General features: G+C 48.5%; 1 long non-coding RNA gene across 1 annotated transcript; it reads left to right on the top strand.

Moving 5' to 3' along the window:
- Positions 1–29,580: 29,580 nt before the first annotated feature.
- Positions 29,581–63,651, top strand: LOC105811318. Its single transcript, XR_001137543.1, has 3 exons — positions 29,581–29,704; positions 51,127–51,372; positions 63,476–63,651. It is a non-coding gene; the product is annotated as an uncharacterized LOC105811318 (long non-coding RNA).
- The last annotated feature ends 7,902 nt before the right edge of the window (positions 63,652–71,553 follow it).

Here is a 71,553-nt window from a genome sequence, read left to right as displayed (position 1 = left end):
TGTGTTTTCCAAATCGTTCTCTCTAGTAGGCAGAAGATTCTCTGCGCTTCCTCAATGGGAGGAGGAAAAGGGCCTGCCCAGAAATTGGCCCTGAACTGATGGCTGTGGCGTGTTACTCACTTTTGCTGTAAAGGCCAGGCTGGACCATCTCCGTCCTTTTGAGATGTTCTGGTGAATCTTGGCCCTGATCTGCTGGGAAGTAACCTCCCTGTGCAGGAATGCCTTTACTGGACTCTGCATGAAGTGGATGAACAGATGGATTGGAGACACCAGGCTGTAGTTTGCTCCAAGAACCTGACCCAACCCAAACTCTGCTGTTTCTATCTGCAAAAATCTTTAGAATACCTTTATCGGAGGTGGCTGTGGAAACAGAAAAATAGATAATAATAGCTAACATTCATTGAGTATTTAGTATGCGCTAACTGCTTTTCCAGAAACCATCCTGGCATTTGGTTTGGCAGCAACAGCACTGCCCATACCATTCCCAAATGTACCATAAGTTGAGCAGGTAATTTGCACCCATTTTACAGATAAGGAAGCTGAGGCTGAAGCTCAAAGTCGCAGAATTGGAGCTGAAACCCAGATCTCCCGAGTTCAGAGGATGAAACATTCCCTTCCTCCCACTCCAAAATAATCTGTTGTGAGCCCATTTCTATGTGGATTTCCTAGATGACTGGCTCTTTTTTTTTTCTTTTTTTTGCTATGGCCCAGATAGATAGGCCAAAGGTTGCCTAGTACATTGTGAATTCTTCCCACTGGAATTCCAGCTGCAGAAGGTGCACGCATAAAGGCAAAGCATGACCAAGGCAGGCTGGCTGCAGGACTTTGGAGAAAATACCATAAAACTTCAAATAGTGTAATCCTGAATAACTCTTACTACTAGCGTGTACACTATAAACATATGCAAAAAGAAAACAAGAAAAAACCATTTGCTTTTGTCATTCCTTGGCAAGAACCCAAGAAAAAAACTTGCCTTTGGGGTCAAACTGACCCTCCTGCTCTTAGCTTCCTTGTTAGCCTCAGAATGTTCTTTGAGAATCACTCTTGGAAATCAGAGAGGCCTGACGATACCTTAACTAGAGCAGACAATTTTGAATGAAATCATGCCTAGCTGTGGTTGTGACCTGCTGTGACTTAACACTCAGCAAGTACCCCCTTGTATGTGTGTATGTGTCTGTCCTTCAGCTCTCAGTGCCCTACCGAGATGGGAATCTCCCACTTTGCACAGATAAAGAAACTGAGGCTCAGGGAGCTGAAGTGACTTCCCCAAAGCCAAATAGTTTTAGAGTAAAGACTCATCTGGATGAGGTGGCTCATACTTGTAATCCTAGCACTTTGGGAGGCCAAGGTGGGAGGATTGGTCAAGGCCAGGAGTATAAGACCAGCCTGGGCAACATAGCAAGACCCCATCTCTACAAAAAATAAAAATAGAATAAGGGTTCAAGCCTCTGTCTGAGCCTATCGATTCCTCCATTTAGCAGTGACTGAGCTGCTGCTTGGCGTAGTCCTGGGATGCTGAGTGTCGCATCTGTGCCCTGTGCCAGCACTTTCTGTGTGCTGACACGTTCATTCCTTGGCAGCACCCATGAGACCAGTCCTCTGGGTCCTCCATCCCCCATTCAGAACATTTGGTATGAACTGTGTCTGGAAATACATGCTATTTTTGAGGCTTTAAAAAGGCAACGCAGTGCATGTACCATACTATGTGTTGTGTGTTGTCTTGTGTAACCCCCAAATTCCTATGTTGAAGCCCCACCCAGTACTTCAGAATGTGACTGGATTTGAAGGTAAGGCCTTTAAAGAGGTGACTAAGTTAAAATGAGGCTGTTAGGGTGGGCCTTAAGCCAGTCTGGCTGGAGTCCTTGTGAGAAGAGGAAATTTGGACGCACACAGAGACACCAGAGATGCTCACACACAGAGGGAACACTGTGTGTCGACACAGCCAGACAGTGGCCACCGGCAAGCTGAGGAGAGCGGTCTCAGGAGAACCAAACCTGCCGACTCCTCGATCTTGAAATTTTAGCCTCCAGAATTACGAGAAAATAAATTTCTGTTGTTAAAGGCACCCAATCTGTAGTACTTTGTTATGGCAGCCAGAGCAGACTAATACACCATGTGTCTGGGGCAGTTCCTGTAGCCATGCCCAGGATTTTTACAGGGAAATATATTAATTTTCATAATAAGTGGGATAAATAAAATCCATAAGCAGCCTTATGCTAGCTCAAGTCAAGGGTCAAAGTTCCCAAAAAGCATTGGCTTTGAGAGTTGTGCATTATCATTTCTACTTTGCAGATGAAAAACGGAGCTCAAGTAGTTTTTGCAAGGCCTAGATTGGAACCTGGGTGTTTGGGCTCCAGGGCTGTGAATTTCCTCACTGCTCTGTACCATCTCTTCACAGAAATAGCCTAGGTTAGTGTCCTCATGGAGCTGAGGGACATAGACTGGCAAATCCACAACTACAGTATGTCACGATGGAATGTGAGAAGAGTATCTGGGACCCATGCTTAAGTAGGGGACAGCCCTGGCTTTGGCCCCAGTGCTCAGCTGCTCCAGGTTGAGCTCTTGTGCTTGTGCCCAGGGAAGGGTGATGCTGAGCTGGGCTGGCAGGGCTGGGACTGGGCTGTGGACCAGAGGGACCTGCCCCTCCTCCATCCAGCGCCATCAAAGGCCCTCCCTTGGCTGGCAAGGTGGGAGCAGCAGGCCGCTGTGTTTGCTCTGGGCAGAGCCTGCGTCTGTCTTTCCTCACTGTGTAGGGATGGTCGGGAAGCCGTGGCAGGGGAAAGGACTGCCACTTCTGTTCCATGTTCCCTGGCGAAGAGAAGACAGCCCTTCTATTTAATGTTTTTATTAAGTCATATGTTTCTCTGCAAAAGTTGAAAGCAGGGTCTGCTTCCAACCTGAGCTTTTAGTAGAAGCTTGTTCTTGTTTATTCAGTTGGCTTTTTAAAAAATGGCCATTTTCACAGTTTTCACTGCCATAGTAGGCACTTTTATTCTTATTATAATCATCACCATTTTTATCACTTCCTATTCTTGCTAGAAATTAACCAGTATCACTGGCCTAATGTGCCAGGCACCACATAGTGGGGAGCCAGGATTTGACCCAAGGATTTAGGATTCTAAGTTCAAAGTTCAAAGTGTGTCTTGACCTCTGCAATCTAGGACCATGGACACAAGCCTTCCATTACTCAGTGATTCCAGAACTACTACTACATCCTGCTGCACTGAATAACAGTAGTTGCACCAATAATCACATAGCTGACAGTCTCGGGAACCACAGTGCCAGGCCCTATTTAAGTGCATTATGTATTTTAACTCACAGGGTCCTCCTGACTCATCCTGAGGTGGCTACTATCGAAATGGGGACTTTGAGAGGGTCAGTCATTGTCCACGGTCACAGCACAGAGATAGAAACCTTGCAGGGGTCTGGTCCTCATGGTTGGCTGCTGTCCTGCACAGCCTCTCACGGCTGAGGACACAGTGGGTCAGGTGGGTGGGTGGGCGCAAGCTCAGGGAGCATCTCTGAGGGAGGAAGAGCAGGAGGAGATTTGGGATCTCCTGAGTGCTCAGCCCTGTGAGTGCATTTTACTAAGTTAATTGATGACTCTGTCTGTCATTCCCTTGAGTACTTCCTGTCTTATGTCTTCATCTCATTCATTCATGCAGTGAGCACTTACGAAGCAACTCCTGTATTCCAAATATCACTAGACCCTGGGGATACAACAGTTAAAAGACCCAGTGCCTACCCTCAAAGGAGCTCTTCTCCTTGCAAACTCCTTAAGGAAAGGAGGCAGGGAGTAGACATCTGTTCTGGGCAAGGCGCTGCCTTAGGCTGTTCTAGACATTGCTAAACTGCTTAGCCTCTGAGGTTCGGGAAGACTGAGAACAAGCTAGTCAGGAACTGGCAGAAGAGGGTTAGGACCTAGGTCACCAGCCCCTCAGGAACCCGTGGTGCTCAAGCTTCTCTGCTAGGCAGGCCAAGCCCAACATACAGAAGAGACCCCTGCAGAATTCTCACTGGGCTGAACTCATTCCTGGAAGCAGGGACTTAGCATTCACTTAACTGTAGCCAATGTTCACTTTCCCGTGTGTGTCTGCACTTGCTCCTGGCCCTCCCCAGACGCGTAACTGATTCTTGGAAGGGCTCTCCTGCTCATGGTAGCTTTGTTATCTGCAGCAAACCCAGGATAATGTGATTCCTGGAAATATCTCCAATTTCTTTCTGCTTCACAGTTCTCCTCTTTTGCTAGCAGGGACCAGCATAGGCAGACATGGAGGCATTCATTTGTCATGTCCAGCCCAGCCCTTATTCCTGCAGTTTCCAAGCTGGGGGGTCTTGAGCCCACCCACTTCTTGGAACAGAGTGGGATATGGGAGACACTGAGTACCTGAAAGATGGGTTGATTTGTCCAGGTCACACAGCTCGAGGGTGGCAGGCCTGCGGCAGGCCTTGAAGGCACTCTCTGGAGGACTCCACTTGCCTCCTGGAGGTTTGCAGATAGGAGATACCCTTCCTGGAAAGACCTGACTTGGGGACATTGCAGATAAGGCCGGTTGGTGTGCCTGGCCGCCCAGAATCAAAGGATTACCAAGAGAAGTTAGGAATTGACCTTCCTTGAGGTGGGTCCTGCAGATAAAGATGCTTTTGAAGTTCAGTTGGTGGGAGATAGGATCTTTGTGGCAGAGCTTGTCACCAAAGGGCCTTCTGGATGGATGCACCCTGATAGAGAAATCAGCAAGCTGAAGATAGGGAAAGAGAGCACTTATCACTGAAGACCTCTGCAGGGTTTGCTTTGAGGTACTTCCTTCCTGTCAACCCTGTTCTGGAGTCTCCATTTCGCAGATGCAAAAACTGAGGCATAGATAATCATTTTCTATTTTGTAAAAAAAATTCTGATGGGGATATCATTGTTTGAGTTTCCTGGGATATTTCGAAATGCCCAGTGTTCCTTGTTATGCAATAGTTTAATTAAGCGTATACTATAGGCCAGGCACCATGCTGCCTTTTGGGAGTATAGAAATGAGTAGGAAGTCTGTTTTTATGTAGAGAGTTTTTGGTCTCCTGTGGGGAACAGAGCGGGGATTTAGATGAGTGCTGTGCGGCCCCCAAGTGCTGTGCTGGGGACACATGATACTGTGAACACACAGAGGGCACACAGTGTGGATGCGCGGTGGTCAGGGAAGGAAGGAGTTAGCCCAGAGAAGAGGCAGGAGGGAGACAGGAAAGGCAAGCGGAGACCAGATCCCGGAAACTCCATTTTGACTTTGTGCTCAGGACAGTGCTCTCACAATGCAAATTTTAAGCGAGGGTGGGAGAGGATGAGGTTGACATTTTAGAAAGTTTGGCCTCCCTGCGTCGTAGAGACGAGATCAGAGGGGATCCAAACTGGTGGCCAGCAGTAATGGGGTCTGACCTGGGGGAGATGGAGTGGATTGAAGAGACCCAGTAAAGAGAACCCCCTGAATGTGGTGTGCGATGTGCCTAGGAGTTACGGGAAGGAAGGAATTAAATGTTCTTGCAATGTTCTGCTTAGGTGTCTGCGTGGATTTGGTGCCGTGTGCCATGCTAGGAAATGCAGAGGGGACAGGGGTGGCCTGGGCTGGAGCCCGGAGGGGCTGTGTCCCACCTGCAGTTGGGTGAGCAGCTGGGGTTGGTGGAGAGCTGTGCCCAGAGCCACATGGTGTGGGCAAGTCTAGGTTCTCCTGGAAGCTGCCTTGAAGACTTCCGAGACGGGAGCCAGGTACAGCCTTGTCTATGCCACTGAACACCTACTACCCATCACACGTTGCCGTTCTCAAAACCATTTAACAACATGGGGGACTGTTTTGCAAGACTAAAATGAAGAATGCACTGATTTCCTTCCTCCCATGGTGTTTCTCTTTATGCCTCACTTTCTCGCCCTTGTAGGGGGAGTGGGGATGGCCCGTGGGGGCTCTGGAATCCCCTGCCTGGGTCTGACACCTGATGCCCGGCTTCAACAGTGACTAACAATGTAAGTTCACATTTTGGTCTGTGAAATGGGTATAATCGTGGCACCTCTGTATTTTCCAGATTCGTTTTAGGGACTGAGAAGACAAAGAGTGTAGAACTCTGAGCCAAGCTCCTTGGGGGTTGGGAGCGGGCTGGACGTTTTGAGGACTGTCACTGTATACTTTATCATAAATGGCACGGCTTTTCAGCTTGACGGTTTTTGATGTATGTGCTCCTTCTTAATCCTTAAGTCAGGACTTTGAGACGGGTGTAATTAACTTATTGAATTTTTTAACTTCGGCTGTGATGTTAGAGTTCTTCTAGTTCCGCTATGACCTTATTTTGTAGATAACAGGGCTGAGGATTACTGCCTCTCTTAGGAGCTAAGCCTGGGTCTCCTCATTCCCATGCTTGGACTTTTTTTCACTCTGTCTTATGGGGGTTCGTCTGCATTTTGGTGTCCCTGTTTTACAGAGAAGCAGACCAAGGCTTACAGGTGGGTAGTTAGTGTCCAATACCTTTGGGCAGTCAGGAAAGAGGACGTGCTTGGGAGAGGCCCTCTGGGCTGCTGGCCTATGGGATTGAGGTCGGGCTGGCCTGCTCTCCTCTCTTTCTTACAGAACAGGGTCTCACCTGCCTGGCTGCCCTCTCTTCCTCCTAGGGGTACCTACGGTAGCATCTCTCAAGTTCTAGAGTCTTCCACCACTCCTAGGGCAGCCTTCCTGGCCCTGCCCAGGCTGACTCCACACCCTCCTCTGTCTTCCCAGTCCCGGGCTCCCATGCGTCACTCACCCACTATGTTGCTGACTGCCCGCCCTCCCCCTTGGACTGTGCCATCTCTGGGTCCCTAGCGCCTTTCCCAGTGCGTGGCAGGTATCAAGGCTTGGTGACTGGCGTGCGAGCGCGTGCTGCTGTTTGCATTAGGGCTGTTATCGGGGAGCATTCAGTTCCTGCTGTCCTCACGCTTCCTGCCTTCTCTGAGGAAAAGCGTGGCAGAGAAGTTCCCAGAACTACAAACACAGTGGGGATTAGCACCCTTAGCTAATGTTTATTGTTCCACTCAGAAGCCAGCCCCCTTTTTAAAGCAGCAGCATTTGCAAATATTAAAACCAACTTTGCACACTCCCCCTCTGAGTTCTGGACTGACTTAACAAAAATTCATTCACTCAACAAATATATATCAAGCACCTACTATGTGCCAGATGCTAAAAATGGGCACTTGGGATGCATCAGAGGGTGAGGTGTTTGGGGAGAAAGCTGGTCTGGAGAGAAGTCCAGGGAGGGCCAGGAGCAGAGGAAGGGAGCCCTGCCCCGAATCCGGGCCTGGCGGTTCCTGCCACCTCCCTGACCCTCGGCCTGCACATCCGTCACCTGAACCATCAGATTAGAGAGATCTTCAGATTCTGTTTCCAGTTCCAGGATTATCTATTCATCTGATAACGCTGGTGGAGGGCTGGATGACTTGGGGGGAATGAATGCGTCCCCACCCTCAGGGGACTGCCAGCCGGGGAGGGAGCCCTGCAGAGCCTTCGAAGGTGGACTGCAGGTGTGAGGGGTGCTGCGCTGGGGCTGGGCTCTGGGCCCGGTGACGGACAGGGTCTCGGGAGGCCAGGGAAGGAAGGGGGTCTCAGCCAGGTCCCGAGGGGGGCAGCCGTTGCTGGAGCCCTTTTTTCCCAGTTGTTCTTCCCAGACGTAGGGAGGTTTGTCCCCCACAGTAGGACTGCACCTTGATGTCAGCGCAAGAGGCCATTGGCTCATTCGTTCACACATATTTACTGGTTGTGCCTCTTGTGCTCCACGGGGACGGTTCAGCAGCAGACAGTCCAAGCCACCAAAGGGACCAACGCTGGGTGGTGGAGGTCCTCGGAAGGGTGCCCAGCCCCACCGGGCCTCAGACCTCCGTCCTGATTCGGCACCTGGCTTCTGTCCCGTGCTGGTGGGAACACTGCTGTATAACTTTTCCATGGCTGCCACTGCAAATGACTATAAGCGGGGTGGCTTAAAACAACAGAAATTTATTATCTAACGGTTCTGGAGGCCAGAAGTCTGAAATAAGGCAAGGTGGTGCACCCTCTGAAGGCTCTAGGGGAAGAGCTTTCCTTGCCTCTTTCAGCTTCCGGTGGCTCCAAGCATCGTTTGGAGAGTGGCTGAATCATTCTGATCTCTGCTCCTGTCTGCACGCGGCTGTCTCTGTGTGTCTCTCTCCTCTTCTCTTCTTTTACAAAGACACCTGCCATTGGATTTAGGGCCTCCGGGATGATCTCATCTTGAGATTCCTCACTTAATTACATCTGCAAAAACCCTTTTCCCAAATAAAGTCACATGTACAGGTTCTGGGGAATAAAATCTCTTTTTGGGGGGATTTGTGGGGAGGACAACATTCAACCCACTATAGGCCCAAACACTTCTGGGGAAAGTCGAGGCTCAGAACTCATATCCGGACGCTATTCTCTGTGGTTTTGCCACCTTTTTTCTTGTCTTACGTGGGCATAACATTTTTTTTATCGTAATTAAAATTTTTTTTAATATAATTTCACTTTCACACTGAGTAAAAGTTGCAAGAATAGTATAAAGAACTTCCACATACACTTTACCCAAATTGACCAATTTTAACGTTTTGCCCCCTATGGGGGTATAATGTGCAAATTTTCTTCAGATCGGCTGGCAGATTCACCAGAGCCCTCTTCCCTCCCCGTCTCAGCATCAGATGGAAGGTTTACCCTGGGCATGGTCAGTTGTGTTCAGTCTCTCAAGGTAGCTGGTTACTCCAGGTTTTGTTGTTGGCTCTGGGTGGTAATAAGCACATTTATCGCCAGGAAGGTGGCATTACCCTGGCGGAGTCACAGAGAGGCTGGAGATGCAGTTCTGTCAACCCCCGCAGCAAGCCAGGTGGCTGTCCCTGGGGGCCAGGAGGCCCTTCCTTGTGTTTTCCTCCCTGCCCTTGGATGCATCAGTTGCAGGCCCTTGTAATGCAATTAGGATTATTTAGGGAAGGAAGTTCCCTCCGCTGCCTTTTGGCTCATTTCAAGCTGAGTGTCCAAGTCTCTGGCCCACATTCAGGAGCTAACAGGATTGCTTTTGTATTGTGTCTGTTTCTGCTACATGCATTTTATTGGAGAGGCCCACGTAGAGGGCCTCCCCAGCACCAGGCTACGAGCGAGGCATGGGGCCTTGCGGAGCCATCCGGAACTTGTGCAGAGAGATCACTGAGGAGGGTGGGATGAGGCTCCCATGGGTACGAATCAGAGGCGTGTCCCAAAGGATGTAATGCCTGCTCTGGGGGTTGAAGCCTGCATTAGAGGGCATCACTCAGGCAGATAAGGCAGGGAGGATCAGTCGGTCCAGGGGGCAGTGCTTGGGCCTGTGAAGGGTCGGCTGGGTCCGGTGTCGGGTATAGAGCGGGGATTGGCAGGAGATGTGCAGACTGTGCGGGGTCACCCAGGATCTCAGTGCTTGAAGCTCTGGAGAGCTTCCATCCTACCTTCCTGATGACGCAGAGCTTAGGTGAAGAGGAGGGGGCGGGATGGTACTGAATTTGCTTTTTGAAAAGATCACCCTGATACTAATGCAGTCAGGGCTGGAAAACCAGTGAGAAGAATGTCACAAAAATTTCACTAATTGCAAGTCCAGTTTTAGGGTTTTTGCAGGGGGCCTACAGAGAAAGTAGCTTGCTTGGTTTGTAGTAAACGAAATTTCAATACTTACAGTGTCAGTAAATGCAGGTGGATCAATATAGCTGGTGTTTTCATAACAAGACAAGAATGATAATAATAGCATCTAGGAGAATGCAAACTTTAATAGTACGATGTTATTTTTGACACTGCCACTGTATGGTGTTGGGTTTACCTAGGTTATGGACCCACTTAAGACCCCAGTTAGTCCTAAAAGCTGTGGAAAGCGGCAGGAAGAGTATTTTTGCCTCTATTATATGGGTAAGGAAGCTGAAGCACTCAGAGGTGACCTGAATTGCTAAGGGTCACACACCTAGTAAGTGGCAGAGCTGCACTTGGGTGCCGAGTCTCAGTAAAGACTCCAAGCCAGTGTTCTTTTCTTCATTTGTGAGCAGAGGCCGTTTCTCTCCTTGTGGAGGTGTTTTCTACTACACCTCTGGGAAGCTGGGCATACACTGGGGCATAGGACATGGGTTGGGGCTTGTCCCCTTCTCAGCAGCTGGAGAAGGCCTCAGGAGCAGTGCAGAGCTTCCTGCACTATCTGACATCGTCACCCTTTGCCACATGGGGCTGTTGAATGCTTGACATGGAGCTGTGGTGACCAAGGGACTGCAATTTTAATATGAATTAATTTTAATGGATTTAAATTTAAATAGCCCTGTGTGGCTAGTGGCAACCCCACTGGACAGCATAGGTCTGGAGTGGTGGGGGCTGCCAGACTTTGTTGGCCTCTTAGTTTATGCCACTGAAGAGGCATCTGGTTCTGAGCTCCTGTGTTCCCAGTTAAGGACTGGCTTGGGCTTCTGACCACTGTCAGGTGGAGCTCCAGGCAGCACCTGCTCGCCGCCCCTTCCTGGGCTGTGGGCCCTGGGCAGGATGTAAGAGTCCAGTTCAAGCCACAGCGGGACGCAGGAAGGACTTCTGAGGAAACCACTGTCTGCTGGGTTGCCCTTGCATCTTACAGGTGCACAGCACGGAACTCCTGTGGGACATCGGAATGTCTTTCTCCTTTTCTTCCCTGGGATGTGCCCAGACTCCATTCCCTCTGTCATGGGGCTCCCTGAGCCATGGATGGTGTGCTTGCTGGCTCAGGCAGGCCCTGAGCCCAAGGTCCCTTTGTCCTCGAAGGGAAACCCCCCAGTAGGCAGCTGATGCCGGCTCTGGAAGACCGTAATTAGAGGGTGGGAAACCTGGCACCTCCTTGGGTAATGAGTGTTTGTTTCTGGAGGTTTCTGGAACATCCGACCCAGGCTGATTGCAGGCTGAATACTTCTTATGGGAAGGGATGTCCCCACTGATGACAAAGGGACAGGTCAGAGGGAGGCCAGGGCCTTTCTGTGAATGGAAAGCCTCATCTGGGGCCTCTCGTGGAGATCAGGAACCAACTGGGTAATGAAGTGGGGAGAAGGGAGGCCAACTCCTGGAGGGCTTAGAGAAGAGGGTGGGGGGAGGAGAGGACCCTGGGGTCAGTCCCAGGAAGGCTGGGTTCTGGTCTGCTGAGTCTCGCCTCACCCCCACCCCCATCCCAGTACGGGACACAGTGCAATACTGGCTGAAAGGAAGAAAAGTGACAGAGGCTAGCACTGGTGCAGCCCTGAACAGGTGTCGTGTTCTTCGCGACTGTAGATGCCCCTGCCCAGCACTGACCAGGAGGCTCGGCCCAGAGTGTGTTCTGTGGCCCTGCCGAGAACCAAGCCTCTGCAGGAAGGGCTCACCCCGTATTCTCCCAGCCTGCTTTGAGCTATCTCCTAAGTAAGGGGCAGCTTAGCTGGGCAGTACTTCTCCCGCCATAAAGATGGGGAGGAAAAGTATGGCAAATACTTTAAGAATCTCAGCTTTATACACCCAGACAAGGCGATGAGCTCACGGTGGTTCTGTGACTTGCCTGAGGTCTCATAGCAAGTCCACCGAAAAGGATCTGCGCTCACACAGCCTTCACTTACAAACTGGAAAGGCTGTCTGGTCAGTTAACCTCCACTGACATTTTCTCAGTGCCCGTAATGTGCTTGGGTGCTGCCTTGCCAGGGCACGCTGGGGTTTGAAGGCTCTCGAATCGTACGGCCATGGAGCACCGTTCCTATCGAGTGCCACCCTTCTTGGTTCACGTTTGTGCCCAGCCACCAGTCCTGTGTGGGAGAGCGGAGCTTGAGGAATGTTTGCGGAAGGGCTGCCTGGCGGATTCAGCAAACAGATTGCACAGGGTTTTCTGAGTGGCGGCTGGGGAGAGGTTCTGGGTCTGTCAGGGCTGCATGGGAGATCCTGCAAACACCCAGCGGGACACAAGTCCCTCTTCCAGGGACATCCTCCTGCCTGGCCTTTTAGGAACAGGATCTGTCCTTAACAGTTCCTCAGTGGGGCTCACCAACAGTTGTGGGCCAGGGGGTCTCTGTGGTCAAGACATCCGGGGTATAGGGGGCTCCTGAGTGCAGACCACTGGCCTAGCTGTGGGGTGGGGTGGGGACAGCTTGAAGTGCCTTTCAAAAATACTATTAGGAAGAAGCCAAGGCAGTGCTGTTGTGAATGCAGCAGCTGAGAGTTCTTGGTGATGAGGTCCAGGTTGGCATGGGCAGCTTCTCTAGTTTTACAAATGCCATGTGCCCAGGCTCTGTCAGGGACCTTGTCCTGCCCCTGTTAACTGAACACACACTGGGAGGCCACAGCTGACCTGGACACTGGCTTAGGAGAAAGCTGGCCAATGGGGTGTAACTGGGAGGTCCTGATGATGGGGGTGTAATGGGTAAATTGTGTCTCCCAAAAAGATATGTTCAGGTCCTAACCCCTGGCACCTGAGAATGTGACCTTACTCAGAAGGATCTCTGGGGATGTGATAAAGTGAAGATGAAGTCACCCTGGACTATGGTGCGCCCTTAATCTAATGAACTGTGTTTTTATAAGAGAAAGGAGACACAGAGATACAGACGCTCCATCTTGGTCCTTGGGACTAAGGATGTGAAGATGGAGGCAGAGATAAGACAGATGCTTCTGCAAGTCCAGGAATGCCAAGGATTGCTGGCAGCCACAGAGCCGGGAGACAGGCAAGGAAGGATTCTTCCCTAGAGCCTTTGAGGAGAACTTGGTCTTCCTGACACCTTGAGTTTTGACTTGCAACCTCCAGAACTGTGCGAGAATAAATTTTGGTGGATTTAAGCTATCATGTTTGTGGCCATTTGTAGGGTAGCCAAGGAAACTAATATAGGAAGGAGTTTCATCCTGTCATGAGGTGATGGCTTTTCTGGACTCCATTTAGGGCCTGACATTGCATATTTATAAATGAACGTTGGTATTTGCCTCTCTGATATGATTGGGCTTTCTCTCTTTCATTCATTCATTGTTATTAGGCACTTATTATGTCATAGGACTTGTCATTAACTCTGCTGACATCTAGTAATCCAAGTCTCCAACCCATAGTTTGCATCGACCGGGTGGTAACCCCACCCTCTACCTATTCCTACCCCCTGATCTTGATTTATGCCTTTGCCCCTGGCCTGAGGCTTTCTCTGACCTACCTAAAACCTACCTGTCCATCTCAGACTCTGGCCTTTTCTGGATGCTTCTGGGACCCCTCCTGGCCTCCCCACTCCCTGCTTTGAAGTCCTACAGCCATCTGTGAGCTTGGACACCGACCATCAATAGCTCCTGTCATCCTTGGGTTGATATTTGGTCATTCAAACATTGCTGTTTGTTTCCTGTGAGCTAGCATGGCGCTGGACTTCAGAGGAGTCCACATTCCTCCCCAGCTGCCTCTTCATGTGCGTTCACTGTGTTCCAGGCTTCCTCAACCCTTCCTGGGGGGACAGCACACTGGGAATTAGAGTTGTATCCATGCCAATGAATGATTGCTGAGTGGATGAATGCAGCTATTTTCACCCCCAGTGTAAAGATGGGAAAGTGAGACTCAGATATGAGAAAGTTGCCTAATAGGTCACACGGTTCACCGGCTCGAGGGCTGGGATTGCAACCCTGGCCTTGCTGGTGTAGGGGCTACTGTTTGCCCAGGATGAAAGCCCTTCCAGGGAGGACGGGGCAGGAGCAGCATTGTGCATCCAGGGAGGAGGGTCTTCCTTGCAGTGGGGCCAGGGCATGTTGGGAACCTGCTGCGTGGACAGATTGGAAGGGGCTTCCCAGAGAAGGAAACACGAGGGCAGTGCTCTGAGGCCCGTGGCCTCCAGGAGCAGCTCTTTCTGCCTGGAGTCACCGAGTTCAAGCTCCCCGTGGCCCTTGAAACAACAGGGAAAGTCCTGACCTGTCAGCAGGAATCGTGCACCCAGGTGTCTGGCGTACTCACCTTTCCTGCTGTGTCTGACATCCTCTTCTCCTCTCTCTGCCTTCGCAGTCCATGAGAGGACTCGGGTTTCGAGCACAAGCCCTGGCATCTTGTCTGTGCTCACATGCCTCCGGACCTGCCGTGGCCTGCCCGTTTCTAGCCATCAGCCCCGACCCTCTGTCACAGCCTAGCAGGGACCCAGGAGGACTTAGGATTGGGGTTTAGACCCTGATTAGGGGCACCGTGGAGTTAAATAAAGCTAGGATGCTTCCTCAAACAAAAACAAACACCAAAAAAAAAGGTGAATAGGAACCTGAAAAAATTGGGAGTTACCAGAACCTTAAAGCCCAGGTGCTCCAGAGGGGGCAAAAGAAAAGAAAAAGGAGCATGTTGTCACCCGACTAACTTGTGTCATGGCTCTTATGTGCTCCCTCTCATGTCATCATCATCACAGTCATCTTAATCAGGGGCCAGCAAACTGACAGGCCGCTGTTTTTGTAAATAAAGTTTTATTGAACACAGCCGTGCCCACTCACCTCTGCTGTCAGTGCTGCTTTGGCGCTGTAACGGCAGGGTCTGGTCGTGATAGAGCCCCTACGGCCTGCAAAGCCTCAAACATGTCCTGTCTGGCTCTTAAAGAAAAAGTTTTCTGGCCCCACTCCAAACTGCTCTTCCGACTTCTAACTAGTTGGACGTACTTTTTGTGGAGGGCTAAATACTTTGCAGACAGTTTCTCGTTTGCCCTGCAGAGCAGGCCTTCCAGCGGTGGGCCTAAGAGGCAGCCAGCCCGTGAGCAGCTGGCACTCACCTCCACATCTGCCCAGCCCCACAGGCTGCACCCTGAACCCCCTGCTTTGTTGCTCCCTCCCCTGCCCAGCCTCTGCAGGAGGCGGTCCAGGTCCACACTGCTTAGGTTTTCACCAGTACATGATCCCATTGGGGTTGTTTGTGAGGGAGTTAGGTTTTAGGTGAGCTCTTGAGAGGACAGATTGTGTCTCTTCCCACAGAATATCTCCAGCCCCCTGCCCTGGACTGGCATAGAGCAGGAACCCAGAAGCATTTTCTGACCAGTGAAGGGAGCAGCCCTCGAGCCAGGGGCACTGTGGTATAGCAGAGAGAGCCCAGCCTCTGGAACCTGAGCCAGGCCATGAATTCCAGTCTGCCGTGACCTTGGACAAGGTAGCTGACCTCTTTGTGCCTCACTTTTCTCCTCTGTTGGATGGGCATGAGCATAGCGTCAACCCCAAATGACTACTGTGAGGGTTACAGGAGTTACTGTGGGTCGCGTGCATGGAACATTCTTGGCACGTCCGTGGCCTGTGTGACAGAAACAGGATGTTATTATTGAGGCCTGGAAGTTTGCTAAGGATTCTTTAGCAGTGGAGAGAGGAAGACAATGTGCTGGCCTTTGAACAACTTTGCAAACTGAGACTTCCAGGCAGTTGAGAGTGTTGATGATGGCCCAGCAAGCGCCTCCTCTACTCAGGCCCCACCCTTGGAAAAGCCATTCTGAGACTTGTCCTGTTCCCTTCACTGGGGCCGGGGAGACTCAGTGCATCCAGCCTTGACCTCCCTGGGCACCTGCTCCTGGGGAGCCCTAAAGGCTTCTCAGTGGCTGCACCCTGGGGGAAGTTCTGCCCCAGAGGCTGGTGTTCATGCCTGGGCCATCAGTGCCGCCCATACTGGTCAGGTGCTTCCCCGTGGCCTCCGCAGGGCAGGTCACTCCAGCTAGCCTGCTTCACTGCTTTGCAGGAAGTCACTGAGCTGAGGAGTGGCGCAGAGTCGGGGAACCCCTTGCCATCTGCCAGTCACTCAGAGAGCGCTCGATTGTTCCCAAAGGAGCTGTTGAACTGCAGCCTAAATAAAGGAAGAAAGATTCCTGCCTCCTGCTCTCTGGAGCCTGGTTTGGAGAAATAACTGGCTTGCCCAGCCCAGTGGCACAGTGGAAACAGCGTTTAAAAATAGCTGTGCCAGGGTCCCAGAGAACCTGATGTAATTGTGCTGGGAAGGACTAGGGCACCTGTACTTCTCGAAGCTCCTGGGTGACCCTAATGTCCACCAGGGTTGAGCTGCATTTAGTTGCCTGTGTGTCTTCCCTTGTGACATATGTGCACACAGTACATGAAGACCTGGGAGACAGAGCATTCAGACAGGGGCACCTAGGAAATGAGAGTAATGGAGAAGGCCACCAGTGAGTGAGTGCCCACGCCCCTGGGAGGAAGGTTCTGAAATGTCCCCATTTTATGGATGTGAATACTGAGGTCATGGGAGTAAAACAACATGCCTGAAGGCACAGGGCTGGTCATTTTGAAGCTGGGACTAGACTTAGGTCCCCTGTAACTCCCAAGTGCTGGCCACCTCTCTTGGCCACCCCTGCCTGGGATTGCAGTTGACACTGGAAATCCCCCCTGAGTCCTGCCCCATAGAAAACTGAAGTTCCTCATTAGCTCCAGTATCGCATGTAGAAGCTCATTCCAGCTGCAAAAAGGACATGGTTTAGGAAATTCAGTATTTAAGTTATTTCTAGGCTTCTTAGCGGGGTTTTATGTTTTAGGAGGGTGGGCATTTAAATATACCCAGGTCCAGGTTTTTCTCTTCCTCTTTGAGCACTGGGCATAGTGAAGAGCAGGAAGAGGACTGAATCTCACCAAGCCGAGGTGATCAGATACTGCCGGATGCGCTGTGGGGCCTGGAAGACTGACGTCGCTAATACACGACCCCATTGACACCGACATTTTCCATTCTCTGATTAGAGATCACGTTCCTATGCCTTGACCTCTGAGTTTGATCATTTCTCATATCCCGAGTTCTGTCTCCAGTGCCCCAGAGTTCTATCCTATTTCTTTTCCGTACATTATTGACGTTTTACCAATAAAATATCTCCATCATCATTATTGCTCTCCTTTATTGTACAAACAGCATTGTAACGCCAAAGAATGGAAATGGATGAGAAAATGAAATCAATAACCACCTCCCCGACTAATTAGATTGTTTTCAGATATCTGATATTGTTCTATCTATACATAATCAGGGATTTTATGTGAGCATAGGTGTAGGGAATAGTTTGTAGCCTTTTTTACCTGACATTGCATCATAAACATTTTTCCACTTTAGTAAAGCACCTTACAAATTATCATTTTTAAAGAGTATGTAATGGCTCATCGAGTTGATAAATCATATTCTAAACCAGTTCCCTGTTTTGAAAATTAAAGTAGTTTGCTGTTATGTGTAAGGATGCTATGAGCATCTTTGTGCGTATAACTTTTCTTGGAAAATTCTTTGGACACATTCTCAGCAGAAGGATTGTTGAGTCAAAGGGTTCTGTTTTATGACTCCTGACCTATGTTGCCTAGTTACTTTCAAATAGGGTTGTTTATTCCACCTCTGTCAGCATGTGGACATGCTAGTTTCACCGCAACATCATCAACACCGGGTATTATTGGCTTAAAAAAATTATAATTCAATAGGTGCAAAGTGTTCTGTTGTTAGATTTATATATATATACATTTATATATGTGTGTGTGTGTATATATATGTATATGTGTGTGTATATATATATACAGACACATGCACATATATTTTATCCTTAGTGAGGCCAATTTTTTCTTTCATCTGTTTGTTTACCAACTCTCTTTGGGAATGCTGACTTTGGCTGCTCCTATAGCCAAGTTCACTGCTTTCCATATGACGCCTTCCAGTTGAGCCAGTTGCAGCGCAGCCTTGACCTAAAATGAGCGAGCTTCAGAATGGAGCCTTTGTGTGAGATGCTGCGTAGCACACTGACTCCGGAGTGCCAAGGCTGGGATTGCAACACCCTGTCCTCACATCGTGGAGTTCTGCATGAAATTGCTGAACTGGCCCTGTGGTCTGTATGACTTCAAACTTAACCCTTGTCCCCCTAGATTTGCCTTATGAGCCAGGCAGGATTTTTCTTCATAAAGCCTTGAGACACTGCTCCTTCAACTATTTTGGGGCTTCCTAGCTCGATAAACAAAGAAAAGAAAAGTCCCTGTGTGTTCCTGTTGTCTCTTTATTTGCGGTGCTGTTGTATTTCTAGATAGCTTTCTCTGATTTTCTCTTGCTGCTTCACTCACCACATCCTGTGGGGTTGGGAGGCTTCTCTGGCCCTGTTTGTTTCTGCCTGTCTGTCGTCGAGTGCTGAGAGTCCTCCCTGGCTGTCCATCTGGAACCTTTCTCCCCAGGAAGGCTAAGGCCAGGTGGGGGAAGGCAGCATGGATCTTAAAGAGCCTTGTTGTCACTAAGGAAGAGTGTAGCTTTCATGTTTGGATTTGTAGAAATGCCTATGTTCAACTCAGGGGGAATAATAGGATGGGAATTGGAATTTCAGTTCAGAGTTGCAGAATCTCAGCGTTAAAAGAAACCTCGAAGGTCATCTCTTCCACTCCTTCTCTGGAGCAGGACTCACTCTAAAGTGTTTCTGATGGGGCATCACTGTTGCTTATACCTCTCCCATGCTGGGGAATTTGTGTCCCTCTTGTTGAAAAAAATCATCCACCTACAGACTTCACTCCCTTACAAGAGAGAGTTCTAATTGAAAAGATGTGGAGAAAAGCAAGAGGGACTTGGAACGGCCTTTATTACATAGATCTTGCTATGAACACATGACACTCCATAAGGTGTGCATTCGAATCTGGCTCTGCCTTGGGTACGTTCTCTGAGCCTCATTTTACCCATCTGTTGCTTGAGGACAATATAGTGGCCTTTCAGAATTAGTGACCACATGACAAACCCCAGTCCCCAGCACTGAGGAGGCTGGAAATAAGTGGCTGTGATGATCTTTTCTTTGACGCTAGGGTTTCCTTTCTTTGCCTGTGCTGATTCTTTGGTTGACAGTTGACCTGTGGTCACTTGAGAGCATTTACACTTGTGAGAAGTCTCTTTTTCTGCTTTTTCTTCTTCTTGCTTGGGAGAAGTCACATAACTGCTTGGATAGGCCTACCTTTTGGGCAGACCCATTTGTTGTGACTTTGAACAGACCCATCTGTCTTCTGGGAGCTGTGATTTCTTGACAAGGAGAGGACTAGTTCTCTTCCCCAGTTCCTTACCTCTCTCAATCCTAGTGCTTGTTAAAGAGAGTTCCCCTTCATGCCTCTAGAGGCCCTGGAGTGGCAGCTCTCCGGGGACCCTGGGCCTAGGCCCCTTGTCCAGATTAGCCCCGCTCTGCTCTGGGATATGGGTCTGGAGGGGACTGTCTCTTCTTAGAGAAGGGGGGGGTCACTCTTCCTCTGCCTGGGATTGGACTCTCCACTTGACATCCCTTCAGTTCTTGTCACCAGGCTGTAGGGGAGGACTTGTGGACTTCTATCTGGGATGCCAAGCCCCCAGGCCCGGAGCATGAAGTTGCATACTCCGGAGTGTCAGACTTTGGAGTGCATATCCAATGAGGCTTCAGACCACCTGTGCCTGAGATTCAGGGCCTCAGCCGTAGCTCCCCTTCTCCTGCCCTTGACCTGCTGTGTGAGTTTTGATGACCCTCTTGCTTCTTGAGGCTTCGTGTTTTTTTTGTTTCTTTAGTAAAGTAAGAGGATAAACGTTTAAAGCATTCTTGTTTTCTTAAAGCGGTCAAATCCCTTTGGCTACTGAAATCTTATGTGCAGGTCTTATACATATGACTGGTTAAGGGAGAGCTGTTTTGGTTAAAATGGGGTTACAGTTTTCCTGTGGACCCCCATCTCTATTAAGCCCCCAGAAGTAGCCTTCAGGAGACACTCTTCAACCCCTGGGGATATATGGAGGACAGTTGGCAAGGGTGGCACTGGAGGGTTCTTACACAGGCCTGTGACCTGCGGTTGCAGTAATACCAGCATCCACTTCTTGAGTACTAACCGTGTGTCAGGCACTTTGCGTAGGTCATGTACAGCGCCTACAGGCACCCTGGGAGGTCTGTGTCCTTATCCCCATATCGCAGATAAGGCCCCAGACTCAGGGAGGGGTGCTCTGCTCTCTATACCTGAGGTCACACAGGAAGGAAGTGGTGGAGCCTCCGTTTCAGCTCAGGTAGCTTGACAGCAAGGCCTGCCTGCTTCAACCCTGAGCTTTACTGCCTCCCTGCGACGTGTGACCTTCCCCCTGACACGCAACATCCCTGCCTGCCCTAGAGTTCGGTTCTTTGAGTTGTCACCCCTGCCTGCCACCTCTGATGGCTCCAGCATTTAGCCTTTTAGGTGCTTCCAGCTCAGGGACGTGCAATAACAGGCCAAAGGTATCAGTGTTTTCTAGAATATACCGTGCTACTTAGCAAATAGCCTCTGTGATGCCACATGTTTCATAATTTGCCCAAATAAACTTTATTATCCCTTTCCCATTGCCGTCATCATTTACTCTTGTTTGCACAAACCCCGGGCTCTTATTTATTCCCCTTTCCCACAGTACTCTCATCTGTTTTCCTCTGCATCACCCTCAGAAATGAGGATGCTTAGTGGGTCCAGCTGGTGCCTGAATGAGGATGGCCCTCAGAGGGAAACAGTCTGGGGTCTGGGTTTCTCCAGATTGGTTCTTCCCCTGAAGCTGCCTTCTCAGAATGAAAGTTCCAGGCACCTAAACCCTCATCTGCTTTAGGAGCATGGCAGACTAGGTGTACGAAGCAATGTGGACAGCCCAGAGGATGGATTATTTAAGAAATCTTGCATCAATTCTGAAGCTTGGGTTACCAGCTGTCATCCAGTATCTTGGTTCCACTAGATTGATGGCTTCTTACCACTGTAGCATTAAGTCTCCAAACAGCAGTGGTATGTTCTGTGCCTGCCATCAACTTCTCTTCTCCGCTGGTTGCAGACACAGCCTAGCCCACATTGGTAGTGATAGGTGTTATGGTTGTATTCCCCCATGCATTGTTGGGCTGCCCCAGTGATGGGGTGTCCCATTCACCTAGCATCTGATGAACAGAGTCAGGACTCAGTTTGCTAATGCTGATGTCTCATTTCTCTTGTCTTGTATGCCTTCTTCCATTCTCTGACTTCTTTCAAGCTACTGATCACAAGTTACCGCTTATAGGAAGTTCTCCACGAGTAGCTTAGTTGTCATCTTCATTGTTAACGTCACTTGAGTTTTGCGATAAACACTTTACATGCATTACATAATCTAACCTATACCAAATCATTATTGCCTTTCATTTATTGTCTGGCAGCTTTGTGCAGAATTTCCTTGCTGAACCAAGTATGTGGGTCCATCCATTCATTTGTCCATCCAGTCATCATGTAATAGCCCAACACAAGTGCTGGGGGAAAAAGGATGAAGAAAATTAACTCAATGATCTGGGACTCTTCCACACATTAAAACAACCATGAGTGTGTGCACACTGTTCACAGCTCTTACTCATTGATTGTAGCTTTGAGCCGAGGCTTCAATATCCTTATCAGGAAAGTGCTCCAAAGGAGCAGTTCCCATCTGGCATGGCCTGTTTGCCAACCTGGTCTTAGACTCTTCATCCTGGTGGCACAAGGCCTGAGCATCAATCATAAGAACCTTCTGGGTGCAGGTCGGATTCCCTACGAAGCAGCTGCTGAGATGTGGATCAGTGAGAAGGATGTCTGTTATGGGGTTCCTTTGGGATTGACAGCTGTGAAATCGAAGGGGAAGAAATTAGGGTTGGACAGAGGGAGAAGTCAAACTGTGACAATGTCCCAACAAAGACCAACCCTAGGTTGCTCTTTCAACCTTGGGTTGAAAGCCCGGGAGCTAGAGAATGACCCTTCAGAACTGTCCTGAATTGGGGTGAGGGTTGATCAGTCATTGTACGTAGGACCCCCTGGAAGGATGCCCTACCTTGAACAAGGTAATTGTATGCAGCCAAGGTAGTCCCCCAAGGCGGCTGAGAGCTGAGGGTCATCTTCCAGCACTTTCAGCAACTGCTTTGGATGATGGTTGGATGGATAAATACCTGCTGTGCTCAGCATTTCCTCCCCAGGACCTAGTACGTAACAGGCATCCAGTATTTGGGGGAATGAATTACGTAAGCTCTATGGAAGCAACGTGAGTAATTAATTCACTCAGCAAGTATTTACTATTTTAGAAATGATTTATTAAGCTCTTTTACATGCTACTCTTACGGAGTTTACAATCTAGGGGTTTTGGGGTGGGCGGTGGTTCAACACTGGCTTCCTGGAAGAGGCAACCTTCATACTGGGGGTGTGACTTCCTGGATGGTGGGCCCTGGGTCCTGCTGGGCCCCGTGTTTCCTCGGCTCCCTAGAAGCTGGCCTACTGAGATGGAGAGTTGAATGGGTATGGGATGTTTTTTCAGGGAGGGGACTCTCCGTTGCAGCCCACCTCTTGGTGCACCTGTCCACCGTGGGAAATTCCCCGTTAACATTCACTGACGTTTGAGCTCCCTGTAGCCTGGAACTTCCCCAAGGGTCCCATTGGCCCAGTGACTTTACATCATTTGAGTAGTTGAAGAATGGAGGGACCACTCTTTTAAGCTAAGCGGAAAAATATACATTTCTCCTCCGTGAGTCACCAAAAACTACAGCCCAGCTTATACGCAATTACTTAGTTTCTTTTTTTCTGTATGTAAATGAACTATCATTCTAGTTCAGGAAGTAGAGACTCTGCACAGGGAGGATGAGATGAAATCAGTGAATTTTACATCTGAAAGGGACCTAGAGTTTGCTCCTTCCAACCCCCTTCCTTTGCAAGAGGTCCCTGGTGGGGAAGGGCCTGGCCAAGGCCACCCCAGGGGCTTGGGGAGAGGTTCAGGGCATGTGGTCAGGTACAGAGCATTTGCCGGCTGGCACAGTTCGCCATTCCTTCCCGGCCTGTTCACCTCCCCATGGGGCACCAGGAAGGTGCTGCACAGCCCGGCATGTGGTGGGTGGTTCTTATCTTCACGAGTCACCCAAGTGATCAGAAAGGCTTTTACCGAAAGCAATGGCTTTGATGTTCTGGGTGACAAGACCCAAGCGTGCTGGCAGGAAGGAAGGTTTTTGGGGTTGGAGAAATGAAGACTATTTACCTTTGGGGTTGACTTAATAACTTAACACCCTTGCGGTGGGAGGGTGTTTGTGAGGGAAAATTGAATGTAAGTGTAGTGCAAAAAGGAAAGTTTGAGGTAGAAGGCAGGAGAGGAAATGCTTCTAATGGCTCAGGGAAAACCTCCTGGTAAGGTTGACCTTCCAGAGCCTTCTTCCTCCCCACGCCCCCACCACATCTCCTGTTTCGATGATGAGGTTTCATGACACATTTACAGTCTACAAGGCATTTTCCCACGTATCACCTCCTCCAGTCTGCGCATGAGCGGTGCCACCAAAGGCTGTCTGACCTACACGTGCAGGTTTTGGAGGGAGTTGACTTGGAACCCAGGGTCTCTGACTCTAAGTCCTTTCTTCCTGGAAAATGGTGGCTCTCACTTTCCCTCTAAGGGGAAAGTATAGGCTTTAGGAGTCCAGTTTCTGGAGCTAGACTTCCTCCGTTTCCCTGTCTGTCTCCCTCCTCTGTCAGGACCTTGGGCACAGTTCCTGATCATTTTGTGCCTTGGTTTCTTGAGGTGTAAAATGGGATAATAAGAGTCCCTACTCCCCTCATGGGGTTGCTGTAGGGGTGAGAGCACGCTCACCTAGCACATGTTCCTAGCACATGTTGGAGATGAATGACTGTGTGTTAGGATTACCCAAGGCTGGCTTTCCTGCTTGCTTTCACAGCAGTCCTGGGGGCTCAGGGACATACCGACCGTCTCTTGGTGATGAGATATAAACACTCCCGAGAATAACCAGTGATCCTGCTTATTCTGAGTCTTTAATCATTCTAGTCCCTTCACCCTGTGAAATCGGGAGGACATGTAGTTGAGTGACAGCTGTGTACCAGGGTCTGAGGATTATTCAGCATGGACTTACTCTCTGCTTCATACTCAGAGTGGGCTCACAAGTAACTGGGTTGATTTCTTTTTCCTTTTTTTGTATTAAAAAACAACAACACAAAGCCCTTTCTTGAATAAGTAACTCATTCACAAGACACAGAATCCGAAAGGGAAAGTTTTTCAATGAAGCCTGCTACTCATCTGCGTTTCCAGACTCTGGTTTCTCCTCCCTGCTGACACAGTTGTTGCTGGTTGTTGAACCTTCTTCCTGAGACAGTCTGTGCATTTTTTAAAAGATGAGGCATGTCCATGAGTACATCTGCGAACAGGTGTAGAGCACCTGCTGTGTCCACTGCTAGGGGAAGTACGACGGGAGTACGCAGGACCTGGAGATTGGGGTCCCTGCAGTTTTCAGCTGCATTAAGACCTCAGCTTTACAGCGCATGGGGTCTCGGCCTCAAAGGAAGCCCTGGTCTTGGTGTTTGCTGCGGCTTTGGCTGGGAGCACCTGCCTCCCTTCTGCCTTCTGTTGAAGCAACCTGGGGTCAAATCCCAGCTCACCTGCATGCCAGGATGCTGGATGGTCAGGATGTGGCCTACTTATTTCTCATTAGTGCTCCCAGCCTGTCCCCAGGTTGTATGAATAGCAGTAGCCATCATTTTTCTTTCTTTTTCTTGGGCAGAGGAGGTGGTAGTTCAAATTAAATTTCGGTTTTATCCTTTGTAGTTTTCTACACAATAAATCATAACATTTATAGCTAAGGTGACATGGGTTTTGTGAGGAAGGCTTTTATTTTTCGCTCGCATGGATGGTTGATATTCAGTTATGTAGGCTGGTTCTTCCCCTCCTGTTCTGTGGCTCTGGACATCTTTCATTCTAATATGATTTCAAATTAGCAGAAAACAATTGCACGGATGATGCTAAGAACTGCTGTACACCCAGGTTCATCAGTTGGTAACTCATTCTGCATATTCCCCTGCTAGTTTTTCTGACTCATTCGAGAGTAAGTTGCAGACATGTCCTTTTATCCCTAAGTATTCAGTGTGTGTTTCCTAAGAACAAGGATGTTCTCTTGTGTAACAACTGTGCAATAATCAAACTCAGGAAATTTAGCATTGCTACCATTGTATTATCTAATCCACAGGCCGCACGCAATTTTGTCCGTTGTTCCAATAATTTCTTTCGGACTATTTTTTCCCAATTCCAGATCATCATTACATTCAGTGGTCATGTCTCTTTAGCCTCCTTTAACATGCAAGGATTGGTTCCTCAGCCGTCCTTGACCTTGACATTTCTGGAGGCCAGGCAAGTTGTTTTGTAGAAACGTCCCTCGGGTTGGATTGAGGCTTTTATTTCTGAAAGCTCATGCTGTACCACTTGCTTTAATCCTGTATGTAACCTTTAGTGGTCTCATACAGCTGGTGGTCATATCCACATTTGCAGATGAGGAAACTGAGGCATAGGGAGTGGAAGTGACTTGTCCACAGACACATTCTCACGAAGTGACAGAGCTAGAATCCAAATCTAGGACCGTCTGTCTTGAAACCTAATTTGCCTACCAGGCAATGGGAATAATGACAGCAATTAGAGCCTGAGAATAATGACATGTTTATCGTGCACTTACTTTGAGCCAGAGGTTGTGCTAAGCGTTCCATATACACTACAGGGCAGCCCTGACACCAATCCAGGAGAAGCTGCTCTTTCTATCCCTGATTTACACATGAGGACCAGAGAGGTTAGATTGACTACCCACGATGACACGGCTCCTAGCTGGTGGGGACTAGCTCTGACCCAAGCAGCCTGTGTCCTGAGCCTCTACGTGTTGCTTCGTGCTCAGGCCTGCTGGATTTCATAGAATCTGGACAAACATGGGAGCCAGGCTTTGCTGACCCCCTGGGAGAGGCACAGCAGTATCTGTTTGTGTCCTTTTCTGGGGCCTTCTCCATCCCAAAGCTGAGGCCTGTACTCAGGGGCTGCCTGGGGGAAGCAGGTCTTCCCTCTGCACCCACAGCTCCTGTAGGTGCAGTGGTCCACTCCGTGATCTATTCATCGTGGGCGGATGGTGTTTTGGTGATTTCCAGGTCAGGAATCTGCGTGCTGTTGCTCAGTCACGGCTGGCTCACTCTCTCCTGCCAAGTAGCTAAGGGCCCCTGCCTGTGGAGTGGCTGGTTCTGGCTGCCATCTGCCCACCTGTTTGGTGCCACTACCTGGGCAACATCTGGGTGGCACTCAAGGCCGGCTGTCCTGGATGATAAGGCTGCCTGGCTGGCAGTGGAACTGGTGACCATTCAATGCAGGGTGTTATACCCAGTACCTCTCCACCTTTCTAACAGAGACCTGCCTCACACGTGGGGCTGCCTCTCCTCGTTCAGGTTACCCAGCTGCTGTGCTTCCCACCTTCTGGCTGGAGAAAGATCATATGGCCCTGCCTCTTGGCTTGTAGCGAGGAGTAGATGATCTGAGACTATGACTTGCTTGGAATTCTGCCAGCAGAGAAAAAGGCAGATCCCAGGGCAGAACGTCTGAGAGGCCCTGCCCCACTTCTCCCTCTTACCTCCTGGGGGGTCTCGGGGGGCCTGGGTCTGCCTGTCCTGGGCACTCAGGCTCCTCAGACATCAGAACACAGTTGTGGGCCTCAACAGTGATCTTCCTCACTCCTGAGCAACATCAGGAATGTATTGTCAGCATCTTTAGAAAGCCCAGGTCTTGCTTGACCAGGTGCAGGGTACTTCTGTCAATCACAGAGCAGGTGAATGTCCTTCCTCGGGGACAGTGTGTCATGAGAGGAGATGGCAGGAGGGTAGGAGGGTAGTCACCTGACTCTTCAGGCCCTGGCACCTGCTACACGTCTGACCTCCTGCTCCACCTGCTCCTCCTCTTCTTCGAGGGTTGCCAGATTTCTGAGCAGGTTCCCTCACAGTGGCCAAGTGAGTCCTGTCACCCTGTGCTGGGCCAGTCTCCTTTTCCCTGGCTCGTCTCTGTGGGTGGGAAGTGACCCTACTGCCGGGCAGGTTTGGTGTTTTGAGGCTGTGCTGTCTGTCATCTTCCCACTCTGCAACGGGCTCCGAGCACCCTGGCCGGCCCAGGACTCCTGACAGCTCCTGAGAGAAGCTTAGAAATTTTAGTTCCTTAATTTCCATGGAACATTGTTCTGTGTATATGGTTTAAAACATTAATTAAAAATATGAATCAGTTTGGCTGCCTGGGCAAGAGGTTCTCTTTTCTGCAGAAGCCCAAGTTCTATGTTATTTCTGCCTCTCCACCCCGCTCCCTCGCAGAGGGAGCCGGCTTTCAAACCAGCGGGCTGGCCGAGCGTTTGCTGTTTGGGGTCAGGCAGCCTCCTTAGCTTTTCTGAGCTTTAGTTTCCACATCTGTAAGATGGGGAAGCTGGTTATATGTGTCTCCTGGCCTCCTGGGGCCAATGCATGTGTTAGACGGGGAGAGGACAGTCCTCAGTGAAGTGTCATCTATATGGTGTGCTCTTAAACGGCACTGTTGTTACGATTAATGACATTTCCCTGGCACCCTATAGTTTATAGAGCATCTCTTTGGTACACTCCCTCATGTAATCCTGGCAGCACACCTGAGGGGTGTGTTGTGTTCTAACCCACTCCTTCTCACAGGTGGATACACTGAGGAGTGGGGGGTCACAGCCAGGCTGGAGCTGAGGTTCTATGACTCAAGCCCCAGGCTGCAGCACGATCTCACTGCCTCCATTTGTTCCCTTGGCCCTGTGTGCTGAGCCCTCACACTAAGTCACTGTGGTGGGATAGGAATAGGGGAGAGCTTTTATTTCCTTTCAGAAGGAAACTAAGAAGCGAAGTCTCCAGTGTTTGCCTAAATGGTATTAATAATGGCTGACATTTCTAAATGCTTATAATGTCCTGGGCCAAGTGCTAAGCTCTGCAAAGGTTCTTACCTAACACTAAGAACAAACCTCTAAGATGAGAAACTGAGGCTCAGAGAGTTTATGTAACTTGCTCAGGCTCCTAAAAGGACTTTTTAAGTAGCAGAACTGGGATGCCAACCCAGGCAGTCTGAGAAAAGCCCACCAGCAGCTATGAGGCTGTGCTGCTGCCCCTTTTGGGTAATCAAGCGATCGCATTTTGACAATAAGGCAAAGATGCTTTCCCGGTCAAAAGGCCTGAGGAGCGTGGGAGGCTGCTCGCTGGGGAGTGCAGAGGTGCTGAGGGTGGCATCTTTCTGAGTGCATTGCTAGTCAAGGGGACTTTTCTGAGTGAGGGGGAATTCACCCTGTGCTGCTGGGAACTGGACTCTGAGCGCTGGATGGATTAATTAAAGCAACACTTAATGGGAGGAGGCAGGGACTCTCCTGGGCTTGCAGAACCGTTAGACGTCTGTTTGTGATACCAGCACATCCAAGGACTGTGACAACCAGAGTGCCTTGGAGAAGCTCATTACGGCCAAGTTGTTCCTGCAGGAGATGGGGAATTCATCCTTCCCTGGGGAATGCAGGCTACCTGCCCTCTGCTCTTGGCTGTGGGGCAAGGGTATTTCTCCAGCTGTTCTTAGAGTCAAGGGCAAATTCCCCTTCAGAACTTTTAAGAGGTATTTATACTGAGTCTGTACTGACCGAGCTTCATCTCATTCATGATTTGGCTGCCGATATGCTGAGTATTTTGGGGGGTGAGGGGCCGGAAGGAGGTCTGGAAAGAGAAAGGAGGGCACCCCATTGTAAAGGCAGTGATGTGGCTTTCTGTGGGTGCCAAAGCAGAGCGTCCCTGTCCCTTGAAGGAGGGCAGAAGGTCAGCGTCTGAGCCCACCATGCTAAGCCTCAGACCCTGTTTGGGGTAGCTGGGCAGCTTCTACCCAGAGCAGCTAAGACCAGGGGTGACCCTAGCTTCATTTCCTCCACCGTTCCTCCTTCTAGCCACCTAATGTAACTGATTTTCAATGATCTGTTAGGATAAGAATCTCTGGTGAGGATGCATTTTTTGTTCCTTGGGTAATGCATGATGCTTACCAATCATGTTACTGGGTGATAGTGTTGAGCTCAGATAAAACTCACAACAAAGTTCATCCGATGCAGCTTCCGTGACTCATGTGATCTCCACTGTCTGTGAAACAGGTTGGACATACAGGGACAGGCCATTCTCAGAATGAAGTTGCTGGATATGTTTCTTATTCATCTCTACCTAGAATTCTTGGAATCAGATGAATCCAAATGCTCTAGTAGGAAAGGGAAATATGGTTGATGGATGAGGACTTGGGAGTCAGGAAGACCCAACCGTCAGCTCTGGCCACTCTCAGGATTAAACGGCTTAATGTATATAAAATGCCTAACACAGTGCTTGGTGCATAATAGTTTCTCAGTAGATGTCTACTCTGCCAGTGCTTTTCATTCAGCATTTGGTGAATATGCAGTTCTTTTTTTTTTTTTTTTGAGACAGAGTCTCACTCTGTTCCCGGGCTAGAGTGCCGTGGCATCAGCCTAGCTCACAGCAACCTCAAACTCCAGGGCTCAAGCAATCCTCCTGCCTCAGCCTCCTGAGTAGCTGGAACTACAGGCACACGCCACCATGCCTGGATAATTTTATATATATATATATATATATATATATATGTATATATATATATTTAGTTGTCCAGATCATTTCTTTCTATTTTTTAGTAGAGACGGGGTCTCGCTCTTGCTCAGGCTGGTCTCGAACTCCTGACCTTGAGCGATCCACCCGCCTCGGCCTCCCAGAGTGCTAGGATTACAGACGTGAGCCACTGCGCCTGGCCAAATATGCAGTTCTTATGGTTTAAATGAATGAAACATCTCTTTAACAAATTCATTCAAGGTAAGCACTGATACTAATAATTCTCTATCCTTCTCTTATGTATTTCTAGAATCCTGTTACACCTGGGATTTAGGCGCTTTTAATCTGAAAAAAATACATATTCCTTGAGCACTCCAGAAGGATTTAAGAACCACCCTTCCCTGAACTAAAGCTGGATGTTGTGGGATTGCAGAATTAAGGTAAGGGATTTTCTCCTCCTGAGCCTTGTGGGACCAAACACATCTTTTGGAATTGATGGTCTCTTGCAACACAACTTGGGTTGTGGTTCTTGACTTCTCGGCATGTCTTCCTGTGCTGCTCCAAAGTGCTTGGGAAGCTGACTTCCCATGACCTCATCCTGACCTGGTTACCTGGTTCTCAGAGTTTGGTCCACTTGGTCATTGTGCCTAGAATGCTCTCCCTCTGTCCCTGGCAAAGGAGGAGCCCACAGTCTCTTAGGTGAAAACCCCATACACCACTCCTAGCAGAAGGCATAGGATGCTGCAGTTGTCTCCCTGAGATCTGTGGAGACTCGGGTGGGGAGAGGAGGAGAAGGAGAAGTAGGGGCTATGCAATCAGGTTATGCCTTTTGCAGCATCCAGAACATGAGCACTTCCTCCCTTCCCGGCTCAATCTGCACCTTTGCTTCCACCTCCTTGAATTGCATGCTCCAACCACAGCAAGCCTAAGTTTGCATGGGGTAAAGGGTGAGATATTAGGACCCAAGGCTTTAGGCAGACCTGGGATTTTCTGTTTTTGCTATTTGTCTCACCTTGGGCAAATCACCGAGCACCTCTAAGCCTCAGTTTCCTCATTTGTAAAATAGGGATTGTATTAGTGCCTACCTCATGAGGATGTTGTGTGTACTGAATGAACTAGTGGAGAAAAAGAGCTTAGCAATGCTGCGTGGCATGGAAGAGGAAATGCTCCAAAACGGAAAAGGTTTGTTTTGTTTCGTTTTGTTTTAATTCATTAGTTATGCCATTTAGAGTTCCTTCCATGTACTGGGCTATTTCAAAGTCTTTGGTTTGCTGTGCTCTCTGCCTTTTGCCCACCACCAATCAGCCTGGGAAAGGGCTGCGAGTCTGTGAGTCACCGCCTTGGTCATGCCCAGCCCCTCACGATTGCTCCCTCCTGCAGCGGGCAGTTGAAGACACAGCTCCATTGCACCATGGCTGCTGCATCGGGTTGAAATCTCTTTCATCCCCTCTCTGGCCCATCCATCGCTGGTGAGCTTATCTAGAGCTAGGACTGCCTTACATATCCCAAGACCCAGTGCAGAGCCTGCCCAGGGCTGAGCCTTGTATCGTAGATGTTGGAAGAACAAATGAGTGAATAATTCAAAGGGAGCGAACAAGGAGAGGGAAAAAGAGAGAAATAACTGAAAGAAGAAAGTTTTAAAGGTTCAGAGGAAAGAATGAGGTCAGTTGCGATTTTTTTTTTAAACAAGATGTTGGAAAGAATAAATAACACCATGAAAAGAAAACTGACATGATTCTTACCATGAATTTGAAAACTATGCAAGGGTGGGAAGGTGGATGAGAAAGTGTGGACTGGTGAGAACAGTTAGGGAAGTTGGAACTGAGGGGGCAGCAGAGAATGGTGCTCATGTTGTGCTACTTAGGTCATCTTTTCTTTTGCACCTTAAATTTTCCAAAGCGCATTTGCATTTCTAATCTGCTGTGGTGTTCAGCAGTCCTGTGGCACGCAGAGATGGAGAGCACAAGGCCTTGCCCTTCTGTCAAGGTCGGGGAACTGGCACGTGCATGGGATATTCCATACCCACCAGGCATAGGTGATGACTGGGGAGGGGCTCTTCTCCAGGCAGGGAGGCTTCCTGGAGAGGGTGCTGCCTCTTGTGCCTCTTGAAAGATGCATGTGAATCAGGCCTTCTAGGAGCTGAGCTGCTGATTAGCAATTAAGAAGCCTTTCCACCTTTTGGAGTTCGGCACCCTTGTGCACTCACATTTCCCAGTAATTTTCATTTCACTGTCAAATTTCTCATTTATAGACAGGCCTTCCTGTGGGAGTGCTGCCTGCCTCTTTTTGGTCCTCAAGGATTCAACCAGGCGTTGAGTTATGTTTTGGGAGCCCGTGATCTTGTTCCAGGCAGCCGGCTTTGGAGCAGCAGTGCATGTACAAATGCAACAGGCTTTTCTGTAGATCCCCACGCCCTGTCGCACCTGAAGGGCTGGAGCGAGCTGTTCCCATGTGGGGAAAAGGGCGGATGAGACCCCAGTCACTGGGGCGGAGAATCTGAAAGCCGGAAGCACCACCCCTCGAAGCTATGACTGTGACAGTGAGCAGTGATGCCTGCCTTCTGTGGACAAGGAGAGGCTCGGCAGGTCTTCCTGGGGGTGACAGGAGAGAATTTCTCTAGAATTCAGCTGTTGGGAGCAGGAGGACAGAGCCAGGGCACTGCTGGGATTCCAAAGCCCACAGTCCTGAGCATGTTTCAGGGCAGGGCTGCTCTGTGATGGGGCCCTGAGAAAAGCCGAAGCATTTGTGCTTGTGCATGAGGTTCTCCTTGTCCCAAAGGCACTTCTCTCACCCTGGGAGCCTGCCTGCCTGCAACTGCTTGGAAATCAGCTTGACTGGGCCGCACATCAATGGGATGGTGTCCACATCTTTCCCATCCGTGAGCCTGCACTGTTTGCACTGTCCCTACCCTGGGACAGAGTCAGACACTGGGACTCTACCTCGAGCTCCACTTCCTACTGCCTGTGTGACCTTGGGCAAGTCCTTTACAACTGTCCAAATTTCTCTCTCTCTCTTTTTAAAAATAACTTACTTTTGTTTTTAATTTTATTTATTTATTTATTTTTAGCCATAGGAGAATCTCATTTATGTTGCCAAGGCTGACCTTGAACTCTGGGTTCAAGCGACCTTCCTGCCTCAGCCTCCCAAGTAGCTGGAATCACAGGCATGTACCACCATGCCCAGCTAAACTTCTCTTTTCTCAGCTGCAAAATGGACCAGGACCCACTTGGGGTGGATGCGAGGATCATAGAACCTCTCCTGAGGATGGTCAATGAGTGGGAGCTCTTGCTATTTGCTGCTTCTTCCAGCTCCTCACCTGTCCAACTCCTGGCCTTCTCAGTATTGTTCTCTCTCGCCCCTGGCCCCTCCTTGGACATGCAGACAGGGTGGGCTCCTTCCCTTTTGACCCTCACCTTGCTCTTTTAGACTCCTCTGCTGGCCTCGCCTCCCCAGGGAGCATCTCTGGGCTCCCTGCCTGATCCTCCCATGCAGGCCTGCTGGGGCCTTTGGTGAGAAGGCACCAGACACCTTCTGCTTTCCCTTCTGTGGACACGAGCCAGCTCTGGTCTTTATCCACAAAGTACAGGTATCAAGGTTGCTTCCTGTATTCAGCGTCCACAGTATTTAAAAGAACTCCTGGCCCAATTGGGACTCTCCACTTGAAACATCTTTTCATAACACCTCTGTATTGGCCCATTTCTCTATTACTGTTTCTTGTGGTTTCATGTTGAGGTTTTTGGTGCATTGCATTTGACCTGGAGTTTATTTTTAGTAGTAAAGACAGAGTTCAATTAATGTCAAAACATGAGGGCAATTGCAGAGGAGGGATTCGTAAGTGTAGGGGAAAATGTGCCAAATTTTCTTCTGATCACATCTCTCACTGAGCATACACAGTCACACCCACAGACGTGGAGCTTCCTCCATCGTGCCTACGATGGACTGGGCCGAGGTGGGGAGCCATGGCTGGGCCAACCCCTGAAAATGAAAGCGTTTCTGGGTCTCTTTCAGTTCAGCTAATGCAGCAGCTGGCCGCACAGATGAACCACCACCGCAGTCATCACTACGGATGATAATTACTATGATTATCATTAGAGTAAAGGCCAGGCTTTGGGATATCCTGTTCTCACCCTCTCCCCAGCGGGCAGCATTCTCTTTCTGCCCTGGATTGTAAATGTGTTGAGGGGAGGGTCTGGGTCTTGTTCTCTGTCTAATGCCTGCTCTTGGCATCGTAACAAGCACGTAGGACCTGCTTGGGGAATGTTTTCTTAGGTTGACTGAATGTCAGGACACTGAGTTTAGGCTGCAAAGTCACAGTGACGTAGAAAGTGCTCTTCCTTCGAGGGCCCCCAGTCTGCCTTGAGAAACAAAGTGAGCACTGTCATCCGCACAGGACTTTACGGTTCAGAAAGCTCTTTCTCATCCTTTCTTTTATTGTGCGTGTATTTACTGAGAACCTGCGGTGCGCCACTGTGCAGGGCGCCTGGCATAAAGGAGAGAGAAGCCCCTGCTTCCGCTCTGAAGCAAATCCCAGGGAGCGAGGCCAGCGCCTTGGATTCGCAGACTTTATAGATGAAGGAACTGGGGACTTGGAGCAATTGTGTGGCTTGAGACTCCCTGCTAGTTGGTGGTGGCTCTCAAATTGGAACACTGATCTTCCGAATCCAGGCCCTTGACCTGTCCCACCCCCACCTGCTCTGCGGGCCCGTCTTCTGCATTGTCTAGGTGCTCCTCACCTCCTATATGTCTGTCTCTCCCTCTCTTCCTCTCGCCTCTCCTCTCTTTTCCTCTGCCTCCTTTTTCCCCTCTCTCAGCCTTGTTTCTTCTGAAGATGAGGATCTTCATCTCTACAGTGCCTTTTGTGGGAAGGGATCTGATGATATGGGGCTGTGTTTAGATCTTTCTGGGGGAGGGGGTGCTGTGGTCTGCTCAGCTTTCCTGGGAACAGAGGCTTGGGTCTCACTGAATGCACCTCCCCGACACCTCCTGTGGTGACTGACATGATGTAGCCACTGCCTCCCGCCCTCACATCCTCGTCCACTTTCCTGCTGTGAGCCAGGTGTTATGACAGGCCATGACGAGCCACCCACGTAGACAAACAATGTCTGTCTTTCTTTAAAGGCTTTAAAATATACTGAATGTATCAGTTGGGAGTCTCCAGAGACACAACCAATACAAGATGAAGATAGATCTATAGGTATGTCTATATCTGAGAGATTTATTGATTATAAGGTCTTGGCTCACACAACTGCAGAGCCTGAGAAGTCCCACGAGCTGCTGCCTGCAAGCTGGAGACCTAGGAAAGCTGATGGTGTAGCTAAAGGCCAGAGAACTGCAGAGGTGATGATATAGATTCTGGTCTGGGTCGGAAGGACTGAGAACCAGGAATGCTAAGTTCCATGTCCCAGCTCAAGCAATCAACCAGTGGTGGAATTCAACCTTCCTCTACCTTTTTGTTCTATTCAGGCCTTTGAGGGGTTGGACGGTGCCCACTTTGGAGAGGACTGTCTGCTTCACTTACTGAGTCTGCACATTCCCGTGATAACCTCGCCTGGAAACACCCTCACAGACACACTCAGAAATGCTGTTTAACTAGCTGTCTGGGCATCCTGTGGCCCAGTCAAGTTGACACACAAACTAACCATCACACTGGGGGAGACACTGCATCCAAATACCTGTATTTGCTGGTCAACGTATATCTCAGGCACCAGGGCAGCTTGATTACCTTGGCGCCAAAGCTACCCCTGAGTGCTGAGCTCCAGCTGACCACTTAGACCCTTCACAGCCCTGTCTCTAAAACAAGGACCCCGAATCAAGTGACCAGAAGAGCCACTCTGTCCTACTCAGCCTGTATCCTTTGAGTGTTTGCCTAAGCTGAGTCCAATTGATTTTTGTCATTCTCTATCTCTTCCTTGCTCAGATGTCAGTTGGGTATCTATGGAACATCCCTGTGCTCACAGCATCAGGCTCCTGGGACTAGAGATAGCACCTGAGTCCTGGTCTTGCTCTTTGTAACCTATCGGGCTGCCTCTGTTTTAAGATACGCTGTCCACATTCCAGGAATTTATCCATTCCTTTGTTCCTTTCTTCAAAAGTGCATTGTGTCAATCAATCAGTCAGTTCTCCTCCTGCAGTATGCTAAGCGCTGGGAATTCTAATAGGTACTGATAAGGTGCTATCCTTGCAGTAGTAGCACTGGTGGTGGTGGTCATGTGGCACTAGTAGTAATCATGCCGGTGATGAAGATACACCAATAATAATACTACCAATAATAATAGTGAAAATAATGATAGTTCGAATGTATTATTCATGGTGTTCCAGGCACTTTACATTTGTTATCCCTTTAACTCTTCACAGCCTATGAGGAAATGGGGGTCGTTGAGTAATATATTCAAGTTGGCAAATGAAGGAGTCTTCCCATGGAGTGTATATGAGACACATACTGGTGCTCTGGGCTTTTGCATAATTTAATTTTATTTTAAACTTAAGGGTAACATTTAGAAGCTTTCACGAATGAGAGGACCATCTGCTAATTTGATGTACGTGCTACACATCTGGGTACCTCCCTCCAGTGTACTGTCATTCCCTCCTCTTCCCTGCAGAGAACTCCAAGCTTGGGCTCCAGTTCCTATCCGGGGATCACCCTTTCCCTTTCTGCTCTTCTTGGGATCCAGGTTTATCTGAGGAGCTGGCAAAAGCCTGTGACCCAGAGGGCTTTATTCTTGGTTTGTGATGAGGTAGCAGACAGCTGAGCCCCACAGGGCACCCAGGGCCCTCGTTGCCTCCATCCCTTCTGGTGCTTTCAGAACCCTGCGCTGCAGGAATTCACATTCTTCTGCTCTGAACTGTTTTCTTCCGGTTTTGCCCCCTCCCAGAGCTGGCTGCAGTGGAGGCATACCTACTGCTGGATGCAGGGCATCCGGCGTCCTGTGGAGTTTTTTCTTCCTCCCAAGATGAAATCTTAAAACTAGAGGATTGGCCTGTTCAGGCATTGTGACGACCTCAGGGACTCATTTGGTTATTTTTCTGCTGTTGCAGAGCAGAGACACCCTGGGTTCCAGCCCATAGGAAATCAGATGGGAACCTTAAAAAATGTTGGGTTAAGAGAAAGTTTTCGAACAATAGAATTAAGGGAGGGGGGAGACAATCTAAGTGCCATCTTCCCTGAGCTTGGATCCTTCCTGAAGTATCAGCTCACTGCCCCTGCTCTAGTGGGAAGAAATGGGAAAGTGACTGGCCACGGGGGAGAAGGGATAGCACCGCCCCTGGGGCCAGGAAGGAGACTTGAGCCCAGAAGGAGACCTGAGCCCGGTCTCCGCTCTGCCATTTGCCAGCCCTGTGGCTGGGAGGAAGGCTCTGGGCCCTTCTGCGCCTTGGTTTCCTTCTCTGCAGAGCGGGCTGTTCTGAGGAGCAGCGGACGTTGTCTGTGACCCCTCCAAGACACCAGTGATGCTCTACCAATTGGCACTGAGCTGGAGCATTCACTGGCCATTTGCTGCAGATCTTTGGACCTGATTTCCCTCAGCTAATTGGAAGCAGGGGGCTGGATGGTCGCCACAGTCCCTCCCAGCTTAAGCATGTCACACTGATGCCAAGTCACTTTCAGGCCGATAAAATTGTCTGGAATTTAAAGGAAGTGGTAGAAAGTAGTCATCTCAGAGTAGCAGAAATTGAAGGAGATACTACAGGTGTCTTAATTTTTTACCTGTAATCCTCCCCACTCCCCCCCCACACCCCCGTGCACATCCTCCACACACTTTTTAAAAATGAACTTTGTTTTTAGAAGAGTCTAGATTTACAGAATTGTGAGTACGGTCCAAAATGTTTCCCCTGTTACATCGTGTGGCATGTTTGTTACAATTAATGAACCAATGCTGATACTTTATCATTTCCTGAAGTTCATAATTTTTTTTTAGCATTCCTTAGGTTTTACTTTATGTCCTACTTCTCTTCCAGGCTAACACTCAGGATCCCGCGTTGTGTTTAGTCATTATGTCTCCTTAGACTGCTGTAGGCTGTGGCAGTTTCTTAGACTCTGCTTGTTTGTGATGACCTTGTCAGTTTTCAGGAGTCCCGATTAGGTGTTCTGCAGACTGCCCCTCTGTTAGGATCCGTCTGATTTTTTCTCATCACTAGACTAGGGTTATGGGTGTGGGGGAGGAAGACCACAGAGATAAAGCACCATTTGTATCACTTTATGTCAGAGGTACATGCTGTCACTGAGGATGCTAACTTTGAGCACCTGTCAGTTTTCTCCTCTTTAAAGATACTCTGATTTTTTGTTTGTTTGTTTGTTTTACCCCCGGTTGCATGTTGCACTCATTAGAAGGAAGTCACTTTGCACAGCCCACACTTAACAGGGTGGAAGCTTTGCCCTTCCTTCTTGATGTGTAGAGTCTCTACGTGAACTATTTGGAATTTTTCTTCACCGGAAATTTGTCTCCTCCTGTTTATTTATATCAGTATGGACTCACAGATATTTACTTTATAATTTATCATTTATTGGGGTCATAGTCTAGTATGACTTAATTTTGTTGCTAAAGGTTTTCTAGCTTTGGCTATTGAGAGATCTTTTAGTTAGTTCTTGTGTTCCTTTGACATACTTCCTCATTGTGGGCGGGTTTTTTTCTTTCTTTCTTTTCTTTTCTTTCTTTGAGCACATCCACCCTTTCTGGCATGATAAAATGCTTTGGGCTTATCTTGCATATTTCCTGCCCCATTCCTAGGATCAGCCATTTCTCCAAGGAGCCCTGGTTGTTTTATTGGAGAATGGTGTTAGAAACCAAGATGTGGGTGCTAGATGAGCTCATTGCTACTGGGCTGTCATTTCCTCTGGACCTTCTCAACTGACAGAGCAATGAAATGTATGTGTGCATACTACCCTGTGTGCGTGCACACATGTGTAAATATTTCCATAGGTATCCTTCTTATCTATATTAAGCTAACTATGGATTCATACTGATGTTCCAATCCATTTCCGCATTCCACACACTTTTTAACAGACTTGGTTTTTTGGCTCACATCGGTTGGCAAGGAAAGGTAATGAATGGAGAGGCCAGAAAATCCACATGGGGCAGAGAGCCGTGAGCTGAGAACACTGGACTTTTTCCCTGTGGGCATGTGGCCTTGTTGGACGGAAGTCAAGATGAGTCAGTCACCTTTAGACAGAGACTCTGCACGTGTACTGCCCAGAATGTTTGCAGACTAGGACACCATGTTAGGCTCACAGGCCTTTGCACACGACCCTCCCCTGGGCTCCATGCACCCTTGCCAGCCTCTTGACCTTCCTGTCCTCCTGCTGCCAGCCTTCCTGCTGTCCTCCCCTGCCGTGCCACTCCCACTCCATGCAACCTCTCGCCATACCCACTGCTCCTAGAGCCTCTGGGCTGGCCCTGTCAGAAATGCCCCTGTCTTCCTGAGACCCACGGCACACAGAATGGGAATGAGGAAGTTGACATACAATGTAGAACAACCCACCTGGCTTCCTTCTCAGGCAGGGGTCTCAAACTCAATTGTCTACAGGGCCAAGCAGGCAACAGAAATCAGTGTCATGGGCCTATGGCAGGAGGGAGTGGGGGGATCTTGGAGCACCAGGCCTGATGAGGACCCAGGAGACCTGGTGTGATGTGCTGGCCTGGCTACAGGCCTGGGGTCCATGCCTGACCAGCTACATGTTAGGAAACGTTTTGACTGTCGTCCTCATGCATGACCAGTATAAAGGGAGCAGTGGCTAGTCTGTGGCTGCTGATTGTGGCCCTGAAGGACGACAGACCTGGTTGTTGAAAGGAAACTGGAAGCCGGGGAAGGCAGAGGGCTTGGGGTATGGCTCCCTCTTATTTGCCTCCTGTCCCTGACAGTGTCACCATGTACCAATATTTCTTCACCCTGGCAGCAAGCACTTTGGCCCAGTAGCAATAATTGCTTCTAATTTAAGGGTTGTTTTGTCCCACAGTCCTGGAACCAGCTTCACTGTGCTACTCTCAGTGATGACAGCCCCAGCCTGGGACTCCACAGGGCCCTCTGGGCTTCTCAATTCTGTTAATCCCACCGCACGTCCCATCCCTTAAGGGGTGTACCTGCTTTATGCAGCTACTACCTCTCTCATACCTCTGTGTCCCCCCTGTGCTTTTTCAGTTTTCAACACATGATTCATCCTTTATCTGAAATTCTACCTGTTAAAACAACCGGTATGTTTGCTCTTCTCCTGTTGAACCCTGATGGATACGCAATATGTATTTCTGTATTTCCTACCCTTGCCTCCTTTATTCAGTTGAGCTTGAAGTAGGTTTCCAAGCTGTTGCTCTGAGGCCCCGGGGAGCTGCTGCCCCCACTGCCTTTGTTGTCCCCGCCGCCCACCTGGAGCTCCATGCTGTCTGCCCACAGCCGTGACTGCTCCTGGGGGACCCACCAGTAGCCTGTTTCCATAGCCTGCTATGCATGGAGGTGATGCTTCGGGTTTTCCACGGTGAACAACGGTCCCCAGGGGGGGCAGGGCTCCTTGGTGTCTGCAGGGGTGTGTGACCATGTGGGATGGAAGCAGCCTTGTCAAAATAAACCAGGGGCAGTGCCGATGGGGGAAGTGAGGCTGGCTGAGGGGAAACCTGGGCTGGGTGCTTCTTGGGGGGTTTCCTCTGTGCCGGTGCTCTGCTGATCGACGGCCCCCAGAAGGCTGAGGCTGACACACTTCCTGTGACCCTTTGAGACTCGCCCACGGCCCCCCTGCCAGACCTGAGAATCTCTTGCTCCCTGCTCACCTTGAGGCACTCAGGGAGCGTGGAAGGTTTGCCTAAGGAGCAAATACAATCCTCCCTCCGTGACCTGCCCCTTTGTTCCTGTCTTAGTCTGCACAGGCAGCTGTAACAAAATACCATACACTGGGTGGCTTAGGAACAATAGAAATTTATTTCTCAGTTAGAAGGATTTTATTTAATTCCAGATGGTTATATTTTTACGTTTAAATGGAAAGTTGATATTAAAATGCAGTAAGCATTTTTACTTTTAATCTACCTAATCCTGTAAAATATTCTAGAGCGTATTAGACATAGATCTTGTCCAGGAGTTAACTATTTGGAAAAGGCAGTAGCCTTTTCTGATGGGAATGAAAAGACTTGAATTTTAATTCTTGCCTTGCTACTAAATCCTTATGTGACTTTGGACATCAGCTTTAATATCTCAGAGAACTAGGCGAGATAAAAATATTGAAATCTTTCATATGGAAAGTTGGTTTGGGACAGTGTTATTGCGTCTTTAAAATAAACATATAATGACTTGGAGGGAAAAAATAAAAAGAAATTTATTTCTTACAGTTCTGGAGGCTGGGAAGTCCAAGGTCATCATTGGGCAGACTCAGCGTCTGGTGAGGGCCACTTCCTGTTCATAGATGGCATCCTGGCACTGTGCCGTCACACGGAGGAAAGCGAGGGAGCGCTCGGTGGCCTCTTTGGTCAGGATATCAGTCCCATTCACAAGGACTCCACCCTCATGACCTGATCACGTCCTGAAGGCCCCAACTCCAAATCCCATCACCTTGAGGGCTAGGATTCCAACATACGAATCTGGGGGACACCCATTCAGACCACAGCCGCTCCCCACTGCAATGCTGCTCACCTGAGCTCACCTTCCTGACCAGGCTCGTCGACAATCCTTTTGTCCCTCTAATGCCAAAACTTCATGTTTCTGAGGGTGAAATTTGATTCATTGTAAATCACGACATTCCTCAGGAGTTCTCATTGATCGTGATCATTATGATAATCACCTGTACCTGAAGTTGCCCGTGGGTTACATTTTCCTCACATCACTGTACACTCTTTTCTTATTCAGTGGGGTGTGCAGATTTATTGGGGTGTGTATTAGTTTCCTAGAGCTGCTGTAACAAAGTTCCACCCACTAGGTTGCTCAAAACAAATTTATTCTCTCGTTGCGGAGGCTAGAAGTCTGAAATTGAGGTGGCGTTAGGACTGCGCTCCCTCTGAAGACTCTTGGAAGAGTTTTCTTTTCTCTCTCCTAGGTTGGTGGCTGCTGGCAATCCTTGGCATTCCTTGGCTTGAGGTTGCATCATTCCAGCCTCTTCCTCCATCCTCACATGTCCTTTTGTCCTGTATCCAAATTTCCCTCTTCTTATAATTCAGCCCTCTCTAATCCAGCATGACCTCATCTTAACTTGATTACATCTACAGAGACTTTATTTCCAAATAAGATCACATTGACAGGTAGGTATGGGGGTTTAGGACTTTAATATACCTTTCTGAGGGATGCAGTTTAACCCACAACAGAGTAAAGAAGAAAATGTTACAACTTCTATTTTTGTTTATTTCTATCTTATTTACCTTTGTTTTTTGATATTTTATGATACTAATATAGGCATTCATATGAATAAATTATAAGCAAGTACTTATACACATTTTGGGAGCTATGCTCAAACATGAATTATGAAGACATACTCACAACACACAATAATCAGGCCACTGGTCTGGTTTACAGAGGGGCCCTGTCTTAGTCTGCTTTCTGGGAGGCATAAACAACAGACTTTGTTTTCTAACGGTTTTGGAGGGAAGTCCAAGGTCGAGGTGCTGGCAGGTTCAGGTTCTGGTGCAGGCTCTGTCCTCGGCTTGCAGACGGCTGCCTTTTCCTGTGTCCTCTCGGGGTTGGGGGTGTGGTGGGGGATTGTGGAATTTCTTCTTATAAGAACATGTATCCTTTCAGATTAGGGTTTTACCCTTATGATCTCATTTAACGTTGCTAACCTCCATGAAGGCCCCATCTCCAATATAGTCACATGGGGATTAGGGCTTCAACATATAAATTGGGGTGGTGACACATTTTGGTCCACGGCAGGCCCCATCTTTAAAATTTTGTTCTACAGTAAGATACCCTTGCTTCTTTTGAATTACAGTGAAAAGTAGTGTGTAGAGTGGGTCTGTGCAGTCCAGCCAGCTTTGGTACAGTAGGGGATCCAGAGCCATGAATTCATTGTGTTTATGGGGTGGGGGAGAAAGAAGGGCCTTGGTTGAGGTGCCAGCACTTCTTCACCTTTCTCTGCTTTCATTTATCCCAGAGGTGTGATGAGCAAGCTCTGTTTTGTTCCTCACTGCCCGGAGTGCAGTTAGCATTAACCAAGGTCTTGTAAGCGTGAACCTAGGGGTGGGAGTCCTAAGCCCAGCTCTGATGGGTAGCCTGGTAGCCAGGCCTTGGGAAAAGTCTCAGTTTTCCCTTGCACAAAATGGAGCTAAAGTGCTACCTGCCTCATCAGGTGGCTGTGGAGACGACATGAGATTAGATACATGTACCCTTAGTACCATGGCCCTGCTAAGAAAGAGAGGCCCAGGCCAAGAGGTAGCCTATTCTCCAGTCACCTTAAAGTAGCCCTCCAAATGTCAAATACCTCTCTCACTCTCTAGCTGTGCAGCCCTGGCCAAATGGCCGAGTTACTTCCCCTCTCTGATTTTCCACTCATTGTTACCTAAAAGATAATAATGTCTTTCTGCAAGTTGTTGTGAAATCCACATAAAATGACAGGAAACTACTTGTACAGTACAGCACAAAGGTTGATACTTATTATTAATAAGTTTGATCGAGAGACCTCACTGGTACATTTGTATTGTTTTAGACTTTTAAGGGGCTATGATTAAAGGCTGGAGACTAGGCCAGGTGGGGCAAGTGTAAGCTCTTGAGTCATTCCTAAATAGCAAACTTTCCCAAGAGCATTCAACAGGTATGTTAGAGTCCTGTCGTCTTTCCCCTGGTTGTCTTTTGTACATGTGCCTGCTGTTGCCCACAACTTCTTCTGGATCCCTGACTTCATTAAACCTCAGGACATCCCTCTGTGTCCAGATGCATCCAGCGCTCCCAGTCCATCTGGCTCTCGCTGTACTCACTGCACCTGCCCAGGTGCTGACACAGCCACATCTGGCCTGCTTTGCCCAGCTTTTGATATTCCAGCAGGTTGCAGTGCTTGAGTGCTGGCAAGGGAAGTGGATGCTTGCACACACTGCTGCTGGGGGTGGGTGGTGATGAAGTGGACCAGCCTCTCCAAAGGGAGGGTTGGCAGGGCTTCTCCAAGTTTAGAAAGTGCGCACCCTTTGGCACAGCAATCTCACTTCCAGTAGTCTGTCCTCTCGAAATAGTGAGGGGACTTTCTAAAGCTATTCCTCCTACAGCATTGATAGTGTAGCAGAACCCTGAGCACAGCCTCACTGGTCAACAGCAATGCTCGGCAGTCAGTGAAAAGAATGCGATGTCGTGTCGTCCTCAGTGCATCAGATCAGGAGGTGCACAGTGTCGGTGTGTCCATCACTGGTGGTGCTTATTTCCATTACTTGATTAAGGTGATGTCTGCCAGGCTTCTCTACTTTAAAGTTTCTATTTTTCTCTTTGTAATTAATAAGTATCTTGCAGGGAGATACTTTAGAACTATATAAATGTCTTATTTCTCATACTCTCACCAAACTAATTTTAGCACTCACTCATAATCCTTGCCTGAAACAGTTACTATGATGTTTGTTAGTGACTTTCTATTTCTGTCATTACTTTTACGTTTATCAATTAACACTCTACCATGAGGAAGAGCTTTCTTTTCCATTTAAAAAAAATACAATTGTTTTTATCAGTCTGGACTCATGGATTCATAGTATATTGGCTATCAGCCATGACTATAATAAATTTTTTGCATCAATTTTCTTAGCTTTGACCATTGTCCTTCAAGTTGAGTTCTATGTTGTTTTGACATTTCCCCATCATTTTTTAAGCACTGCCTTACTTTTTGGCACCACAAGATAGTCTCAGCTCATTGTGTACTTTGCCTGCCCTGGAATTAGCCAAAGTTTCTGTGGTATTCTTGCCAGAAGTGCGTAGCCTGAATTTAATGAGGAAGAAGCATCAGACAGACACAAGTTGAATGATATTCTACCAAATGACTGCTCCGTTCTCTTCAAAAGGGAAAGACAAAGAACGAGACATGATTGCAGATTGAAAAAGAGACCGAGGGATATGGCAACTACATGCAATGTGTGACCTTGGATTGGATTCTGTGTTAGAAAAAGATGTTATTGGTGAAATTTGAATATTCTTTAGATTAAGCAGTAGTATTGTACTAAACATAATTTCCTGATACAAGTTGATAATCGTACTGTGGTTATATAACATGTTAATATTGAGAAGTCGCAAGGCTATATGGGAATTCTCTGTATTTTTTAAACTCTTATTTTGTAAGTATGAAATTATTTCAAAATAAAAACCAAAAACGATTATAAAATACAAACTATGATATAGATTTACATGCACCAACAGGGAATGGTGTCCATAATCAATTAACTGAAAAGGACAAGTCGTAGTACCGTTTGTGTTGAATCTGCCCATTTTGTAACGACGATACCGGGCAATATAGTACCTACACATATTTATCTACACATGGGAGAAATTCTGAGAAGGACACTTACTTCCTGTTAACAGACATTTCTGGGAAATGTGATTGGAAGATGTGAGACAGTGGGGACTTTTACTTTCTGATATTTTTTAATATTACAGTGAGAATACAATAAGAATGTGGGTTGTGTGCATGGGTGTGCTTCTGCATACGTAGGTCTAGGTTTGATGCCTTCCCATCCAGTTCATTCTCTGTTGTATTTGCCTGGTACTGTGCACAAAGTCTTGCTCTATGGACACCGACCTGGTTTTCACTCCACTAACCACTTTCCCATATCTAGTCCTTAACAAAGAATGTTATTTGTAGACACATACGCAGCCTGCAGTCCATGCTGGTTGACAGTGACACCAGCTGATTGATCTTACCTTTATCGCAGGATGCTGTTAATTGTTCACCCTTGGAAACTTTAGGGAGAACTTTATTCCTAAGTCTGTATCATTTTGGTCTCCCCAGAGGAGTGTAAATGAGAAGTTTGCCAAGTGAAAGTCATCACATTTGCTCCTTTAACGAGCAATGAATAGTTCGTTAAGTGGTGCCTGGTATCTCCAAACCCAATTAATTAGTGAACTGTCATCAGTTCCTCCCAGGAATTTTTAATGATCACTAGGCTTGTGTAGTTAACATAAAATTTTGCTTAAGGTAGATTTATTTTTAGGTATAGTTTTGTTTTCAGGACAGATGTTCCTCGAGTTAGGAAGGGAGATGTGCAAACAAAAGTGACATCCTTTGAGTGAGGCCTACTGTGTGCTCTGAGCTGTTATCAATGGTGACTCATGTAGCCTTTGATGACCACCAGGTTACATTCCTCCAGGTTACAATGCTACCAGGTAACATTCCTCCAGTTTATCAATGAGGAAACTGATGCACAAAGGTATACCCCACAGGCTCTGGCGTGTTCACTGAGTTAGCTCCAGAAAGAACTGTCCCCTTCTCTTGCCTGTCCCTTACTCCTTGTGGGGCTCATGTCTCCAAAATGGTTTATGCTGCTTTGTTTGGCTGTCTGCTCACTGAAACAGTTGTTGCATTCAGTGAAACTTGGTTGCCTAAAACTGCTGCCATGGAAGCGGGAATAGGAGACAGGGCATAGGTACATATCAGTCACATGGAGGTTTGGTGCAACGTGTGACCTTGGATAGGTCACCTTTTGTAGCTTCTAAATGTTAGCTCCATTTTTGCCTTCTGGCTTCCCCTGCTTTGCTCTGACATGGTGTTTCCATGGATGCATCTTTCGGTAATGCTTATAGTAGTGGAGATGATAGTAAATATAGAATATATGGATGTCTTTATTACCGCCATTATAAACGTTACTGAGAGATGCATCCATGGAGACAGGATGCAGGAACAGGGGCTTCAATGGCCCTTGTCTCCAGGACCACCAATGCCTTTCCTTAACAATGAGCAAGTGGGCCTCTGAGTTCTAGGAAGGAATGTGGCTACCCTTCAGCAAGTACTAACTAGTTACCTGTGATGATAAAGGCAGACTTGGGAGGGGTCTTGGTTTTCACCTGTCATTTTACAAATCACACACACTTAATCTCACTCCTATAGCAGAAAACAAATTAAAGTTCTGTAAAGGCTGATGTGTTTGCTGGCCAGTTTCACTGTAACTTGGTGCTGGTCCAGAGAAGGTACTCAGGAAATAATGAATGGATGGTGATTTCATGATTTTGGTTCAGGAGTTTCAACTTCTATAATAAAAGCTAATCAAAGGGCAGGGCAGGGATACGTTTTCTTCGCCTTGGCCTGTTTGACTCTATTTGTAAACTCCCTGTGGCTCATTCTCTCTTAAGGAGCAGGACCTCTTAAATGTAGATGGTGACAATCTCTAGACTGTAAGTGTCTTGAGGGCAGGTCCTTCAGATCCTCAGCATATATAACCCGTGTTTTGTAGGCATCATGGGTCCTCAGTCAATGTCTGAATAAGATGCACTTCTGTTTTGCAAGAGAAACTTATGGGGGGTTGCTATGAACTGGATTATGTCCCCCACCAGATTCATATGTTGAAACCCTAACCCCCATGTGATGGTATTAGGAGGTAGGGCCTTTGGGAGAAAATTAGGGTTGGATGAAGTCATGAGAGTGGAGCCCTCGTGATGGGATTAGTGTCCTTGTAAGAAGAGACACCAGAGAGCTTGCTCTCCCTCCCTCTCTCTGCCCTGTGAAGACACAGTGAGAAGGCAGCTATCTGCAACCCAAGGAGAGGATCATCAGAAACTGACCATGCTGGAACCTTGATCTTGGACTTTCAGTCTCCAGAACTGTGGGAAAATAGATTTTTGTTATTTAAACCACCCAATTTGTGGTATTGTGTTATGGCAGCCCAAACTGAGAAATACGGGGGAACTAGGAGTTCGGAGGTGGGCGTTCATGATGGTTGTCTCCAAATAGTGAAAGGCTGGGAGGAAGTCAGATATGGTTCATGTGTCCCCAAAGATCAGAATCCAAATGGAGAGGTGGAAACGGCAGACAGACAGAAAGCAACCCAATAAAAGGAAAAGGAACCTGATAGAATGAGCCGTCTCCAACGGTGATCAGGTGCTCGTCACTGGACATACCCACACGGGGACCATATTGGTGCTGAGAGGAGACAGGGCTGGAAGGATCCGAGCATTGCACTGTGAGGTGACCCTGTGAGGTCCCTATAGACCTTGAGATTCTGTGAGCTCATGGTGAATCATTACAAACAGGAACAATTATCTCTCATTTGTAGAGCACATTAAAATTTCTGAAGCATTTTATAGGTGCATTATCTCCTTTGATTTATATCACAACATTAGAGTTGATGCTCTCAATACCAGTTTGCTGAATGAGGGGATGAGGGAAGAGCCACTGCTGTCCCTTGGTTGGCAGAAGAGGGATATGGGGGCAGAGTGATTTCTAGATTTTCTAGTAAAGGCCAAGTCAGGATTGAACCCAGGTCTCTGCTGTACTCCTCCAGTCTACTAAACTTCCTCCAAAGTGGCAATGATAATACTTTCTCTGAGGTTGGTGTTTTTCTGTCTTTTTGTTTTGCGTTTTAGTAAATTCTTCAGCATCCATAGTCCCTTTAATGCTCACAAATGCCCTTTGAACCAGGTATGATCATTCTTATTTTACAAATGAGAATATTGGGGATTTGAGAGTTGAGTGGCTTTTGCAAAATCTCCAGCTCCCACTGGGCAGAGCATTGGGGTTGCAGGCAGTGGGTGTCTTCTCCAAGCAAAGATGAGCCAGTAACCTTGGCCCTGTTGGAGGTACAAGGAGATTTTGGCCACAGGCAGAGTTGAGGGAGACCCTGTTTCGGGTGGAAGTATAGCCAGTTCAGGGAAACAACAGTCAAACTGTCAGTTCATTATTCCACGCACTCTTGCCTAATCCTGAGCAATTTCTCAGCTGCTCCTTCTGCCAAAGCCCCTCTGTACCTGGTAAATATGCCATCTTAGGAGTTCTCAGCCCTGGCTGCCTAGGATAGTTGCCTGGGGACCTGCACGAAATACCAGTACCCACCTCACTACCACCCAACTCCAGAGATTAAGATTTAATTCATCTAGGGAGGGGGAGGGATCTGGGCATCAGTATTTTTTAAAAAATATTTTTAGATAGTCTACAATCACCGAATTGGTGTTGGCGTGGGCGGACTTGTGCACTGAGGTTCACGGATTATTGCCATGAGGCATGAAGGCTAGGAGCTGCTGTGTTCCCAGGGTTTGCCCAGCGCTGTTTGGGTTGCTTTTGATTTTGCAGAAATGACTTCGTTTCTCCTTCCCTCCAACCGTCCTGATGTGAGGTCATGGTCTAGTGGGACGCCACATGAATTTACACCACGACTTCGGTCTTTACACTCTCTGTGACCTCAGACAGGCCACCTTCACTTCTCTCTGCCTGTTTCCATTTCCTCCTTCGTAAAATGGAGACAATGACACTAGTTTCCTTTTAAGGCTGTTGTGAGCATTAACTCCTGAGACTACACCTGGCGAAGTTAGGCTTCCATAAGCCCTACCCTAATGGTTGTTGCTATCACTGCGGGAGCTGCATAATGTGTGTGTGTGTGTGTATAAATGTATATAAAGTATTGATTCTGGTTCTTTCCTGGCAGAGGTAGCCACTTCCTCCTATATGTAAGCGTATCACCACCTTGTATCTCTATTGTGGAGTTATAATGTGTTTTTGTGTCCCTAACCTGTTATATTCATTCTGCAAATGTCTATTGAACACTTGCTGGGTGTGGACAAGACAAGTAACTGTGGCCAAGTTACCTCTGGCCCCAGGGTAACTTGGGGTTTGAAGAGGATAAACAAGAGGAGGTGGACCCTATGGTGAAGCAGGCCAGGATGTTGTGGGAAGTGGAACCTTTCATGCCTCAGAGTTGGGGAAACTACCCTGACAGAGCTAGTTGTTTCTCCTATGTTATTTCTTTACCTTACACATAGGGCATCCTTGAACTTGCTGTAATTACTTACCTGTCTCCCCTCAAAGTTAAGATATAATCATTGCCTTCAGTTTAGGAAATGTGTTTGTTCATCTTTGTAAATGTAGTGCGATTCATTGATTTGACTGGATTCAGTTTAAGCAGCACAGCTTAAGACTCTGTGTTAAATCCCAGAGTGACACAGATGAAAAGTCCTGTATAGAAATCTTCACAGTCCTCTGGAAACTATAGACACACAAATGGGGACAGGTTTGGACCATCTCAGTTGCTGTGATAGCTGTTGATCCAGTGAGGAATGAGGACCCAAGGGTCAGCAGGCCCTTGAAAAATGTGTATGGGCCCGAAACAAACATGTCTGTGTCTCTCATTAAGCCCTGCTTTTTCAGGGTGCGGGACTGTGTCTTTTTTTGCATCTGTTGCCTCCCAGGGTTTAGGTCACTGTTTGACACATAGCAGGTGCACGGTGGATACACACAGAGTGGCTGGACAGACGACAGCTTTCCTCTGAAAGTCTGTCCTCATCTCTAAATGGAACCTTAGCCAATATTTTGAAGCTATCCATCAATGCTCGCATTCTAGAATACTGTGATGGGCGCTGAAACAATTCTCGCTCATTGGAGCTGCCAGAGAAGGTCATTATTTTGTGACGTCCTCAGACTCTCATCATTGCTAGAAGCTGACTAATTATGAGCAGAGAAGTACGGGCCTTGAAATGCCCCTGTCTGCACATCTGGCCTCACTGTCAAATAAAGTACTTATTTCTGATAAGCTCTTTTGGCTTCTGTGAAGCCGCCTGGCCGTGTCTGGCCGTGGGCGGTGCTGATAATGAGCTGAACAGAGAGCACAGACTGGGGGGAAAGTGGGGGCCCAGTGGGTGGAAAGGATGGGCTTTTTAGACCATTTCAAAGTAATGAGACGGCTTAGAGAAAGGTTAGAAATGTCTGCTACCACATTCGTTTTCTCTGTTTCCATTGAAATAAATGGAAGTTCTAGGTGGACTGAACCTGACCAAGAAAGGGAGTGTGGATAGGAAAGCTAATGAGAAATGCAACTCGGTTATTTTTGGAGTCCTTTGTACTTTCAGAGGATTGTACCCTGAACCTTCTTCGTCTAGACTGGATAAGCACCTAAGCACATGGCCACTCTGGACCATTCATATGGTGCTATAATTAATTTATCCCCTTGAGACTATGTAGTGCACATCTGTCTGTGTTATTAAGGGTAGATCTCCATCGTGACAATTATATGTCAGCAGCTGTACATGCTTTTATGGAAGATTATAGACTTTAGAAACTTTCCAAGAAACTGATGGAAATCAACGCCTTACTAACAGTGTATCTTTGTCGAGATGAGGAAACTTTGAGGTTCAGTTTCCTCATCTAACGAAGAAAAAAAAATGTGGACTTTTTAGTTTAACTAACTCTAGATGCTATAAAAATAAACTTCAATGTTTTAGTAGCTCAAAAGATGCCTCTCTCTTACTCATATAATAGTTTAAGAAAGGTGTTCCTGGTCAGTAAGTGGCTTTTCTTCATGCACTGATTTGCAGACCCAGTTCTCCTCTGTGTTGCTGTTCTGCCATTCCTAGGACCTTGATGTCCCTTTAGCTGGCAGAGGGAGCAAGGGACAGGAGAGAAGGCACTCCACTGCTTAAGCACATCTCCCTGGAAGTGGTGTACAATTACTTCACTTCCCAGGAACAAGCTCTAGAAGAGGGATGGTAACCACTCTCTGCTATAAATACCTTTCTTTATAGTGTTGTATAAGAATAGGTGAGGTTGGATTTATGAACATACCCTGGTGTGGTGTTTGCTGTAAACTATGGCTTTTATTATTTGTGGACTATTCGTAGGCACACATGGCCACCCAGGACCATTCATGTGGTCCTGTAATTAATATATCCCCGTGAGACTATGCAGTGGGCATCTTTCTGTGTGGCTAAGGGTAGATCTCCATTGTAAGCATAACGGCTAATGTTTATCTTCTGTAGCTGGATCGTGATTTACATTAACTCATCCCTTGCTGATGTCTTTCAGATTGTCTTTGGTTTTGCTGCTGTTACAAAGGAGACAACATGAATTCTCCTACAGGCTCACCACTCTGCGGGTTCTGGGAGGGAGACAAAGACATGTCATAGCATCTACTACTCTCAAGACACTCACAATTGAATAAGCTACCCAGGACACACGGCGTGCTTACCTGGCCAGAAAGTGATGACTTTCCAAATCGGAGCTCCATGCTGTGGGAGTTTGAAGTGCAGAGGGTCTGACCTCCCACTCCAGGTGAGATCGAGTCCCTTGCCTTTCCTGGGTCACCAGCTTCCACATTCTTCTTGGATTTCAGGGCCATGTAGAATGTCAGAGAGGGGCCCTCAGAGATCATCTGGCCATTATCATTCCACCCGCTTATAGATGGGGAAACAGACTCAGAGAGGTTGGATCACTTACGGAGTGATATGCAAATCCAGCAGACCTCAAATCCAGGTGTCCCTATCTTGAATTAAATTCTCTTGCCCTTGCATCAGGTCCCAGAGTGCTATTTTTCCAAACTTTGCCTCTGGGTGTGTCCATGTCAAAAGGACCTTGTGAGTGTGCTCAAGGTCAGTGGAGGATGGAGGAGAGGTGGCCAGGACAGAACAGATGGGGAGTCTCAAGAGACACCAAAAATCCTGCTGTCTGCTCCATGAGGCAGTAAGAATTGTGTTGTCTGCACAGGTACCAGTCAGCTACATCCCTCTTAATTTTTTTTTAACACAGATTAATAGGACCTGGACAGCCACTGCCTTGTTTATGTTGGTGACCATCACAGCCTGTCCATGCCAGACAAGAACCCAGTCTCTGGGGCTCTCACCTCCCCATGGCAGGATTGATGCCACTTGTGCTGAGCTGCAGGTCACATTCAACTCCTGTGCTCTCCAGGATTGGATGGAATACCAGCACATCTCACCTTCCTGCACCCTGGGAGTTAGTATCAATCTGTCAATAGGTAGATTTGTTTCAGAGATCCTTTTCAGAATCCTGCTGTGCATATGCTGCGGTGATGTTGGCTGCAGTGGTATTTATAACTGTGACAGATCAGAACTAGCTTCAGTCTCACAGAGTAGGGGAGTGTTTGGAGGCACCGTAGCACATACACAGAATTCATCCTTCAGCCATTTAAACATTAAAATGGTGGCTAAAAGTGACTACATCATGGGGAAAAGGGACAGGATGCAAATTGCTCATGATGCAATATGATAAGGAAAGAAAAAGATCCTGCAGAAGGTCAGATAAGGTCACTCCCAGATCAGCAGTCCTGTCACTATTAGCCGCTCTGTGCCGGGCACCTGGGCTGGAAGTCAGCAGAGGCTCTTTCAAGGAAATGGGCGGCTGCTTTCTGTGTTTGTCTCCACCATGAGGCTCCTAGAAGCTCCCTTCATTACTTCACGTAATTCCTCTGTAGCACTATCTGCAATGCCTTTGTGACTGTGCTAAGCAGTCACAGAGGGAGTCCTGGAGAAATGCCAGGGCGATAGGTACGGAAATGTTCCAGGTGGAAAAATCTCTGCTCCAGGTGGCCACAGCAGAGAAGGCCGGGGTCAAACAGGGAGTGTCTTGTCGGGGGAGCCTCAGCTCATCTATGACCTAGTGTCCAGCCCGCCTCCTGGGGAGAAGCCTGCGCCCCACATCTAAGCACTGTGGGCCAGGACGAGTGTGTCACAGACCCTTACAAATGAGAAAGCCTCGCGTCCTAGGCACAGGCGGTCAGTGTTGCTGTCTGTAGTCCCCCCACGCACCACCGCTTAAAATTCCCTGGATCTGGCAGCAGGAGGGGAAGGGCTGGCCCTGGAGAAGGAGATTGCTCCTTGACAATCCCATTATGATTCGTAATGATTGCAGCAGATGAGCCCTGAGGGCCCTTCCCCAAGGAGCCCTGCCCAGCCTTCCGGGGGGACCTGGCTCTGTACCTGGCCTGCGCTGCCCGGTTCCCAGTCATGCGGTCAACAATGCTGGTTTCCTGACTGTAGGGTGGCGTTTCCCATCTGCCCCCGAACTTCAAGAGCTTCCGCGTCTGGACCAGCTGGAGGCAGCCACTGTGCTCAGGATGCGGCTGCTGCCTCCAAGGAAGCGAGCCTTGAATATGGGCGTTACAGCAGGGTGGGGTCTGCATTACATTCATTCTTTTTTACATCCGAAAGATAATGGAAAAAATTTAAAATTGCTATAATTGTACCAATTTAAAAAATTAATATGAAGAAGAGAGAGTAACCAACACCAGCTTGAAACCCAGCCCGCCCCTTCTTGAGATAATCTCTATTATCAGTTTGGTAATTTACAAAAACCCAGTGGTGAACTGTTAAAACTCTTGGGGTGCGGAGGACAGCTCTGAATTGTAGGTGTGTCGATTTCTGTGGTGAAATCCCACCAGGGCCGATTTTGGACAACCAAAGGTTTAAAAACCAGTTTGCAAAATTCTTGAATATTTAACAGTTGACTTTTGCAAGCCGGTACATACTCAACAAGTTTTTGTTGCTGTTGTTGTTGTCTGTTTTCATTTTTCCTTTTGGGGAATTGGAAACTTATAATTGTACTGGTAAGCATGCCATTTTCATTTACTGTGTTACTGACGTCTTCCCAGACCAGCTCGTGCAGGTTCACTTAGCTCCTTTTGCTTGTGTGGCGGGGTTTCCATGAAGGCGCACCGTGTTGTCTCTGGACCTCTCTTGGAAGGACAGATTGGCCGGCCAGTAGAGGGGAGGTGACAGCAGCTTGGCACTCAGGGGCTGGCTACTGCGATGCTGTCCACATTTGGTTTTCCTTGGAGTTGACCGTAGCTTCTGGCCTCTTCTAAATGTGTTCTTCTAATAACCTGTAGCCTAGTCACCTCTGCAGGTGACATTTCCCTTCACTCTGCTCATTGCCAGATTCCATTAGGGAATCTCATTTTTCTCTTGGGAAACCTCTCTCAATACTTTCCTATTCCCCACACCCCCTCCCTGAGGCTGGGCAATGATTTCTTGGTACCCAGTTCTCCTGCGAGATTTCTCACCACACCTTATTTACTGCGAAACATCTACCTCTTTCCTGTCTGGAAGCAGAGAAGCTCTGGTAGGCAGAATGGTCCCCCTAAAGATGTTCACACCCCAATCCCTGGTGTTATGCCTATGAATATGTCACTTCACATGGCACAAGGGACTTTGCAGATGTAATTAAGGCTCCTCATCAATTGACCCTCAATAAAAAAAAAAAAAGTCCTGCATTATCTGGTGGGCCCAATGCTATCACATGGGCCCTTAAAAGCGGAGACTTTCTCTAACTGTGATCAGAGAGTTGCCATGAAGGATGCCAAGTGTGAGAAGGATTCGATGTGCTGGCTCTGAAATGTGGAGCCCACGTGCAAAGACTGGAGGGGGTTTCTGGTTGCTAAGGGTGGCCCCAGCTGACAGCCAGCCAAGAGGCAGGGACCTCCATCCTAAGGCCGCAGGGAACGGAATTCACAACAACGTGAATAAGCTTGGAAGAGGCCTCCCAGTGGGGGCCCAGCCAGCCAACACCTTGAATTCAGCTTTCTGAATGAAACCTGGAGCAGAGAAGCAGCTGAGCCAACCCACATTCTGACGCACAGAACCACGAGATAATTATGTGTGTGTTGTTTTAAACCGCAGAGTTTGTGGCGATTTGTTACAGCAGCTGTAGAAAATTAATACAGGTTCCTAGGGGTTGGCAACGCAGGTTCTGGGCCCCTCTCTTGACTTCCAAAGCATGTTTGCCCTCTCCCTGGGGAAACCTCAAGTTCCCTGTGGCTGCTTTCCCGTGCCTCACTCTTGCTTCCCCCAGCTCTCCTGAGCTAACAGGTTCTACCATCTTCCAAACACTTCATCTTCCCCGCTCCACCCACCAACAGTCACCACTTGGTAGATTTTACCGCTGAAGCGTGGGCCTCCGTTCCTGATTTCAGCCCCCCTGGGTTGTTACGGTAGCTTCCTTAGGGGGTCTCCCCAACTCCAGGTCCTCTCTCTTCCCAACCATCCTCCAAACTGCTGCCAGATGCATCTTCCTGGAGTGCAGCTTTGCACATGTCTCTCCCCAGCTACGGACATCCTGTGGGTTTCCTGTTCCCACTGAATCCAACACAAATCCCTCAGCCTAGAATTCACAACCTCTAGTCAGAAAAGGAGCATTGCCCCTCCAGTCTGTTTTCCCAGGACTCCCTCTTGTGCATTTTCATGTTCCTGCTGTCCCAGCCGCAGGTCTTTGTTCCACCAGCCCTGTGGGGCCCTGCTCACACACTGTCTCTTCCCTGCAGCCTTCCTGGGATCCCCAGATGCACTGCCGTTTACATGCACAAGACCCGTCTCCCCGCCAGACTTGCTTCCTGCCCCCAGGGGTGTTGTGCAGTGTCGGGAGCATCATGATACATATCGCCTGTGCTCACTCGCTCATCAGGAGATGCCCAGAGTGCAGGAGAAAGGCAACTAGACAGGGAGGGCCTCTCCACCATGTTGGGCACATGCCTACAATCACTCATGAAAATAGCTCTTAAGTGAGGATCTGGTGGGTTCCTTTTGCATTATTTAAAAATGGGTGCCTCCAAGGGCTTGAAAAAATCTCAGAAGTATTTATGGCACACTCTTCTCACAACAGCATTTGTATTTGTAGGGGCTGCATATAGTGAGTTTAAAGATGGCCCACACATTGGTAAATAATATTTTGCTATATTTAACAGTGTTACTATCACAGTTTTGTGAATAGCTGACTCACTGAGCACATATGATCACCATGAATTAGCTCATTTAATCCGTACAACAATGCTATGAGGTTGGGACTATTCGTAACTACATTTTATGGATGAGGAAACTGGGGTACAGAGAGGTTAAGCGATTTAGCCAAGGTTGCACAGCTATTGAGAAGCAGAGCCCAATTTCAAACCCAGGCAGTTTGGCTCTGGAACCAGTGGCCTCAATTCCCCCCGAGTTCTTTCTACTGCTACCATTTTGGTCTGTTTATGAGAGGGAGAAGAACCCTTTGTCCCTGGATGAATGTCATTATCATTAACATTATTGCTGTAGTTCACTGTTTGTTCCTATTTATAACACTTCACACATACACAGGACTTTAAAGTTTTAAAGGCTTTTCTCTTGATTCTCACACTGGACAGCCACAGGGATGTGCCTTCCCTGCCCTGGAATGTGCCTTAGGAAATAGACCATCTCCTTGGCTCCAAATGCACCCTCTGCTGGGAAGCAACATATTTCCCATACCCGATCCTAAACCCGCCCCTAAACCCGCCCCCCACCTTCATTACTTTTAATAATTACACAGGAAGTTATTTTTCCTCCAGTAAAGATGGCCATCCCATTTTTTTTGCCTGGGTGTCAACTTTTTCTTTGAATCCCCAAGAGCCTTGACACAAGCCTATGAGTCACATTTGAGAAGAGGAAAAAGCTTGCACTCTGGATTAGACAAGGTTGAAGTTCAGATACAGGACTGGGCCTCAGACTGGCTGTGTGGCCCTGAGCAAGTTCCTTCACCTCTCTGAGGCTTCTTCAGCGCCTCCTGAGAAGTCCCAGCAAGTCCGTGGGGACTGAAGGAAGGCACGCTGCTCACCTGGGTGCGTACAGTAGGCTGAGGGGACAGCTGCCTTTCTCATGGCAGCCCGCCTGGATGGCGGCCTGGCAGAAAGGGCGGTACAAGCTGGAGGGAGGAAGTGGGAGGAGAAAATGGGAGGTAATGTGACTAAGCCATTTCCCATTCAAAAGGCATCGGAAAAAATAAGTAAGGATCTCAGCAGCTTTGCCCTGAGATACTGGGGCCAGGTATCAAGTTTACAAACTTGACTCCCATCTTTTTAAGGACACTATAGGATAGGCTCCAGTTTCTGGGGGCAAGCAGCACCCTCAGGCAGAATTAATGCTGTCACTTAAGAACCTGGGATCTGGGGTCAGAATGTCTGCAAATGCATCTGGGCTCCACAGCTTCCTAGCTCTGAGATGTTGGACATTTCAACTTCTCTGTGCCTTATGTTTCTTACCTAAAAAATGGCAATGGAAGATCTCTGTCTCCCAAAGTTATTGTGAGGCTCAGATGAAGTGTACAGAGAGCTTAAAACAGTGCTTGGTGTTTTAAGTATGAAGTATTTGCTAGTTACTGTTATCACAGACCTTTTTTCCTTTTCTGCATGTGTGAGTGTGTATGTGTGCATGCACGCATGCGCATTCATGTGTGCCTGTTTCCCCACCAGAAGGTGAACACTCTACAGCTCTGGGCATGCACAATCTCTGCATCCCTTCATCCATCTTGGGGAGATCTGAAGAACCCTTGTATCAGAGTCACCTGGCGCGGGGGCTTATTGAAAATGTCAGCTCCTGGGCCCAAGCCCAGAACCACTAAATCAGATGCTGGGTGTCAGCTCTGAGCCCTGCTTGGCCCTTTCTTTCACATGTCAACCCAGTGGAGCTGCAGACCCTGTGTGGAGGTGGGTTACAATGTGCTCTCTTTATCCCCAGTAAAACCGGGACATTTGGGGATGGGGAGAGGGTAGAAGTGAATCAGTTAATACAGAGTCTTTGGTTGACCTTTAGCCTGGATTTATGGAGCTTAGAAATACAAGGAAAATTGCATTCCTTTCTAGGGAACTGCTTAATTCATACTCACTCTCCCAAACAGGGCTGCTGGTTGATTGTAGCTATTTAACTCTATGCTATCTGCTTTCATTCTGTATTGGGTACAGGGAGATTTTGTTGGCCAGAGCTCCTACTGGCTCTCCACCTGGGCCAGGTAGGTGTCTCCCTGTGCTCTCTAAGGCCATCCACACCTAAGACACACTGAAGAATTCCCTGGCAGGGCCCAAATCCAGTATTGGGATCACTCTGTTGGTGTTGCAGCTGATGCTATAATGGCAAAAGCACAGGGCTTGGTTCAGTCCAAATAGCCCAATTTCAAATCCTGACTCAGACACCAAGCTCTGTAACTTTGTACAGGTAACATAATTATATGGACTCTCCCTCCTTCCATCTATAAAATGAAGTGGTGACGTGATTACAGGAAGGACTCCGGCTCTTCACCCATTCCCTGCATCTTACGCTGGACCTGATTATGGGAGCTGTTAGCAGACATGGTGCAAGCTGAGCTTTGAAAAACTGCTTCCATTTCCACTGCTGAACCTTTCTTATCACCATGAAAAGGATGTTTCAGGCTAGTCCTCTGGTTCCAGGAGAAGGATGAGAGATACAGAGAACATAACCCAGGTGCTCGAGTGCTCGACTCAGCTTAGTTGAGACCAGCCTGGACCAGCTGACAGCCAGCCAACTCCCGGACCTCTGAGTAAGTCCAGCCTAGATCATCAAAGCCACCTGCTTGACCACCCAGATTCATGAACACTTAGTGCTTATGCCACTGAACTTTTGTTATCATGCAGCATTGTTTTAGTGCTAAATACGACGGGCATATCAGTAATAACTATTGGATGACTTGAATTCTGTAAGCACAGGGGTTAGCTGGTACCACATGCATTGCCTGACACATCAAATCCTTGCTGTATGATTGATCTTATAGGGATAAATTAGGTAACCCTCTGCAGACCTGTCTACCTCTGCATGTCCCCTGTTTACTCAGAATATCTCTAATTGGCTGGGATCACTACCATTCTCCCATTCACTTGGTAACCTGCAAGAGTAGAGATGCCATTTACTCAACGGGGAGAGAGAAAGAGAGAGTTGCCGGGTGGTGGTGGGGTTGGGGGGGGAGGGTGGAGTAGCTGTGGTCCTAGTTTTACATAAGCAACTGAAGGGTAAATAAGTCCCTCTTGATCCACTGAGCATTTTGGGTCCCCAACCCCAGGGCAAGCCTGTAATATTCCTCAAGGAGAAAACAGTTTGACAGAGATTCAGTTTGAGAGCATACCATGAGTGAGCTGGAGAAACGGCAGTTCCCGTGTTTTGGGCGCTTGCTCTCCACCAGGTCCTTCTTGCCCATCCTCATTTGACTCTGCGGGAAGGAACACTCTGCTGATGTTTGAAGGGGACGAAATTCAGCTCAGAGACATAATACGAATGACCGGAGAGCACACAGCTAAGGTGGCAGCATGAGCTTCTAGGTCCAGGGCTACCTGAGAGCCAAGGACAGCTTCTTCTAAGCCCCACCACGGTCTGCAGGCCGGAGCAGGCATCCAGCCAAACCCGCATTTTATCAATGAGGGAATTCCACCCAGCGAAGGGGAACAGCTTGCTCAAGGCTACGCAGTAGTCCGTGTCACCAGGTTACCTGACACCCGTTCTAGGGCCATTGGTATGACTTGTTGATATCTCACGGGTCATTGGGCATCACTGAAATGCCAGGATAAAAGTTTCCTGTGAAGGTATTATTAGTTTCCGGGTCTCCAAGTGAGCGCCTTAAAAGACACACTATAGAACACGTGAGTCGCTCCTGGGCTCTCGTGCTCCCTTCAGGGAAGCCAGTCAACGTGAGGGGGTTACTTGTGGGGGGAGGCATGAGGGCCAGCTAGCTGCAGGTGTGCCTGTTCCAGGTGACCCCTCCAAGCAGCTGAGACGGAAGTACCCCTCCTGCGCCCCCCCATCTACCTGTCCTCCCTCCTGCCTGCCAGCTCAGAGAGTGGAAACGGTGCCAAGGAGGTTCCTGGGCCTCCTCTTGGGCTGGCTGTGGCCGGGCAGAAGCCCTCCTTGGCCGGCAGCCCTGGGCACCTGCCACCCTCGTGTGTTTGCTCAGTGGGTCGGGGCACGGAAGCAGGATGCTGTCTGTTGGACCTTGGGCGTTCCAGGCCTCGGGGGCCAGCTGCCGGCCTGGCAAGTTCTCAGAGGAGCTGTCTCTTGCCCTTTCTGTACCTCTTTTTCTCTCAGCTACCTGACAAGCAGTTGATAATCTTCTCATCTCTTAATGTAACCCAGACAAGGCAGGAGTGCCAGCTAGCGTGCACGGAACAAACACTGGCAAGGTGCCCAAGAGCTCTGCACCGGGAACCTTCAGTCCTCTGAAGGAGAGATGTGTCCCTCCAGCACACTTCAGGCCCCCTTCTCCAAATGCCCTGTCTTGCACCATCCCCAGACCATTTTGGCTCTGCCAGAAAGAATTTGCTGGAATTCTGGCGAGAACAGGCACCACACTGCCTGCCTTTGATTAGACATTAGGAGCTATTTAAATTCATCCAGAATCTCAATACAGCTCCATTCCTGTTAGAATCATGCAAGAGATTGGTTCCAATATCATTTCTTACACGAGGATTCTGCCTTGGTAAGACAGAGCATTGCAGTAATTAACGTGTTGAAAGCTTCGTGGTTTGTTTGCAAAGCATTTTTGTATACATCAGCTCCCTTAGAGTCTCCCAAACCCTGGGAATGGAGCATTCTTATTAGCCCCACTTTACAGGTGAGGCAGCTACGGCCGAGGGAGGATGAGTACCTTGCCCAGTCCCTTACAGGTAGAATAAGCATCAGAGCAGAGACAGGAGCCCAGGTCTTCCCTCTGAAACTCCAGCCTTCTTTCTGATTCACTCTTTTGTGGTCGTGGACATTTAAGAAGACATGGGTTTTCTATGCAAAGGACTTGTGCTCAAATAAGGTCAGAGTAGAGAGAAAGGAATTCATGTTTTACTGTGCAGTGTCTCATTTAATCTCTCCAGCAACCGTTAGCATCGGGTATTACTGTCCCCTATATTTACACTTGAGGAAGCTGAGGCTCACAGAGGTGAAACATCTTCCCCCAAGTCCACGTCAAGCAGGGGTAGAAGGTGGACCCAAGTGTCTCTGGCCTCCATGTCCATGGCCCCTACTGAGACCAGCCGTGCAGGGCAGGCTGCAGGGTGAGGAGGCTGGCTCCACTCCAGAGAGGGCAGGGCGGGGCGGCACCCAGAGCAGCTCACTCCACTGGTCCTGCTCCAGGGGCTGGAAAAGTTCAGACGTCAGCCTTCTCCTTGCAGCCTCCTACCTGCCCTCCATCTGGAACTGTGGTGCTGGCATGTACAAAGAAGGACCTTGTGGATCCTCTGCTCTGGTACTCTCAGGTAACCAAACAAAAAGCAGCTCCACAGGGGATGTGACTGGCCCTGTTCCATGGGAGGCATGACAGAGCCTGCAGTGGCATCTGACTCTCATGCCTGTGCTCGGGGGTTCATCTCTTGTCCTGTCAGCCCCTCCCTCTGCTGTCTTTGATTACTTTGAGCTCTCTACTGGGCCACCTGTTTGACCCTTGATTACAGCTGCTGTACACAGTCCCTCCAGTTCCACATATGTGTGACTCTCATCCTAGGAAGAACATAGAGATCTCAGAGTCAGGGGCCGGGTTGTCATCTTCTCTTCGGAGCTGACTTCAAGTTGAGGAATGAGCTGGGCTATGAGTCCGTTGGCACTGAGTTCTGACCCTGACCTTGTGGCTGCTTGTTGTCTCCAAAGTCAGGTGACTCCTCCCCCTGTTGTGTTCTCCTGCAATAATAACAGCAGCTCCTCTGGGTGGGCACCTAGAAGGTGCCAGGCGCTGTGCTGAGTACTTCATTGTTTGTGGTCTCTGTAGAGTGGAGTCTCTCAGGCCCATGGTGGTGATTCTCCTGGGAGCAGGCAGGATGCAGGTAGAAGACAATTTAGCTGGGGACAGGGACCCACGTCTTGGGCTCATCCCTGCCCACCAGCGTGCTGATGTGGTTAACTGTCCAGCTGACACTCACGGAGCACGTAGTGCTGCCGGCACTGAGGCATAGGGCTGAAGTCACAGGCTCCTGGTCCCAGGGTCAGTGACGGCACCAGGAGGGCAGCCCAGCATTTCATCTAAGTTTTGTGCTGTGTGACAAGGTCCTAGAGAGACCTTGGGTTCCCACCTCCCTGGGCCTGTGGGAGATGCCACCATCAAGCTGGCCGGGGCAGGGGCCCTGTTGTTCTGGCTCCCAGCAGGGTCCTCAGCACCACTGAGTATCTGGCTCATGGTCAGGGTTCAGCCAATATTGGATGAATGGAGAAACGGGAGAGTGACTTCCCTGAAATGCGCAGACACCTCACCGTGTCCCTTGCATTCCTCACCGGCACAAGGGTTTGCCCTCCTGGCTACCACCTGTGGAGGCATGGCCTTCCCATACCTCAGTTTCCTCGTAGGGGAGCTGCGCCTGTGGCCTCCTGCTGGTGTTCTGTCCCCTCCTGCAGGTGCAGGCTGCCTGGGGATGAACACACCTGCATCTCTCCCCAGCCCTCCCCCTGCTGTCTCCAGCTTCCCGCCCTGGCCCGCCACGGGCTCCCGCCAAACCAGCCCACACGGACTCCTTTTGTTCAGCCATCTCAGTTTCAGGCAGACTCGTCCAGCCTGGTCCTCCAGCCCGCTTCACATACCCCTTTGAAGCCTTGACAGGCAGCCAACCGAGCTGGCCCGAGCACACAGAGTGGGGTGCCGGTGCCAGCGCCCTGGCAGCCACTTCCCGCCTTGCTGGCTCCTGGGACCTGGCTGCTCCGGGGCCCATTCACACGGGGACAGCAATGCCCGGATGTTCGCCTCCGCTGGCATGGACACTCCATCCGGGGCTGCCGGCTGGGGCTGTTCCCACAGCTGAGATTCCTTTCTCAGGCTTCCCTCCCCCATAGTGAAGCCCTCTGGTTCCTCCCAGGCCGTGCAGCCACAGCCTCTGTCCCCACAGAGGACAACTGGCAACGGGAACAGTCTGGCTGGATTCTGAGCTCTCTAAAGAGAGGCAGTATGGGGCAGAGAGCAGGAGCACAGGTGTCGAGAGCCTCACTGCCATCTTTAGCTGGGGACATAGGTGCTCCATGACTCAGTTTCCTCTCTGTATGTGGGGAGAATAGAAGGCCCAGTTCACTGAATAGTGAGGGGTGACGAAGTCCTGCAGGTTAGCACATTGTAAGCATGCCAACAACAGCTGCTGCGAGGATGTTGTCATAATGTGGGGATCGTCACTTGTTCTTGAAGAGCATCTGAGTCTTACTGTCCTATGTGAGAAAGAGGGTCTTCTGTGCTTATATTTTAATTTTACAACTAATATATGCTTACTGCACGATTTAGGAAGTTCAGATAAGCAAAAGGAAAACTAAAGAGTATTTGTTTTCCTTCCAATATGTATAGCGAGATGTGCATCTAAGCACATACTCATACACATACACCTACACATACACTAGACTAGCTGGTTAATAACCCCTACATATGATAGTTCATATGTGTATAACATTAACAGTTCATATATATTATCTCCTATATACTAGTCATATTATATACATTTCATTTTATATACACATTTATATGTTATATCCATATTCTTGCATTTATGAATATTTGAAAAAAGTAAAGAATGGCTCCTCTGGTTTTTGTAGCCAGCTTTTACCATTTACCATAAAGTGAACTTTTTTCTGTTAGGAAATTTTTCTATAGGGAAATATTTCAAGGCCACATTGTATGTTTACAGATGAACAAGTTGAAGCACTGAGAAGCAAAATAAGTTCTCCAAGATTACCCAGCCGCTAGAGGCACAGCCAACGTCAAGAAACTTCTCCGTGGAAGTCTTCGCGGCGCCCTGAGGCAGATTCAGAAAGAATCTAAGTTCCTTCCATGAGAACAGGGACTGTCTGCCTCACTCGCCATTGTCGCCTCAGCACCTGCCGCAAGGTGGGCATTCTGTTACTAGTTGAGTGAGTGAATGCAGGAAGTTAAATCTCCTTCTTTTTTTGATGCCATTTCTTGCTCAAAGCTCATCATAGAATTTTATATGTCTTCCTACATGGCCCCTCACCAGCCTGTGTGCTTCTCAAGGCTGGGACCATCCAAGGCCTGCCCTAGAGCAGGTGTTCAGTAAATGAGTGCAGAATCGTGGAAGCAAGGATCTTTCCATTCTGGGTTTGAGGCAGTGCCCTCCCCACAAAGCTTTTCTGAACTTTTTCATCACATGCAGAAGTTAAGTTCCCCGAAACATCAAGTAGCCAGCAATCTGCTTGCCATCATTGGTCCAGGAGCAACTTGGACATCAGCCCTTGCCTGTCACACCTGGTGTTGGCACACGTGGCCTGTTCCGGGACAGGTCTCATGGCTGAGGGTTAAGTAACACCTGGAGTGGTTATGCGGCTGGGCACCTCCTTCTTGTGAATCCCCTGGGCTGCAAGGCTGGTGGCGGGTGGCTGGCAGGGAGGAACCCTTGGCACTGCCCCTGCTTTCTATCTGCTGCCAGCGGGGCCTTTGATGCCCACAGAGTTTACCCGCCCAGCCAAGTGCATTGTAGGACACAAAAGCTGCAGAAAGCAGCACAAATAAAATGAAAATGACCCAGGAACTGCCAGGGAGCTTATCAGCCTATTTCCTGGTTTCAGGTGTGGGGGATGGGAAGGCTTGGGACATAGTTCTGGGTTGTGTGATGTCCTGCATGTTGTCCAGGCCCCCTGGTATTGCGGACAAAGCATTAACCTCGAAGCTAGACAATGCCCTTCATCTCCTGAGCTTCGGCTTTCTTATATGTACAACTGATTTCATGAGTCCAAACTCCTAGAGTCCATGTGAGGATTAGATGAGTTGATATACTTAAAGTGCTTATTGTGTGTGTGTTTGTGTGTGTGTGTGTGTCTAATAGTGATAACAACAACAGCAGTAAGAACAGTAGCAGTTCATACTTATGGAGCATTTAGTGTGTGCCAAACACTGTTTCAATTGCTTTATGTATGTATTAACTCATTTAATCTTCATAATGACAGTATGAGGTAGGTAGTACTATTATTTCCATTTTGTAGATGAGAATACTAAAGCTCAGAGATGTTAAGCAATTTCTAAAAAGTCTCACAGTGCATTAGAAGCCAGTCCAGAATGCACACCTGGCACTGTGGTTATGGAGCAAGGCCTATAACCACCTTGCTCCCTGTTTCTTTCTCCTGCTCTTTTGAGTATTAAGCTTTCCTGTTTATGATGATGGTGACAACAACCGTGATAATGATAATGATGATGATGATGGTGATGGTGATGGAGGAAGACATGCCTTCATTTTGTATATCCATCTGCTTCTTGCTGAGCTTTCAATTCATTTTACAGATGATCCTCAGAGCAAGCCTGGGAGTGGCAATAATGTTGAACTCTGAGGAAACTGGGCCTTAAGAAGCAGCTGAACAAGACCACTGCTTTGCGAGCAAGGTCTTTGCAAGCTCCTGCTGGCCTCTCATTTGCTAGCACCCCATTGGCTGACGCAGGTGGCACAGCCTCTCTCAGTGTCAGAGTCGGAGGGTGCTGCAGAGTTACGCGGTGGAGGGCGAGGATGCAGGGAGGGGTGAAGAATCAGGACCCTGTTAGCAATTGATCACAGATGATGTCATCTCAAGTGTCCCTCCATCTTTTCTGTGCTTTGCCGTCCTTTCTTAAAAATAATTGCACCATTATGAAGAGGAAGGAGACTAGCAGGCACCTAGCAGCGACTGAATGCCTGGCAATTCACTTAAGGAGGTCAGTGGCATGACTCCCTGAGGCTTGTGGGACCAGGGGGCTGTCTCCAGGTTGCCCCGAGATGTGGCTCAGCCAGTATTGGAATGTCGCCTGCCTGTTTTCTGTGTGTGCATGTGTGTGTGTGCGTGCACGCTCACTCAGACCTGGGCCCAGGTCAGACCTATGGGAATCCTACAGCCAATTCTCCCACACAGTGTTGCGCGGAGGCTGGAAAGAAAATAAGCTTTAGGACAGAAAAACGGTGACCTCCTTTTACATGGGTTGGTAGAGCCAATGGTTTCCCACAAACTTCCCTCTGGGTGGCCACCCTACAGGCTAGAACATAGCAGAAGATTTCTCTTGAAACCCTGGGAGTCTTTACAAAAAGATCTTCTGAGATGTGTCATGGAGAAATGAGGCCCTTTAGCCATAAATTAGCCACAGCGTGCTGGCTGGGGCCTCGCCAGTTAAGAGAAATTTCCAGCCTTGAGGACTGAGATCAAGTTGGGGCTCTGATTTTGAAAGTGGACTCAAAGCAATTCATTCCTCCTTGTACGGTTGGAGCTATTTCCCCTACGCCTTTGCCTCTCTTCACCATGGCAGAGCCCCAAGCAGTACAAATGCCAAATTAAGTCTTTGACCCACATCTTGGAGGCCGTTCCCTTAGGAACACTGTTCTCTTCTCGCTTGCCTGGGGCCCCACTCCACACTTTTGCTTGCTTTCCCATGTCAAGAAGACACTTCTGAATCTGATTCCTGGATGGCCAGCGCCAAAGACTGGGCAGCCATCTGCTTTGCAGCCCCCCTCCTCAACCCTGCTGAGCGAAAATCTTAAAGGTGGTCTCACCTGCACCTCTTTTTGCCCTGACCTTTAGCCTGATAAAAGCAAAGTGCAGAGCCTTGAATGGGCAAGATAGAAACAAGTTGTTCTCTTTCTCCTTCTTTTCCTCCTCCTCTCTACAATTATTCTGTGACAAACATCAACCCAGGTGTTTATTTTTCCCAGTGAACTAACGGTTTATAGAGAAGATACCTTTGCCTCTGCAAGGATAGTATTCTTTTCCTCCTGCAAAACTCCTATTCATCCCCTGTACCTGGTAGAAGAACCCCCTTTCCCACAAGACTGTATTCCCGCCAGCAGGAGTTGCTGACTCTCCGTTTTGGACACCACATCTCCAGGGCTTTGTTCCTGTCCAGTCAAGGTTGCACTCCCTGTGTTGCCCTGGCTCATCTGTGTGTGTGTGTTCACTGAGCCGTTTGAGGGCAATGACTGTGGCTCCTTTGTTTACCGCTTTGTCCCCAGTGCCTGCTGCCGTGCCAAGCACAGCATGGAAGCAAAAACTTGTGTGTGCAAAATGGGTGAATGTAGGTGCAAATGGGGACACCCTTAGTTCCGCACAGGGCTTGGGCTCCAGATCGCTCCGCTCTGGCTTGGAGCTGAAACACCTGACTCTGTCACACAGACCGGGCCTGTGGCTCTGTACATGCAGTTTATCCCTCACACTTGGCAAATATGTGTCAAAGCAGAAAGAACCCAACCTTAGAGTTTGACAGACTCAGTTTTGAATCATCGCTCTGCCTTTTCCCGGCTGGTGACTCTAAGTTTTTTTACTGCTACCTGTGCCTCAGTCTAGTCTCTCCATCTTAAAATGAACACAGAAACATTTGCTTCCTCTGATTTGTTGAAAAGAATAGAGATGATGCTTGCAAAGCCCCAGTATGAGCAGTAGCTCTTATGGCAATTTTCTTTTTTCCAAAAAGGAACCGTTCTTATTGTTCCTGTGGGGGCAATAAAAATGTTTGTGGCAAGAGTCCAGCTATTTGGAGGTATCTCTTCTGTCTGTTTACTCTCTTGCAGGAAAAGCGCCTTCACCAGGATGCGTGGTAAACCTGCTGGCTACTCCACCTCTGCCTGATTCCCAGGAAATCAGCACAGTAGCCACCTGCTGCTTGCTGGCCTGCTGTTTAGGCCGCAGTCCTAGGCTGTGGGAACACACAGGGACAGTACAACAAACACATGACTCACTGAGGACTTCCATCCTCGAGCCAATGAGGTGCTGGCACCTTGTGATTTGTAAGGGTTCCCAATAGATATGCATGTATCTTCTCAGTCCCCCTTGAAGTTGAGCCTGTCTTTGCTCTTGTACTCTGTGGGGGGCTTGGGGGTGGGTTAATGTATGACCTTTAGGACTGTGTTTGCACCCTTCTTCCCTCCTGCATTTCTTGGTGGGCATCTTGCTGGGTGCTGGGGACATGGTGATGAGTAAGATGTGGTGCAGGGGACAGACAGGTCAACACATGTGGTCACCTGGATCACAGCCCCCCAGAGATGACCACATCCTAATTCCTGGAACCTTCGACTGTAGCCTCACATGGCAAAAGGACTTCGCAGGTGTGATTAAGTTAAGGATCTTGAGATGGGAGGAGGATGCTGGATTATCTAGGTGGACCCAGTGTGATCACAGGTGTCCTTAAAAGAGGGGAACAGAGGAAGATTTGAGTATCCAAGATGAGAAGGTAATGTGACTAGAGAAGCAGAGATTGGAATGATGCAGCCAGGAGCCAAGGAATGCTGGCAGCCTCTAGAAGTGGAAGACAAGGGCAGGTTTTCCTTTGGAGCCTCCAGAAGGAACCGTCCCTGCTAACACCTTGCTGTTAGATCCTTAAGACTTATTTTGGACTTCTGACCTCCAGAACTGTAAGAGAATGTTGTTTTCAGTGCCAAGTTTGTGATAATTTGTTACAGCAACAAGAGAAAACTAATACAGTGTGTCAGTGCAATATTGTAAGTGTTAACGCCATTCTTCCCTAGTGAGGAAGGAGCCCGAATGGCTCAGTGGTTCCCAGCTAGAGCCCCGGCGTCCCCATGCCTTGGTTCAAGTTCACAGTCACCTTTTACTAGTTAAGGGGCCTTTTGCCATTTTACTCCCCGAAGCCCCAGGTTCGTCTGTCATCTGTAAAATAAGGGTAACGGTCATTTCCATGTCACGGTGGTGGTGAGGACTGAGCAGTGAAATGCACATGAAGGTCCCAGTCTGGAGCGCAGTATGTGCCCAGCACCTTTGTCCTGCGCCCGGCAGGGAAGCACTGGATGCTGTAGAACCATTTGGCAGGGATGCGAAATGCAGGGCAATGTCTGCAGAGGTCTCCTGGGCTGAGGCTTTTGGATAGGAGGATTGACAGGACGCAGTTTTCGATTTTTTTGAAACAGTCATTTGCTCCTCACTCTCCTGGGTACTGCCATTCACAGGAAGTCCCAGTTTCTCCTCCGTGAGCCACTCATGAACTCCTGTAGTAAACAGGTGTCTCGCCCCTGTCATGTGCTTGCCAGGCACCTCAGGAGTGGCGGAGTGGGTGGGAACTACCGCAGGGCCACTGCTTCCGAGCTTCGCCGGAAGGGCACCAGAAGGCTGTCACAGCAGCTGATGGAGCGTCTCATGCAGCAAGTGCAGTAGTCCAGCCAGTGACTGTTAGAGAAACCTGAGGCTGCTTTCGGGCCAGGCCGTTGCCTCGGGCTGCAGTTCAGTTTCTGTCTGCCCCTGTTGCGTGGAGGGTGCTGCATTCAGGCCTACCTTGGTTTTGCCGCTTCCCTGGAACATTTAGAAAGAAGCCTGATGGCTTTGATACTGTCTGGTTTGTCAGTTTCAGACTTGCTCTTGGGATTCTCACCTAATAGGCTGCCTGGCCCCTTTCCCCCTGACCGGTCAGCTGTGGCCACTGCCAGAGGTCCAGAGACGGGCGGTGGAGGAGGCAGGGTTGCTTGAGACTCAGAACTTCCGGGAGGCCGGGCACTGGGGTGGTGCATCAGGACCTGTGGTCACCATGCCCCTGAAGGTTGGGAGCTCTCATGCCCGTGACAGTCTGCCCAACTGCCTGTTGGCTGGTTACTGGACATAACACCTATTCCCTCTTTTAATCCCGCACATACATTTGGAGAGGAATGATCATTATCACTGCTTCACATATGGGGAACTGAGGAACAGAGAGAGGCTGGCTTACTCATGGTCACACAAGGAGTAAGAGGTGATCCCGGATAAGGTTCTGGAATGCATGTTTTTTTGTTTGATAATAGATAGGGAGTTGCTTTGGTTTGCTATAGGGTATTTTCTTTTCCCCAACTGGAAATGCCTTTGTTATTGTTATTGTGTTGTGGCAATCTGTTTGCATTCCTGAAACCATGTCAGCAAAAGGTTTGCAGAGGGAGGTGGGCAACCTTGAAGCATCTGGGCTGTAAGAAGAGCATGCAGAGGGTGGACCTCCATGCATTTTTAGCATAAATGCATGCTGGGCTGGTTGCACCGATGGACAGAGGAAGCCCCCTGCCACCCCGATTTTCTGCCCTGTCTGGGAAGCCTGTGCTCCAAACCACATACCTCAGTGGGGCTCGGAGCCACTCAGGGGCACGAGAGGCTCAGTCCCAGTCTCCTTCCAGGTAACAGCAAACACCGCTCGTGTTCCAGGTTAGAGCCCAGCCCTACAGTACGATTCCCGGTGTTAGCCATAGGACAAGATGCGGTGCAGCACTCTTGGGTGAGGAGGTGGCACTGGACGGTGAAATCGGGGGCTGCAGTGAGAGTGTGTTGGCTGGTGGAAGAGGGGTGCCGTCTGCAACAAGCGCAGAGGAAACACCATGGATTTCACCGCACGTTCACTCTGTCCTATGTTGTTCCAGGTGTTTCCAGATAGATCATCTCGTAAAGCTCTGCCTCCCGTTTTGAGTAGACATTATTACTCCCTTCCTCAGATGAGGCAACTCCAGTCTGGGATGCTCAGTATTTGCCCAACTACGGGCTGGAGGAGCCGGGATTGCAATCGGATCTTCCTCCTTCCCAAGCCCTCCTCTTTGCACTCTGGCACCTCCTGTAAGCAGCTTGCTGATGTCATGGGAGGCAGTACGGATGCTTACAGGAAAATGGAAGAAACGTAAAGTATGTGAATCTTACCTATTTACACTGATTAAAGGAGGAAAAAGTGGAAGGCTGGCCATCCATCGCTGCAGTGAGGCTGGGGGACAGCAGGTACAGGCATGGGCTGCCGGCGGCGATCAGCAGAGTCCTTGGAATGGGTTTCCTTAGCCTAGCATGCCATATAGTGTTGATAGTGTCTGCATATTTTCACTCCGTTATCTCATGTCTCAGGGTTATCCCAAGGGGATAATTCAAAGGAAGAAAACAATTATTTTGTGAAAATGCCTATTCAATTGTGATTTTTTCTTTTACTTTGGGTTATGGAAAAATTCAAATACCCAGGAAAGTAGAAAGAATAGTATAATGAACACCCATATACCCATTACTTGATTTGAATAATTCTGAACATTTGTCTTATTGACTTCACCCTCTTTTTTTCTAAAATATTTTCAAGTAAATTTTAGACATCGTGATATTTCACTCCCAGATATTTAAAGGTAGCTTTAGTTATGATAAAAAGTTGAAAGCAAACCTAAATGGAGAATGGTTAAATAAACTATGATGTATCCACCTGGCACAATATTATGAAACCTTTAAAGTTATCGTTTTGAAGTTCCCATTCATTATTGAATTAATGTCTGTTTCCCTACTAGTTTGGTGGGGACAGTGTTCATTTTGCACACCACTCTGTCTCTGCTTCCTAGCATGGTGCCCTGGCATATAGCAGGTACACAGTAAACAGTGGTTGACTAAATGGTGAGTAAGCATTTCTAGATCCTTGAATAACCTGCTGAGTGACCCAAGCAAGGCACATAATTTCATATGAGCACCATGTGAAAATACCTGTACATACGGATGATTCCTAGAAGGTGCCATTGGGAATTTCAAGCTTTTATGTTAGCATAACGGGAAGAATGGGTAAGCTTTTCTTCTTGCTTTATTTCTTTCATGTTGTGGTCATGTGGCTGTAACAGCCAATGTGTCTGTCACCACCATTGTGGAGGCAGCTGACACATGCTTTCTGCTTGCTTTGTACAGTTCAGTAGAAAAGGAACACTGGGATTGGAGCGGGAAGACTTGGTTTTGAAGCTATCCCTCCCCTTTGCATGCTGTGTGATCCTGAGCAATCTCTGAACCTCTCTGAGCTTAGTTTCTTCAACTGGAAAATGTGATCATGGTACTT

The sequence above is a fragment of the Propithecus coquereli genome, unplaced genomic scaffold (genome assembly GCF_000956105.1).
Source record: "Propithecus coquereli isolate 6110/MARCELLA unplaced genomic scaffold, Pcoq_1.0 Scaffold234, whole genome shotgun sequence".
Lineage (NCBI taxonomy): Eukaryota > Metazoa > Chordata > Mammalia > Primates > Indriidae > Propithecus > Propithecus coquereli.
Note: the sequence above shows the minus strand (reverse complement) of the source record. Positions and strands in the feature narration are given on the sequence as shown.